Raw genomic sequence first — 72,089 nt, forward strand, 5'->3', positions numbered from 1 at the left:
TCTCAGAATCCTACATGGATCCCAAGTCCCTGTTTTGAGGACATCAGTATAGCTATCCCAAAGCAAAACCCTCTCCTCAAGCTCACATGAAGTCTGTTTATTTCTTATATCTGGATGGCTTTTACATTTTGCACTAGCTAATCTCTGGTCCTCTTTCAAATCAGAATCTGGATATTATTTACCATCTGCCTCTATGGGATGTACTTGCCAAGTCCCTTAATTTGCTATAATTGGCAAGTTTTCAGTGTACATAATTTATATTAAAAAAAGCTACCCTGAAAAAAAGATTAATTAAACCATTTCTTCTGGGTCCCTAAAAGTGCAGCATTTTCCAATAAAATGACTTTAGGGCCTTAAGGTCTTCTGTGTGTGTGTGCTGTCACAGCTGAGCACATTAAAAATGTATGCTGGGTTGGTCCCTGGTGCCTCTGAGCTGGTCAGAAAGATGTCACTGGCACCTGGGTAACATCACAAATACTCACTGAATTAAGCAGCTTGCATTTGCATCCAAGTCTTTTGTTCCAAGCTTCCCAGACATTAGAAACTACTAGACTGCAGTATAATTTATGGATACCTCTGTGTTGGCAATTCTGTCACTGATATGATAGGAAACACTAGGAAAAAAATACACCCAGATGTACAGAATTCTAAATAGAGTGAGAGACCGCAAACTGACTCAGACAAGCAGCACATGTGGCTAGGAAATAAGCTATCGACAGTCTCTTCCCTCTCCACTCTTTTAAGCCTTCCATTAAGCTCATGGTGCTAGAGACATATCCTGGGTCAATAGAGGCATCCTTGTCCTTCTCTAGTCCAAGCTAATGCCACTGTGGCAGTATATTTCTCAGTCCACGCCTATCAGAAGCTAGTATATCTTGTCCCCACTGCAAGAATAGATAGAAATAACAGGTTTTCTACCTTTTTCTAGAGTGCTTTTGTGATTTGCCAGCCTGAAGGTGGAATATAGGGAAAGCACAGGGATGCATCTAAAGTGGCCACATATTTTCTTTTTTCTCTGGAATGCTTATCTTTTCATCCTTTTCCCATTTCTCCCTCTTCCCTTCTGAGTCTCTGCTCAAATAATACCATGTCTCCTCTGCCCTATCTTGAGTCTTGGTCGATGTCTTACTCTGAGTGTCAGAAAATACAAATAATTGAAAACATATGGGTAGCTGCCTTTCGTTTTCCTTCAGAAACAAGACCTTTCAATGGTCAATCAGGTGCCTATTAGTAAAACACCTCACAGCTTACTACTAATTAAACATCTTGGACTCTGAGAAATTACATGTCTAAGGGTAGGGTCTTTCCCACATGGCATAGCCGAAAATAATATCAGCCAGATAAGACTGGGAACCCCGAAAGTTTATGGCTTTGTTGGATGTGAACCCATTTTCTGTTTACCCATAAATCTTAGTTTATGATTTTTTTTGTATCTGGAGATGGTCTCCAGATGCCAGAAGGTCATGGCATCTTACTCATCAATTAATGAGTAGAATAAAGCATGCTTGTGTTATACATGGGTAGGAGTCATGGATTTGAACCTGAGTTGGGTCAGCACCACTCTCAACAATATTGGTTGGCTTGTCTTCACCACTAAGCACAAGCTTCATGATGGGACATTATGACTTCGAGCACTCGGTGCTTAGTACTATGTCCAGTGCCTGAGTCACTTGGTAAGACTGTGCTGTAAGGCATGTGACTGTGTCGTTTAATTTTAACATAGTTTGTTCTTGCATCACTGGTCCAGGTCAGGACAAGGACAAAACAGCTTCTGTGTTCAGGGGACACAGACATGGAGTAAGTGATGTCTTTGAAGACTTTCTATGTCTGGAGGGACTCTATGTAGTGGCTTTGGTCTTTATCCATTATTATTGACTTTATTTCACTCTGCTGTGTTGTTGGATTGTGAGACATTATTTAATACTCAATAACCATCTAAGCCACTGTACTTGGCAAGACAAAGTTTTGAGTGTTAATTTTATTTAAAAGGTTTTGTGTTTTAGCATTCTATCTAGTTGCCATAGCTGGCTAAGAATGTGAGTAAAGTCTTTCTTCTTTCTTTCTCTAGAGAATACTTTGACCTTTTGAGGATGGTCTGATCATAACACTGAATAAATTTGTCTTTTCAAAAAAGAAAAAGAAATTAAATAAAGGACTTCTATGCCCAAACTGAGTTTATTAGCCTCTAAAAACAAATATTTAACTGAAACCATCAATAAATATATAACTTCAAATTATTTGTTCTCAATCATAGCTCTGGATGATTAAATTACCATCAGGAGTTTTATATATATTATATGAAATTCAAGTGCGTGTATGTTATATATATATATATATATATATATATATATATATATATATATATCTCCATCTTCAAAAATCTAATGACAATTTATATACATTACATTCATGTCATTTTCTTTCCCCTCAAGTGCTACCTCAAAAATGCTGTTGCTGTGAAAGTGCTGCCTTGGATGTCTATTTTCCATTTGGACTTTGGAGATTTACTGCAGAGATTTCTGAAGAGGGCCAAGGACCAGGAGAGTGTTGCCAGGAACTCATTTGTAAGCAGATCATGTAGCAGAGGAATTAAGGAAGTTTCCAGAAGGTACTCAGCAAAAATTAAGAGGTCTTCTCAAACTTTAAAGTGTGATGTTGCTAGATTAGTTAAGGTTAGATCGTATCCTCTCTCCATAGACTGTTGACATGTGAAAATCTGTAGAAGGCTTCAAATGTTGACCCTACAGCCTAGGCTGTGTTTAGACTGGAGAATTGGCACATCGTTTCTGTTGCTGGCTGTAGTATATGCTGTTGAGTTTGTAGATCAAAAATGCCTACATCCCAACTATTTAGCTTTACCATTTTGGTGTGAAATCTCCCTGAGGCAACACTAGAACAAATAGCTGTGACCACATTCAGTCAATCCTATTCTAGTTCCAAGCCCAGGTGGTTGGCTGGATTTGGCAGATGGGCTGTTTGATGATGTGCTACTCTTATAATAGATGTTTTCTTCAAATGATACACAAAATTAAAGACTTACTCTTCTTGTATTTCATAGAAATGTTATAGGGAAAAAAACTAACTCGATTTGAGCAGTAGAAGATATGACTCAGCTGTACTCACTCAAGAGCCTAAATAACGTTTTAAGAAAAATATATACAAAATGCTTCAAAAACATTATCAAAATAAGCCTTGCTTATATTAAAGCCTCTTAATATTGAAAGATGAATTATGATTCTAAGAAAAGGGGAATACAATATCTAATGCTGCAAAAACTTCATGAACTCACAAAAGCCTAGGGTTGGCTCGCCCAGGATTTTAGGTTGTATACTGTTCCAGTGCTGAACAATAATATCCTTTCCTGAAGAATAGTGGTATCTAAGGTAGAGAAACTGCTCTCCTGGCAGCTCCAGGGCTAGCTGATAACCTCCATCCCGTTACAGTGGCAGGGTATACCTACACTTGATTTAGGACACTGAAACTTAGCCCTGCTCTCACTATTGAAACTTGGTACTAAGCTCATTAATGATTAAGAGTATTGGGAATGTCCTTTGTGTCACAGATGTTTAATACATGAATTTGAGTGTACATTTCACAACTACTTCACAATGGACAATTAAGAAAACAAATGAAAAGTATAAAACACAAATAAACTGGCTCCAAAGTGACTGGTGCAGACCCAGAAACTGAGAGGATGGAAATCTACCAATGATATGCTCTAAAAATATGGTAGTTTGGATGGAAGAATGAAAATCTCCCCTATATTGAATTCCATTATTTGTAGTCATCAAATTAATTAATTAATTGGCATGTGGTTGCTAATTGAAAGATCATCTTAATAAAGAGAGTGCTCTTTCTAACCATATCCCAGCTCTATGCCCCGCAGCATAGAGAAGTATGAACTATAACTGTAACTAATTCACATAGCCTTGCCTTTATTTTTATCTCAACCTTTACTGTCTACTCTGAAGTTACAGCAAAGAACTTGGAAAAAAATCTTACCACCATGGTCTCTGTCTGCTATGTAGAAATTGCCCAAACTACCATTATTGTTCAGGAAATAAGATTGGATTTTACATAGAAGATTTATGGGCTATCTTTACTACCATTTATCAATCGCTGTAGACTTTTGTCTTGGGTGCTCTTTATATATGATTGCTAAGGAATTCTAGAATATACAAATCATACCATTAAGAAAAGTAAGACTGGAGCTGTGTTCCATGGGCAGCATGTGGTGAATGGATCTGGGTTTCAAGTTGAGGTCTTTATCAGAGACATGGTCATTCATGGACAATAGGGAGACTAAAGATGTATCTCAAATATTTCCTGGGGCCCATGGTGAAAAATATCACTTGCATGAGATTTTTATCAACAGAGTTTCTAGTCTAGGTTACCTCATTCCCTAGTCTTACAGAAGACAACTACCAGACTTTTTTAAAAGATAAATGTATATGAAGTATGGGGTCCTTCTAGCTCTCTCCCATTAGCATGTGATAGTTGCTCAGATTACAAGACTAAATGTGAACCTAAATGGAGAAAGAAAAAGAAAACACACACACACACACACACACACACACACACACACGAGTTTGGGTGGGAACCCAGCATCTATAACAACAGCAAAGCGGGAGAACTCACAACTGCCAATCAAATGCACAGGGGTGGCTTTAGGTCTTCCGAAGCAGTCACATGAGTGGTTTTGTAGAGCGCAATTCCTCCGGACCTGCAAGCATCTGTTTGAAGTAGGTTTTACCTGGGTCGTAAGATCTTCTTGTCACTGTTATAATTATCAACAAGAGAAATTTGGGAGTGGCGACAGACAGAGACAGTTTCAGGAAAGAAGAGCTCAGAGGAAGTTTCGAGAAAGCAGTGCTCCTTAGAGTAGGGACACCAATGGGTCTCTGCTGCTAGGGAAACAGTGGAGACAAGAAACCCCCCAGGTATTGCTTGTGCTGGCCTCTGCTGTGGAGCTAGCACAGCACATTCAAACAGGCCCAGAATTGCCCTTTATGTACTTTCTGCTTTCCTGTGCCTTGCATGTTTAATTAACATTCATGGACAACAGTAGTAATTCGATCACACCCGGGTCCATCTTTCATTACATAGCAATCACATGAAATCCCACATGTTGAGATGATAGAATTGTCTCTCTTCTATCAATCTGAATTAGGTAAAATCCTGTAGTTTAACCAGGTAACATTTCCATGGATGTAAACAAATATATTACAGATAATGAGTTGAAGGAATTGGTATGAAATTGAATTTAAAGCCTTAATTTAAACAAAATATGTTCCCTAGTTTATATCCAATCAATACACATGGCATATGAAATTTCATAAAATATGATACAGTACATTGCTTCTTCCATATACCAGTCACTATTTTTTATAAGTGTGGAGTATTACTGGATGATAAATATAATTAAATAGAGCAAAAGCATGTGAATTAAAGCCATGAAGATTGTTTTTTTCTTTATGGAATTACAGGCTTGCCAGTGAGCTTGTAGCCATTAATACCATGCTAGCAGAAAAACGTATTAGCCCCCAAGGGATAGGTTCTTATTATCAGTTATGGATTTTGTGGGCTTTAAATTATGAAGAAAAATGCTGTATTTGTCTTTGAAGGCAACGGGAGAAAATTGTAAGCAAACAATGTTAACTTCAAATATAAGGGTGTTTGGTTTTGTACACAGTTTGCTCTATAGTTAAAACTACGCTCTACATTGCATGCACAATTTCATGCAAATTGGACTTAATTTACTACATGCTTTGCCTCTTCAATTAAATAAAATGAGAGGATGATTTTTACGTTAGAAGAGTGAGAATTCAATGTGTTAAAATGTTTCACCTCTAAATTTTCTGTAAGTAGCTTATGTACCCAAACGTTTATTTGAAATAATTAATTTAACCAGGGTGTTTGGAGGAGCTTGGCTTGGCATGGGATGCGTGGGTGCTTCCCCTGAGGAGCTGATGCACTCAAAACAGGCAAGAGTGCATTAGCACGGTGCTCACTGCTTTTAAATTTATCTTCAGGGAACACCTTTTTGTGTGCGTTTCCTTCTTCCTTCTCTCCATCCCAACTTACAGTCTTCAAACACCGATTGCTTAAAACATGTTAGCTTGAGCCTGCAATGAGGTGGATCCATTGTGTTTTCTTTCTTTCTTTCTTTTTCTTTTTTCTTTCTTTCTTTCTTTTTCTTCTTTCTTTCTTTCTTTCTTTCTTTCTTTCTTTCTTTCTTTCTTTCTTTCTTTCTTTCTTTCTTTTTCTTCTTTCTTTCTTTCTTTCTTTCTTTCTTTCTTTCTTTCTTTCTTTCTTTCCTTCTTTCTTTCTTTTATTTTTGATGGTACTATATCTTTTAATACTGAAACAATGATGAATACAACATTTACAAACTGCAGATCCATGGTGAGAGGGGAGACACACCACACTTCGACTTAAAAACATTTTTTTTTTAATTTTAAAAAGGTAAGAAAACCTTTGGATGAGATACAAGAAGTTCCCCCAATAGACACCAAAAATAAATTAAATCACTTCTTTCCCCCAAGGATGGGTATATTTTCAACATAACTTTTCCTTGGCCTGTTGAGATTTTGAAATATCTGAGACAGTTATGATTAGCACATCTTCCAGCAAGATGTGCTCAGCCTTCCAGTGTCATTGACATGAGATGAAATCCAGTTATAAAGAGTTTTCAAATGCATATGGGGTTAATATTGAGGATCTCTAAATTGGGCTCTTCCAAAAAGGCAGTCTGCCTTCTTTCCTCCAGATACTCCTTAATACAATATTTGATTTCTGGGTGGATCCATTTCCTATGGCTGATGGAGAAAGCTATCACAAACTGAGTAGCTTAAAATAATAAAATAAAACTTCATTACCTCACTGTCTTTGAGGCTAGGTGTTCAAAATCAAGATATTGATACTAGCTTCTGAAACCGGAAGAAGTCAATTCTACTTTAACGCTTCCTGGCTTCCAGTGGTTTGTAATGACTTTGATGTTACTTGTCTTCAAGTTCAATATTTTTTCCCTGGTTCCCTTCTCTCCCTCCCTCCCTCCCTCCCTCCCTCCCTCCCTCCCTCCCTCCCTCCCTCCCTCCCTCCCTTTTTCCTTTCTTTCTTTTGAAGTGACATCTCTATCCTGTACCATAAACTGGCCTCAAACTCACTGACACCCCCCCAACCTTCTGAGATTCACTGAGGTGCTCTTGCCTCCTGAGTTCTGAGTCTGCAGTCAAGACCTACAATTTCCAGCTCAACAGCACCATTCCAACCTCAGTCTCCATGATGATGTGTCCTCTTGCACCTGTGTCCAAGTCTATGTCTTCAAACAAAGACATCAGACACATTAGATTGAGTGCTGTCCTTATTCTACAATTACAACAGCAACAACCTGGTTTTAGTACTTTTGTGTCACTGAAATCCAAAATCTATAACAGAAACAACTTACCACTTACAGGATTCATTCTGGCTCATGTTTCAGTCTATTATAGCAGGGAATGCAGTCTCTAAACCTCAGATTGAGAGCAGTGCCACTTGGGGAAGTAGGAGCATTCATTCATGTGGTAGGAAATAGGAGGCAGAGAAGCTGTGGAAAGAAACTTTGAGTAGAACCTGCAAGGTCTACCCTACTGACCTACTTCAGTCAGCTAAGCTCTACCTCCTAAAGGCTCCCCAGCTGTCAAAATATCATGACAAGCAGTACTGAGCATCCAGAACATGAGCCTGTGGGAGCTAGTTCAGATTTAAACTATGGAAACAAACAAAACAAAACAAAATTTCCTTCCAAATTAGGTCACATTGCAATGCACAGGAATTTTAATTTTCAGCATATTTTGAGGGGAGTGGGATATAACTTATCATATGACAAGAGATTTACATCCATATGCAATCCGTCCTATTTAGTGTGCCTTCATTCTTCATTCATTATTGGAGAATGGGTCTTCTGGTTATTGAGTTTCTTTTCTATGGCATGTACTTTCACATATGTTTCTTAAAGTAAGTCCAAAAGAACTGTAAAGAGAAAATATTATTATTCCAGTATTTCTAGGAATGAATCTGAAGTTTAGAGACTTAAGATATGTTTACTTGTCCTGGTCTGGGGATATATCACAGAGGTAGAATTGTGACCTGGCACATGCAAAGCCCTGGTTTGAGTCCTAGCACTGGCCTCCAAAGCAAAAAATTACTTTTTCTCTACATCTCAGTTCTAACCCTTCCTTCCACATCAAAGAAGCCATCCTGAAAAATCAGACAAAATTGCATTTCCATTATCTCCTTGTTCAATCATTTGATTAGTGTTTGGGTTTTGATCTACACCATAAGCTTCACGAGACTGGGTCCCGGTATTTCCATCCCCGGGCAAAGAGAGACTTGATAATATTGGTGAAATACAAGCTACAACAAGCAACTTTTATCATTCATTTGTGATAGCTGTGAACTTTCCCATTCAGAGCCCATTCCTACTACATTCACCATGACTGACAAACTCTCCTTAGTCCCCTGTAGTTTAATAAACGCTCTACTTTGTGTTCAAGATACGAAGATGAATAAGACCCTTGCTTGCCCTCAAGGAGTTTCCAGGTTAGTGGACAAAGAACAAAAGAAGTAGGGATAAAGTAGGACTCAAACTGGCTTAAGGATGGGGGTGGCAGGAGGTTGAGTTTGCGTCACACCAACAAGGCAGGAAGACAAGATGGAATCACTGGCTGGTAGACTTAAGAGCAGGCCCATTAGAGGCGCAGCCACAGACAGAGAAACTTGGAATAAGGGAACAAATCTTTGGCAGACGATGCGTTGTCCTTGGGATTGCTTTTTTCACATTATATGAGCCTCTTCTCACAGAACTCCGGTGGGAGCCGCATCCTCTCCGCATGTTCTCATCAGTATATCCCACGCATTTCTGACTCAGCTTTTATAAAGCAGGGTTTTCTAGTTGCTAGAGTTTTGCAAATATAGAAAAGGCTCTCTTTGGGGGTCATGAATTCCCAATCCCTTTGCAATATTTGCCATATGTGAATGTCTGTTTCAAGCCTATATAAAAGCAGTGGATCTTTCCTCTTTTGATGCCATAGCGCACATAGGAAATGATAATATTTTTATGACACACTGAAGTAACAGCCAGAAGAGAAGTCTTCTGACTCTAGGGCTAAATGGTCAAGAGCCCATGTCTTCACTAATCCCTTTTGTGTCATGCATTTGTGTGTACACATGTGTGTGTAGGGGTGCACTCACCTGTGTGGGAGTGTGTGTGGAAGCCAAAGATTGGCATAGAAATGTCTTCCTCAATCATAGTCCATTTATTTATTTATTTATCCTTGAGACACTGAACCTGGAGCTCAATGTTTTGCCAGGACTGGCTAGCCAGTGAGTTTCCAGGATCTTCATATCTCTATCCCTTTAGTACAAGGATTAAAGATATTCACTGTTGTGCTTGGCTTTGTACACCGGATTCTGGGGATCTGAACTCACATCCTCAAGCTTGCCTAGCATGTAATTTACCACTGATCCATCTCCCTAAGCTGACTTCCCTAATACTTTCATGATGTATGTGAAATTCCTCTAGAATGAGGAATTTGATCTTTCTGGGGGGTATTATCTATCCTCTAATTCTCCAATGTCAAGATTCAGAGGCAGATCTATTTTTAAGTATTATTTTTTCATACTTTTTTGTTTGTGTTGTGTGCACTTCAGCTCTTGTGGAGGTCAGAGGACAAATTGAGGTAGGCTGTTATGTCACTCTTCAAGATGGGTTCTGGGGATCAAACTCAGGTCATCAATTAGCATACACCTCTACCCACTTAACAACTCATGGACTGGAGGATGAGTCATTTTAATACTTTAATCTTTAGCTTAAATAGGATAAGTCATTGAGACTCCATGATTTCTCTTTGGAAATAGTTTCTACTTACAGTCTATTATTCTCCTTGTTTCTTTCTGTTAATGGTGTATTAAAAAGCACAATCATTTATTATCACCTCTTCCATTCATACATCTTTCCTTTTCCCTCTCAGTTTTGAGTTAACAAAGCACTTACTTTGCTCAGAACTCTGGTCCTGGTACAAGGCCTGATCCATTGTGTGAACTTATGGCTCATGACTTTATAACTCTTAAGACTCTGTAACAGATGACCTGGCTGGATGAATCAGAATATTTCAAAGGCAAATGGCTACATAGATCAATGTGACTACTATAAGCACAAAGAGAATAGATGATTAACTGTTGTATATAAGCATGGGAGATTTTGTGGCAGAAGCTCTAGATGTATTGAAATATCAACATGAAAAACTAAATGGTATGAATGGGGATGAGGGGAAAGTATTTTAGGAGCACCTGTTATCAAATATATATATATATATATATATATATATATATATATATATATGGAAAAGGCTTGGAAAGAGCAACTAATTCCCTTTGATTTCATTGCAATGGTGCTTCTTACCCCCCTCATGGGTTGTTTGTTCTCCCATAGAGATAAGTGTGTCATGTCTGGATACAGTTTTGATTACTGCAACTTTTGGGGGTGTTACTGACATCTATTGAGTAGAGGCCCAGTGGTCTGTTAAAGATTTTTTCAAGGTGCAGAGCAACCCACACCTACAAAGACTTAACCTCACCATGTGTTCTCAAGGACAAGATTTAAAAAACCTCAGACAACAGAAATACAAGGGAACATTACAGAAAATATGGCTACAAATTAATAAGGTTGAACCATGAAAGTATATAGAAATATTAACATCAGGCTTTTGATTAAGCAGAAGGAAGCTAATGATGATTTTATGAAGAGATGTGACAGAATCAGAATGGTGTTCTTGGAATCTCAACCTGGTACAAGAATAAAGGCCTCCTGAAGCAGGAGTAGAAAGGCCTGTTTGGAGATCCCATTAAAGGTTTAGATAAGATAATGAGGTCTTACACAGATTTATGTTTCTTCAGTATTACCAAGCTCAGGAACTGGCGATGACAGGAGGCATTCGTTTTGTCTTGAAAGTTTAAGCTTAAATTCTTTTGTCTCTTTGATTCAGTTCAGATGCATCTTGGAGGAAAGAAAATACCACAAGTCTTGACTTTTTGTCCATAAATGTTTGGAATGCCCCTGAGGTTTCCTCAGTGTTTCATATCACATGTTTTCATCAGCGAGTGGAGCATTTAAAAACACGACTCACAATGACTAACAGCTCCGGAGCCTTAGTGAAGGAATTTGTTATTGCACCATATTTGGGGGTGGGATGAGTAGAGGAAGGGAGAGGGGAGGGAGAGGGAGAGAGAGGAGGCAGGAGAAGGGCAGAGAGAAAAACATAGCAAACCACAACAGTTTCAAAATTTCTCTCATACAACTTTTGTTTCTGGAATACTTGCATGATGAGGCTATGTGAAAAAATGGAGCCATGGAATCTCTGAGTTAGAAGGTTATCTTGTCCAGCCACCTCCCCTTCTTTGATTCGTGTGCAAAATCCAAACATTCAATGGAGTGGTTGATGACTCTTGTCTCAAAGATCTTCAGTTCTTGGCCAGGTGCCAGCTTACTCAGTCTGGGCTCATATTTGCAGTGGGTCTCTCAGATTTGAAGAGATCCTGGCCCTTTGACAAAAGCCTACTTCAAAAGTAACTGTTCCCTTTATTAAGGTACAGCAAATGTACTATGAATAAAACCCGAATGGGCAAGGCAATAATGGTTTTTGTTCGGATGTTTACTGGGAATTTTCGATATCTCAGTAGGGGGAAACCACCCTCCCTGGCTGTGTTTCAGGCCTGGCTTCCTCTAGACTAGGAAGAGCCAATTACTGTGGTAAACAAAGTCATTTGTCCATCAGGCGTTTTCCTGTCATCACCCTGATGCCAGCCTTGGGAATACTGACCTTTGTGTAGCATAGCATGTTCTTGTCCTCAGTGATCAAGGCAGACCCAATCCTTCCACACCACAGATGTGGAGAGAAAAGCTGAGCTCTGTAGCAACTATAATCCAGGACTTTAAGGCACGTTTAGTTCACTGAAGCTGTAGTGTTTTCCTGGTAACATGTATTCTAAATCACCCATGCCCTTTCATCACGAAGTCAAGAGCGTATAACATCTTTGCCTTTTCAGGAAGGAACAGTAGACATGGAAACTTTAACATTCTAAAGAGAGCAGATGCCTGCTCATATCAACGTAATTCTCAATAAGCTGAGTCCAGGAGAAGAAATTGCTTATCAGTGCTGGTAGGGAGGGAGGGGTGGAAATATCTGGTAGTTAGGAGACAGTTAATTTCAAGGAAGGTGATTAGTGGGGCAAACTTAACTCCTTGGTTTCCAGATATTACCATCTGTAAGTGAGGCCTGCAGATATCAGGTAAGGTGTGAAGGACACCTTTGCATATACACCACACAGCTAATGAACTCAGATCAACAATACTTCCTCTGACATAATCCCAATATTTCTACAACTGTTGGGGACAGATGACTGCCTTGACATCATGTGACCTTTTTAGCAAACAGGATTTATGTCTCCCTTTCTCTTTAACAGAAAGCATCCATTCCCGAGGAAACCCTAGAAGGTAAAACTAGTAATTCCTACTGTCTTATAACACCAACAGAATATAAAACCAAGACAGCAACACGACCAAAGCTATTTTCCTAAAGAAACAAGTTAAAGAATTTTCTCATAAAAATCTCTAATCTATCAAAATTCAATGAGCAGGAAACACAGGCTGCTGACAGTCTTTAGTTCTGGATCACTTTTAAATGAGTCATTGGATGACATTACAGTGTTTATCAATGGTCACTGGTACGATGTTGAGGACAAACTGTGGGGAGGAAGTGAGGTAGTTGAGTGGTAGAGGCCTGCCTACCATGCCCAGTGCTGGATTTGATCACAAGATCTGAAAAGAAAAAAAAAATTAGGTTCATGGGTAAAATGAAACATTCAAACCCCTTATAAGCTCTATTTACTTTTTGGAGAAAATTCTTTGACCTCTCAGTGTGGGCTGCTTATGAGTGTAGGAAAAAAAATATACTGCATGATTTTCTAAATATAGAATCAGAATCAGCATGGTTTCATGATTTTTACATAAGTTGCATACTTTCGGCCTCCTATTTATTCAAACATATTTTAGGCTTTTGCTTTTCTAAGCTTTTCCTGAGTTATCTGAATAGAAAGCAATTCTAGGTTAAAAGTCATGGATTTAACAGAGATATATATTATGCACACATATTATATTACATTATACACACTTATTTTATCTTCTAAAATTGTAGTTCATGAACTGTCCTTTTAGAAACTGTGCTTTCATATAATTAATAAGATGAAACCTGCATTTACTTTCCTAAATGAAAGAGGACGTGTCGGGTAGTTGTTAGTTCCATGGTGCGCGCGCGTGTGTGTGTGTGTGTGTGTGTGTGTGTGTGTGTGTGTGTGTGAGAGAGAGAGAGAGAGAGAGAGAGAGAGAGAGAGAGAGAGAGAGAGATTGTGCAATACTGACTTACAGTTGTTGGAGCAAATAATAACAGCAGAAATTTTTGAGCTGATTACAATAAAGCTTCTTGCAATGAAGCACAAGAGGTTTTGGTCTAACCAGATAAACAACATCACTGCTATTTACTCTATCAGTGAGTGACTCTAGGAGAGCAAAGGGCAGGGGACAGCAGCAAGGGATGGAACAGGCAGCGTTCATCAGGCGGTGTTTGTTTTCAAAAGCAAAGAAAGAAAGCCACCCTCTAAATAATTCCCTTAGATCCCACAGCGAAGCTAAGTCAGCCTTCTAGCCAGTCTTGCGTGTGAAGTGTAATTCTGCGGTAACGAGCAGGTGACAATGTGAGAAAAAGGGGTTCCCCATTCTGAAATATAATTCCAAATGGGATTAAAGACAGGAAGGAAGGAAGGAAATGATAGCAACAGGGAATGAGGAAGATGGCAGAGGAGACGGGGGAGAGAGAAAGAGAGAGAGAGAGCACTCAGGATGAAATATTTTTATTTTTGAAATATTTATTTTATTTGCATTAAGTGTCTGTGTGTCATGCATCTGTGTGCTGTTTGTGGGCATGTGGTTTTGTATGTGCAGAGAAGCCTACAGAGTCCAGAAAAGACCATCAGATACCCTGGAGCTGGAGTTACAGGTGGCTGTGATCTACCCTATACGTGCTTTTAATAGCACAGTGGGAATGCAATATTACGTGCATTAGTTACTTTTCTATTGCTGTGATAAAATACCATGACCATAAAAATACAGAGGGAAAATTTATTTTGGCTTATGGTTATTCCAGAGAGGGAATTCATAACCGTGAGGAATGTGTGGCAGCTGACACCCAGAGCAGGAAGCTGTCCACAATTTGTGGCACAGAAAACCCCGAGAGAGAACAGGAACAGGCGAGGCTACAGACTCTCAAAGCCCTTCCCATTGAGGTACTTCATCCATCATGGCTCCAAATCTAAATGCTCCATAACCTCCTCAAACGGCATCACAACTGGGCACCAAGTGTTAAAAAACATGGGCCTACTGGGGACATTTTTGATTCAAACCACCACACCTATGGAAGTACTGTGGTCATAGAGTAAAATTTCCATTCATTTACATCTTTAAACTCAGGTACATTTGTGTATTTTCTTACCTTTCCCAGGGAGACACTCTATTCTTCCATAAATGAAAGAACCTTAAACCCTTCCACAAGATTTCAATGTATCTGAATCCTTTTTGTAAATTCCATACCTCCTAAATAGTTTTTTTTCTCCAATATATAGACAATGCCCAAGAATGTGCAATGATCACTTTTAAGATATCAAATTGTGCAATTGGGAAGCCACTGCAGGAAAATCATAGACACTCCGGGGGAGGATTGTGACACTGGGTTGGTTGCGAAGTATGTTTCTAACTAGGAAATAAACAGGTTTCTATTTAGCTCTGTTTGTTGTTTTGGTTGCCGAAATCAGGCCTCTAGTACTGGTTTTTCTGGGAGAGGAAGGGAGATACGTGATGAAGAGTTGGAATCATAGGAGGACAGAGGCACACGATGCTGATTAAGTCAGTCAGGAAGGGGCGAGGTTTACAGGGCAAGTGAAGAGAAAGCGGTCGTCTTCCACGGCAGGCTGCACTGTGATGCTGCTACTCTTTCGCCATACTCACATCCTTATCCTCTTTCATGTAAGGCTAGATGGATTTTTTCTTTTCCATCTTTCCTGAGACAAATCACACAAAATAATTCTCAACAAAGCCAAGTTGGATAAGAGATTTCAGGATCTTTGATCTTTGCATTAAAGATAATACATTCCTTGCTGTTGTGGGCTTCCCCTGTGAGTTCCAGTGGAGACCCTCTGCTTTGTCAGAGGGCCCATTCATGTTTAAAAATGAATATGGATGCTTGGCAGGTTCTAGGGAACAGATCCCGTTTTCTTCTTCATCCTCCTCACTACCGTTTTCCATTTCCTCCATCTCTTCTTTAATGTGATGGATGAAAGAAGAAACAAGGTTGCAGCTTGAAGCTTTTGCCGCTCATCTCAGAGGACGGTTGGCTTTTGATAAGCTTTTAAGATGGAAGAGCCGTTTTTCTCTTATTGATTCACTTCGAAACTGAGATGAGCACTCACAGGAGATGGCATCCTCCTGCTTCCCTGCTCACCTTGCTCTTTCCTATCTTCACTGTTTGAAAGCTCTGAACCCCCTACTCTCTGGAGCACACCTTTCATGACAGTTTTTTGTAAACAGAGATTATAATCAACATTTAAAAAGTCAGAAAGGTGCAACATTCAAGCTCTTCCTCCTATTGAAGGTTGATACTTAAGTCTTGGGCACTTACTAGGAAAACATGTTGTTGAGGCCCCTCAGCCACTGTTTGGAGTAACCTTTCTTCAGGACAAGCTCAGAATACTAGAAACTTGTTTTGGGAACCCATAGTACCAACCATTGACTGTCTATCATGCTCCTTGGAAACTATCAAAGCTTATTAAAAACTCTAAGTTCAAGGTTAGGTTTGCACCTGCTAGGATATTGGTTAATTTTCACATGGCCTTTTGCATTGTTCTCTTTTGTTGTGAACATGAGCACATTACTCAACCTAAACATGACTCAACATGGCTGCTAGCAGAATTCCCCTCTATCATTCTTACACAATCTTTCTTCAATGGCAACGTCAGTTTAGATGTTTAAAACATGAAGCTGATCGTACATCTCCATCTATACTCATTTATTTTTTTTTTGTTTGAACATGACACTTAGAAGATTTATGTTCCTGATAAATTGGGAACCTAAGACAAGACTACTTAGAAACTACAGAATTATACAATGATATATAGAAGATTTATGTTCTTGATACATTGGGAACCTAAGACAAGGCTACTTAAAAACTATAGAATTATATTATATATGAAATATCACTATCTGATCTAGTCTCCTATGTTCCAGCATCTATTGCTTGGAAATTGTTTTGAAAACCATTATTAAAAATGCGTTGGAAGTACAAATACCAATATATCTGTTTTTGCTCTAGGGGCCTTTTAGAAACTCTCAAATCACTTCACAGTTAGAGAAACCAAACAAGTGAAAAGGGATTTTATGAAATTCCACAGTAAGGCTAGAGTCTATCTTCAGTGAAGTAGAAAGGTGTCATCAATGGTATGTTTGACTATTGTCCCCAGAGGACAGAAATAGGCAACTAAGGCTCAAGTCCAACAGTTCTGGGGAATTAAGGTCACATCAAAGGAAGAATGTGAAGGAATTGTGAAGTTCAGGCTCTTGGACAATCAGTGAGGGGTTAGTTACTGCATTTAGTAAGCACATGGCACAATTCTTGTACCACACAAAGACACTCCTGAATAGTAACCAAATTAACTTCATAATAGTGCTATTTGATAGATGCAATTTTTTAATCTTCTCATGTAAATGGGAAGACTGAACTGAAGAGACTTTATGTATTTTTCCAAAAGTCTCATACGTGGAAAGTGATCTCAACCACATAATCAGAACCAATGTAACCGGCAACCAGCAGGACTTTTTACCTTTCTGAAGACTATGATGAGCCAGGGTGATGCTGCCTCTGATCAAAATACTTGAAAGGCTGAGGGATGAGGTCCATGAGTTCAAGGGCCAGCATGGGTAACTTAGTGAGATGCGCAATTTACTGGGATATAGTTCATTGTTAAACTGCTTGTCTAGTATATACAATTTCCTGTGCTCAATCCTTACCCAGTACTAAAAAATAATAATGTTTAAGGCCTTGAAGAACTGATTTTTATTAAGCATCGTGCAAATGTGTGTCTGTGCTTATGTTGATTCTAATGCCTGCAATCCTAAGGCCTGAGACTTTCTGTCTGTTGTGTAGACTGAAATAGTAGTGGGCCAGTCTGGTTTTAGGTACTGGTCATATAAAGACCATCTCATGTTAAAAGAATATATACATTCACTATTGGGGTTAGGGCTGGGTTTGTGTATTTGAAGATGTTTCCAATTTCTGAAACTTTAGGTCTGGATAAAACAAACAACCACAAACTTTGGGGCTCTTCACCCTTTCTCTGGGCTCAGGCAGGGCTGTGGCTAATCTATGAATAATGACCAGATCATCTGTTTCTTCCTCACTTTAGATTCTGGAGTAGTCGAGAAGATGAAGTAGGGACGCAGTGCTGTGCAGTCTGGCCCCTGGAAAAGCCAGGGAGCAGACCCCTGCAGACACCTTAGTCAGGGGCCTGGGGATGTCTTCCAGAGACTGCTACTGCAAGGTGAAGCTCTGAGTGTTTGATTCCACTTACACATTTCTTCTATTATAAAATGGAAGCGGTGTTCACAAGCAGCTCTGCTTTTGTGGAAAGGGGCTGAATTTGGTGTGTAATGAATTTAAGGACACTTTTTTCTAAATGGTGCTTACCAGACATTATTGTCTGCTAGAGAAGTTTAATTCACTTTCAAAGGTATTTAGGCTTTTTTTTTTCCGTCTGTTTCTCCACTTGGATTTTATTCTTTGGAATTTTGCCACATTGAAGCATTCCTTACAGCTACATACATCACATGGAATGTTTTTTCCCCCTTCTCCTCCCTTTATGGACATATTTCAAAGATTTGTAGTTTCTTCCAAAACCAAATAGATTCTTCTGTATTTAACAACCATTGAGTGAAACAGTAATCTGTTCTAGGAGCTACCACATTGCATAGCCATAAGCAGAAATGCTCTAATTTCAGCACACTAAATATAAAGAATTTCCATCCCAAGCATTCGGTATTTGAATAATAGAAGTAGATAGTAAAATTTATTAAGGGATAAGGACACATCCAGAATCAACTCTCAAAAGCTATTATAAATCAACATATTTTTTTCTGATTATTTCCTTTCATGAAATAATAATTAGGCAATAATGGTATCCAAGCATGAAGATCTAGGTTTGAACCTCCATCACCCATTTAAAAGCCAGCCCTAGCAGCATGCGCCTATAACCCCAGCCCTGGTGAGGCAGAAACAGGAGGACCCCTAGCACTCTCTAAGATGAAGGGTGAGCTCTAGGTTCAATAAGTATCCCTGTGTCTGAAAACAATAGAAGTGGGCATCCAAACCTATACCTCCTTCCCTACCACGGGAAGAATAGACCCATGCGCGCACACACACACACACACACACACACACACACACACACACACATACACACACACACACACACACACACAGAATACACATTCACACACCACACCACACTCAAACAGACACACACACTAAAAATTAAAATAATTGTATATGTTTTTGCATAAATGCTGAACATTTGAACATAGATTGAACCACGTTGAACATTTAACAACACAATTAAAACAGTAGAATGTGACGACTTGTCAGTGAAAATTTAACCTCTTTCCCTTTGTCTTTATTGTTGCTCCTTAGCTTCACGGCCATTTTTGACATTCTGTTTTCTGTTATATGACCGTTTTTCTGTTTTATCCCCTGCTTTGTGGTTTTCACTCTCAACCTAAAAATACTGTGAGGGAAAAAAAGGTCAAAATGTTTTTGTTTTTTTTTTATGTGCCGAATCCTAAAATGAGACAATTTTTCCTTATTTGTCCCTCTCCTTGGAAAGAACTGTTGAAAACGGGGTGAGAATCTGGCTCTTAGTTTTCTCGCCCTATCACCGCACATACCCCCTCATTGAATGGACTCAGTTCACTGATAGCCCCCTTAAATAAGCACAGCGCATTCTCCAGGACAGTTTCCAGTGCGGGTGCAGCAGAGGGATGGGGAGGTGACTCAGCAGGTGAGCTTGATAGCTGCCAGGGAGACAGCAGCTTGACCCGCACTCTCAGACTCTCCATCCATCTCCCAGATGGGTGACCTCCCAGAAAACCTCTAGAACCCGGCAGTCAGCCGCACAATCCCGACACGGGGGGCTGCTTCTATCTACCCCTGCTCCAGCCTTTCTTTTCTCTTTGTGTAAACAGACCCAAAAAAGGATAGCTTTAAAACACAATATTAAAGCAACAAAGTGCTATAGTTACTTATACCTTGCTTAGCCGAAGGCCATTTTTCACCACCTAATAAGCAAGGAAGTCATCTTAGCTATATACATATACTGTATTCTTCTATCCAAAGCGTGCATGTGTAACCTAGGATGCTAACCATTGCTCTTTAAGCAGCCCATATATATATATATATATATATATATATATATATATATATATATATATATATCTTTATATACAACCATACTCTTCTGTCTTCTAAGTTTATGAGAGAATCCTCTTTTTTGTTTGAATTTCAGTGGCTCAGTTATATACTCCGCCGCTCTTCAAACACTTCTTTAAACCCTTGATCTTCAAAGGGTTTCTATCCTAACCTAGCTGGCAAGGCAACTAACTGCAGACCTTCCAATGATCCATCACATAGCTCCAGTGTCCATTGCTTCTGCTTCTTCTTTCGATATCAACTTCTCCTTAAGTTACTTCCCATTCTGCTACTGAAGGGCAAGCCGTATATCTTTGGTGTTAACAAAATAGCTCTGATCACACAAAAATTCTTGTCGGGGGGAAAAGACAATATAAGCTTTGATAATTTGATAGGTCTTGGGCTTGTGAGATGGCTCACTGGGCAAAGGTGCTTGCTTTCAAGTCTGATCTATGAATTTGAACTCTGGAGAAAATCAGCTCATACAAGTGGCCTTCACATTTGTACTGTGGCACTTAGGAGGCCACGCCCATTCTGACAAACAGAAACAAATTAATGCCAAGAAAAATATTTGTAAGAAAGTGATTTTCTATCATGGCCACTGTAATGCCCAGAGATTCCTTCTGGACGCCATGGAACCTGCTGAACCCTACTCACTGTCCTGGTAAAGTTCTTGGCGATTTTCTTCTCAGTTCAAATGGCTTCTGAGATAGAACCAAATTTGGCATTAGAATTGTAGATGCTCACAAGAACTTGCGTGAGTAGAACAAACAATTTCATGCTGCCTATTGCTCATGGGACGTTTGCCAAGAAAAAACAATTTGCTTTGCTGCAAGAGCCCAGTCAGCTATTACTGGAGAATGTTTTTCCAAGATTACTTATCAGTGATTTTAATAGGGCTCGGAGGTTTGTGTGGTTTGTGCAGAATGTTACTTACTTTTAAACTCCAAATTTCTCCCCATGTTCCTTTAAGCATCTGAAGTCTCTCCTAATTGTAATCCAATCATTAAGATCAACACCTCCCCAAATGAGTAGATAGGAATGCATAATTAAATACTTAATGATGAAGTGGATTCAACTATTATATTGCTGTTCTAGACAGACGCCCCTCCCATCTAAAGAGGCTTCTTGGTATATTACACAGGAGTTCAAGTTGTTAGATACTAATTTGGTTTTTTAATTGCACACTCTTGTCATGACAGGATTTCTGCCAGGAATATACGTCTTCAATGCCTCTTCATTGATTGATAGAATCATTCATTTAACAAGCATTTGCTGGCAGTAGTAATCCATTTAACAGGCGTTATTGGGCTACACTGAGCAAGACACACACACACACACACACACACACACACACACACACACAGAAATGCATAAGGTAGTTTGAGTTCTCAGTAAAGTCAAAGACAAGATGTAATTGTGGACATGCAAAGAAAGAGCTACAAGGTAGCTTAATAAATTAAATAATAGAAGTACGCATGTGGCTTAATGCTTCTGCCCTACTCAAATGCCCCATATAAATATTTAGGTATGGATACAAAACTTGACACAATGTAAATATTTGTACTCATAGAGGGAGACCAAGCAGAATGCAGAGATCTTGGAAGTTAAATTCAGTTGTTAAACCATAATGTTAGAAGACCAAAATCATAGCTTGAAAGCTAAACCCAGAAAATATTCTAGACGAGTAAACAATTTCACTGGGTTTTCAGGCCGGTCCTATAGTTCTACACAATGGTTAAGTGTGGCATGGGTTGAAATTGTGGGAGTGTTCATCAGGGTGAATATCAACCCCAAAGCTGGAAATAAATTTCTCATCAGTGGGATGTGACTAGCATTGACTCCCTTTCCTAATAGTAATTCGGGGCATATGGAAACTTCCTGGGAATTAATAAAATCTGATATTTGTCCTTAAAACATCACTACTCATGCAATGGTGATGAATGAAGTAAGGGGAAGAGATTTAAATCCTTAGTTCTAGCAAAACCATAAACACATCCCTGAATATTTCTATTTTTCTTAGTCAATTATGTTGCAAATATTCCTCTTTGAGGTGCAGACTACTAGAGCTATTTTCAACAGTGGCGGTATCCAGCCTGTGATGTTGGAGTCACAGTGCTGACTTCCCCCTCCATCCTCCAGGGAGGAGGAAGAGCAGCAGGATGTGCACATAATTTCCTGTCCTTTATTATCCTGTGCTTCCTCCGTGAGACCCCACCTGGCTAGAGGGACAGGCTCTGTTCTTGCTTCCACCTTTAAATGTGGAAAATTAGCCATTAGTCAGACTAAAATGCAAGCGCTACTTGTAAAGTCGTCTGTGTTTTCTGGTCTCATTAGCGCTCTTCTGGACTACATGATAATGAGCATAACATAATTAGAGAGTAAACACCAGGCAACTATAACCAGAGTCCTTGCTTTCCAATATCCGATGGTAACAATCAGAGAATGAGTAATTTCTGCTCCACGAGGGTGGTCTTTGTACAGCCTGAACTCAACTTGTTCTTTTTTTCCCCTTGTGACCAGAGGCTTATGCAAAACTCCCTGCTAACTGTAGAGTTTGGGTTTGATTAGAGAGAGTGTAGGTCTTGAGGGAAGAGGTACAGAGATGCAGATGAAAAACCTGAAATATGAGGCAGATAGAGAAATTCTGGCAGACACTGGCAGCTGCCATTTTCAATGATGGAAAACTGACTCTGAAATGCAGAAGGTGATGATCTGGATGTAAAAACCTCAGTTTGATCAGCTAGAGCTTGAGAGCATAAGGAACTGAAAATTATCGTGAGGGAAGATTTGACACCGTGGAAAAAGTGATACCAATTGCGTGGGAAATAGGTGGGTGAAGATTGTATGGGACTTGGATTTTTCATTAGTTTTAAATCACACAGTGCAGGAAAGTCTGCAGATTTGCTTTTCTGGGCCCCCATTGTGTCTGAATATTGATGCTATGGAAGGTGATAGGCAACTTCAAGCTCTTTGACATTCCATCTTCAAGGTGACTGATGTTAAAAGGAAGACATGCAGAATTCATATTTCAAATGATCTGCTACCTAAGTGGATTTTAAGACCCTGTTGTAGGCCTATTGTGATTTGCCATCTCAGGAAAAGGGTAATTTATTTTGACCTGCAAAGAAACAGTGGGTACGCTATATTAGGATGATTAATTTTTTAAGGATACCATTTCAAGGTTAAGCCTCCTTGGGTCACAGCCTCATATTTTTGGAACTCTTTCTCAGTTCTCCAGTTCTGCTTTTCTGCCTTGCTGGCTTTATAATGAGTTTTAACAGTTTTACATTTCAGTCATTTTAACTAATAATATTTGATACTGCTCCCCATTGTCATATTTCTACTAATTATTCTCTAGCTGCTGCCTGTATTTGCCCCCTGGCAGACTGAGACACAAATGTTTGTCATTTCAAGTCTCTAGAACATTTGAATTTGATCACTTGCAAAAATATGTTTCTCGTTCATAAACATTATATGTCTTAGGCTAATCAGTGGTAGAAACGACTTAGATTGCCACCTGTTTTTTTTTTTCAGAGCTGTTTGTTTTTGTTTTTTCTAATTCCTCAGATATTATTTATTTGCGTATTTTGAGATATTTTAAAGAAGAGAATGGCACATTTACTTGTCAGTAGTGTTAAAAAATATACACAGCAGAATGCTATTGACTTCATTAAAATATGAAATTAAGTTTTAAAAAAAGCACCAAGACACCCTAAAGTGAAGTTGTAAAATAAGATAGAAACATCCTGTTGTGTTTTTCTTGAATCATGGTAGACATTAGGACCTGTTTTCTTTGGTGTTTTTAGATAAAGTAAAGATGACATTTATTCTAGAAGAACAGTTAGACATATATAATCAAAGCATGTATAGCAGTAAGAAAAAGTGTTTGAAATATTCTATAAATCACTAGACTCAAATCTCCCTTCCAGTGGTTTTATTTACAGCTGCTAATGCTGAGACAATGAAAATGGGGGAAAACAACTTGCTAGTCTTTCTGATTTTCTGTTTCAGCTACTGTTTCTGAATTTTGCATGTTGGTGGATTTTTCAAATAAAAAGCAGTGTATAATCACACAAAATCTTTTAGATCCATAAAACAAGGAGCATCCTTTTTTTTTCTCCCTCATAAGTCTAATGGAGATCCCCTTTCCTTTATAACATTGAGATGCAACAAAATCACTTGTAAAGGGTTTTTCTTAATAGAATACATGCGCCTTCATTGAGGGCTGACCTTTACAAAGGTATGCACTTAGTAACTGTCTGTATTGTAGGGCTTTGCATATTTTATGATCTACCCTTACTGCTTTGAACTTAATATAGCATCTCTAAAAAGTATAAGAACTCATCTGAAACCTATATAAAGATTTCCACATCTAGTCTTAGTATTTCATCATGAAGATTTGAATGTAGGAAAATATGCATTAGCTTTGTCATTATTGATTTTTTCTCCTACTATTTAAAAACTTCACTAAGCTGTTAAATAGTAAAAAAAATATTTGCAGAACTTATTTATGAGGAATTACATATAAATGAGAAGTTAATCTTTTGGAAAAATTTCTCATGATTTTAACATGAAGAGCCAATTTATGAGAATAATGTGGTACGTATCTGTTTATAAAGCAGCTTTGGATCCTGTTCTGACTGATGTGCAGAAATCTTATTATTGCTACTGTCATCATCCTTGTTTAAAAATGAGGTAAGAGAGACTGGGATACACACTATTTATGTTTCTTTTTCCATAGCATTTCAAGATTTCCACACTATACAATCTTGCCACCTTTTAATTAGTTCCTTATTTTCAAGATAACCATGCGTTTGTACATTGTCAAGGTTGTATGCCTTTACCAGTTTCTTGCTTTTAAATGGTTTGATTTATTGTGTCCAAGCTTTTATTTTAAGGTAATTGATTGTGATAGCTTAAAGCCCTTTCATACAGTTTTTATACCCATGCACAGTATGAAGTTAAATATTTGCCGAGTTAATAGAGGCAGTATGTAGTGTATAAGCAGAGACTTTTAAAAGGAGGAGGCTATATTTGATTGTCCATAGAGGAAGAAGTCATTTGCAGGACAGGAAGGTATAATGAAGGCTGCAGTGGTGCTTTGTTTTGCAAACCTGAAGACCGACCGGATCATCCACAGCAGCATGTGGAGAATGGTTAAGAATGTAGGAATCGAGGGCGCCATCACAGAACTAGTGTTGTAGGGTGCTGCTATGCAAGATTCTGTGATATGAATATCAGCATATGAGACAATGATTCCTGCATCTGATTGCACATTAGAATGATTTTGGAGGGGCAGAGATAAAAACAAAACAGTAAAATAAAATGACCAGAGTTCACTGTAGATTAATTAAGCATGGTCTCTGGCTATGGCCACTAAGTACAAACATTTCTTAATACCACACTGATAATTTTGAGGTGCACCTAGGGTTGGAATTACAACAGTTTACAGTAGAGATCTGAATACACAGACAAGGTACTGGATTTAGTGTAAAGTGTTTCATTCCAGTAGAACCCACCTATCCTATTAGAAGATGGTGTTCATTTGATGTTCTCAAAAGCCTATTAGGTTCCTAACTTCAGATAATTCAAACAATATGGACCTCTACCTGAAGTCCTGCCTGGCTGGCTTCTTGGTTCACCTACACTGGAAATGTTTGTAGCGATTCAAAGAAAGCTTCCAGATCGTGAAAAATTGCCTTGGCCCATGTTTCATCAGCACAAGTCCATGCCACTTCCATTTACTAACCATTTTCTAAGTTAAAATTTTGCCTAGGGCAGAAAGAGCCTAATGCATGCTTGCCTTGGAAAAATCTTGAATTGCACTAATTTTGATATTGCTGCTAGAGACAGAAACTTACCTAGAGACACATCTGTTTTCTTTCATGGGTTTTCTTGGCTCATTCCTCCTGATATTTAACATAACACAATAGTGGAGGGTGGGGGTGGTATACTGGAGGGTATACTGGAGCTCCATTAAGGGCATGTAAAAATAATTGTCTTATTTAAGGGGCTGTGGAGGTCTATTGAAATACTGGCAATGATTTCATTATCTGAAACTTTGAAAGAGTTGTTGATTGACAAATGAATGCATAGTAAGCAATTGAGAGAGAGTCGGGGGTGGGAGGGTTGGGAGAGAATTGGATTGGTTGGCTAAAGGAGGATAAGATGGCGATTTACTTGTACACAAAGAGTGAGCAGTGAATTAAATATGGCAGGAGAAGAAAGGCATAAAAAGGAAGGAGTGATTGGAGATGAAATCGATGAAATGATACCTAATTGAATGTAGCGTATGTGGATTACACAAATGATATTTCTTAAACTGAGACATGTACACGAATCATCCATTGAATGATAAAACCCACCCTGACTCATTGGCTTCATTTCTGGGGACCCTAGGTTAATTATCTGAGGCTGAACTCCAAGATTTGCTAGATGAAATTGCTATCCAGAAGATCACATTTATAGTCATAGGGCATTTGGACTCAGGAACATTGAGCTGGGATATTTTTTTCAATTGGTTGGATTTTGTTTTGTTTTTGGCTCTTCTAGTTACAGGCTTCCATATCTTAAACAAATCTATCACCTTTTTTAGGGGCAATGCTTAATGAGTTCTCATGTACTATTCACTGAGGCATCTTGTTAAAATGCACATCCTGATTCTGTTAGTCTGGGTCTGTGGGCAAACTTTTGTATCTAACAAGTTCCCTGGTGAAGCTCATGCTGCTGGCTGATGAAGCAGTCTACGATTGGGAAATCTCTCAGCCATCATTTCTCCACATATCACATATATAGAACTAAGTAAACAAAACCCTTTGCATACTGTGGAGCAAACCATGAATGTGAAGTGTTGGTAGTAGATTGACAAGACAGGAAATGAAAAGGACAACTGGAGTTTTGAGTATAATTTAAGCACATTTATAGAACCAGCATAGTCAGGATGAAAGTGAGACATTTGGCAACTGGGTGCTCCCAAAAAGATGTTGATGCTTTGCTTTGTCAATCAGTTCAGACTCTGGGACATTTATGAAGGTCGGATGTGGTTCAGTAGCTTACCAGAAGGAGTATTTTCACAGATGATTGATCCATTGGTTAGAATAATAAGTGGATTTTCCTGGCAGCTCATAATTACATAATTCTCAAAGAAAAGCATGATTGCTTTCAAATGTTGGAATATTTTATTATGATTTGATGATGTTCAGGTAATAGTTGTGATAGTTAATATAAATTGGCAAATTGGCAGGATCTAGAATTATTTAGAAGACATATCTCTGGGTATGCCTGTGAGGGACACTCTTGATTAGGTTAATTGAAGTGGGAAGACCCTTTGTACATGTTTTTGCACAGACTGATGTCTCAGGTTGAATAAAAAGGAAAAAAAAGCTGATCCCAGCTCCCCTCCTTGCTTCTATCTGCTTTCTGATTATGGTTGTAACATGTCCAGCAGATTCACAATGTGCTGTGATGCCCTTCTTCCCACAAAGGACTGTTTTCCCTTATCTCTAAGCCAAAACAACCCCTGTCTTTCTTACATAGTTTCTGTTGTTCTCCCCTCAGTAATGAGAGAAGTAATACATTTCCTTACTATTCTTAAAACAACAACAAAACTTTCCTTTTTAGATAGGCTCTTAATGTGCATAGTTGAGGATGGTCTTGAACCTGAGATCCTGCCAGCATGTGCTATACCTGTTTCCTAGTTTTATTCTTGCCTTGAAATAAGGCTTTGGATACTAAAAAAAAAAGATGTTAAAAACACTTCCTTTTTTCTTCACCATATGTCAGTTCACTGTGCTGCTTTTCAGGTTCTTTTATTTTCCATCTGAAAGTTTGAAGTACTCGATGTTAAAATCTAGACTTTTTCAAGTTTGATTTGCAATCATCTAAGCTCCAATTCAACAGAGAAATCTTTCTAACATTGATTTTCTCTCACAGGGTCATTCATAAACATATTCATTACACACACACTCCATGAATATTCGATAATACATCAATCACTGGGCTGTTTACGTTAAGAGACACAATTGAAATTGAACAGTATAACTCAATGAAATTACCAGTCTTTTTATTCATTCATCTCACCCCCAGTTGTTCAGTCTCTGTAAACAGATTCATTGAAAACAATTCACTTTTCTGTTGTTTCTGGATTGATCTTCTCGAACACATGATTGCTCTTAATTCAGATGAAATATTTCATTTCTTTAAGTACATGGAGAGGAATTAGAGCCAGCTGAATGCAATAAGGGATGAGGAAGGAAGACGCTCAATAAAAGGAAATCAAACGTGTTTACAAGTCTGGGATCTAAACACTTGTGAGGTTTGTGGTTTTGGAAACTATATTCATATGTTAGAGGAGCAGATGATGAATGCTAGATAAACACGAGTTTAAAACGGCCCGGGTTCTTACTTCCCATTGCACCCCAAGTATCTCTTTTAAACAAAGAATTCCCTAGAATTTCAAAGAGTTGCAACTCAGGCAAAAAAAAAAAATCATTAAACAGTGGAGGGGGAGAGATGCAAATTTTCTCATGCATTGAGATGTATCAGATGTATCTCCTTTACTTAGAAGACAGAGAGGTAAAGTGTGGAACACTCATAGCATTCATAAAAACAATCGGTGTATACAGTCATCATGAGGCACATCAAATCATCATCCCATAGAATGGTAACTCTTACGTTCCTAAATCGTTTTTGTTCCCAGTTCTCTTTTCAATGTGTAACAGTGGGAATATGGCAAACAGAATCCTTGGGCAAATTAGAAACAGAAGCTGGTGAAAACATTAGGAACCCCTTTTGGTTCTTAGTGCATTTTACATTGTGGTGTCTATTCAGAAGGTAAAGAACATTAATATAAGTGTGTTTTAGAAGCAGTAGGAGACCTGTCAGCCAAGAGAGCACCACCCTGGAGTTCTGTCTCTATGGCTTATGTACTTATTTGTTTACATTTGAAACCTGATAATTTTTTTTTTTTATTTTGTAGTTTTCTTTAAAGGAATGAGAACAGCCAGGTTGGGACTCCTGAAGGTGGCATTCATTCTGAATCACTAAAATCCAGTGATGGTTACCAAAAAAGACAGTGGGCTGCAGGAGCTTTTGAATTTGTTGGCTTTGAAAGTTTCATGACTGGAAAAAAAAGGAAGGCTGAAGGGAACTGGCATTTTAATTCCATGTGGCTGAGCTTTTTAGTTACATTCAGACACGTCTATTTTTATTTCTTGAAGCTGGGCCCATGTCCAAGTCGGAAGCTGCAGAGTTATTGCTCTCGCCCTCACATTTAGTACAATCTCCTATAATACTAAGGTTAGGTCAGCTCTTTCCCTGTCCTTGCGTTAAACCTACAAACAGATCAGATTGCATGATAAGCACCTGTAAGAAAAGGACAGAAGATGGAAACTGAACCGTGGACCCTGCTCAAGTTGAATTGGAATCAAATCTCCTGCATCATCTCATATTTGCCTAGTGCATTGGCCGGAGATCCTGGTTGGCTTCACCTCAGTATTGAAGTTATTCTTTCTTCTCTTCTTTTACTTTCTCCTGTTGGGCTCTGATACATTTAAAATGATAGCTCCTCTTGTTTTGTGCAATGGAAAAACTGTTGTGGAAAACTTAACCTTGAAAGGCACTGACTGTATCTAAAAGCAGAAAAAAAAAAAAAAGGTCTCCCTTATTGGGCCTCCCATTGGTTGTTTGGAAACAGCTGTTTGATGCCAAGTTTGTACTTCACTCTTATCAGCCCATTTGGTGAGATCAGAATGTGCCTGAATAACGCTGAAGGTTAAAATATGTTGATGGAGATTTCTGCTACTGCCATTCCAGAAAGCCACCTAATGCCTTCCCTGACAGTCAGCAGGGACCAGGCTCTGTCTGTCTCATGATTGTGACACATAGTGGAAATTTACTGGCTTCTATATATCACCATCGCTGCATGGTGTATGTCACACTCAGGATAAGCCCAGCAGGACAGCCTGCCAATGGCCTGGCAGATCTGGTCGACCAACATATGGAACAGTCCCTCTGAAAACAAAAACACACTGAACACACTCATGATCTGGGAACCATGTTTTACAGTTTGAGTTTTTTCCTCATCCATAGATGTTATATTTGTGGCATTTATAAACTTTTATTTTTAAGAAACTGGAGAATTATAATTTTCATAATTTCATAATCATTTTTAACATTCCAAAATTCATGCTTCATTGGTATTAAATACTACTTGACTTGTATGGATTTTTTTTCAGTTCTTACTATAATGCAACCTCCAAATCCTTATAACAATACTTTCATTTTTATACATATCGACACATTCAGGCTTCTTACAGTATTGAAATATACTACATTATTATGGCTACTTAGCAATGAGAAAATGTACATTGTCCAATAAAACATTTGAATGTTTCAAAGTCCTGCTCTGTAATCTGAATGTCATAATACGGTCTTAGTCTGCAAATGTCTTTTAGAAAAAAGATGCCAAGGATTAATCTTGCCATTTGTGGTGTGCTTTCATTTATTTCCAAACAATGTGCAGTGTTTTGTCAGTTATTTATCTAGCTATTTGTATGTTTATCTGGTGCCTGTCACTGGGATACTCCAAGGCTTTGACAAGTGTGCTGTTAGCAGAAAATACTGCCCAAGAGAGAAGGGATACTCTTTTTCACTGGACTACTTCAATGCTGCAGCCATAGTAGTTACTATGTGATTTATTGAACAACCATTAAAAGGAAAGAGGTAAAAATAGATCAGCCAGTCACTCAAGTCACGGACACTGGATGTCAACTCTTGGTGAATTTCTGTCCCAGGCAGCATGGGAGTTGAAAAAGCAAATATTATCATTTCCAAAAAGGCAAAATAGCAAACTTAGCATGAACAGTTTTTAAAAATGCCTTGTAGATGATTTTTATTCTTTAGTATCTCATGTCCTCTTTCAAATGCAGTACTTCCCCTGATCTTAGATGAATGTCCTTTGGTCAAAACACCAATGAGTTATGTAGAAAGTGATAATTGAACAACTATACATTATCAGATAAAGATAGTTTGACACATAGTAATTCTGAATACTAATTATCACACCTGACGGTTGTGTAATCAATCACTTATGTGAATGGTCCGTCTCAGATTCTCCTAGCTGTCATGTTTTTATATCTTATTTTCATTGCACTAATGATAAGAAAAAGTTGTTAAATTAGTAATCTATGATCAAGATACCCAATAATGATGTGTCAGCCAAAGATGTCTCAATTTCTCATAATGATATGGTGCCTGCCTTTCACTGTATTTTAATTTTATAATGTTTTTGACTGAAAAATAACATTTTAACATTTTTTTCAATGTACAAGGAATGCCAATATTTCTTTTTCCTTATAGCAGTTATTTGAAAAAGCTAATAGTAACCTGTCAGCTCTCCATGAAGGTCACCAGGACAATATACAGGAATGTTGAAGTAGTTACTTGAATCCCTATGGGAAGACTGTCTCCTCCCAGGAGAAGCTGGGAGAAACTTGGTCAGGTATAGTTGAATTGCCCTGTCTCTCTCATTCTTCCTGAGTTTAGATTCCTCATTACAGATTCTTTTTTTTCCCTACTACTTTCCATAACTTCTACTAGATTTAAGTGTGAAGGGATTTTCACATCTATAAACCTTCAAGGCTCATCAGGATATTTAGATATCTATTTTAGTAGACCCTCTTTTATAGTGCTTATGAATTCTTCCTGAAACTTAACAAATTATGAGGCAAGTGTGTTATAGGATCACAAGGTAGGGTAGCTATTTTAAAAAACAACAACAACAGAGAGTTCAACTCTGTTTGTATATGTGTGTTCGTTTGGTCCTATGCAGAAAAGTACAATGTAGTTGAGAATTGATTGTGAAGATAAAACCAAGTCTTCCTGTGCAAACTCCCACACATCTAGAAATAATCATCTTTGACTTTGTAGGGAATATCTGAAAATAGGTTCTTTTATATTCCAGTTTTTCCCTTGAGCATAACATGGAAGTGAAATTTTAAGAGTATAATTATTTTGCAGTGCTAAGAATTACTGTATCTATATAACATTTCCACTCTGTGCTCTTCAGTAAGTCAATTCAAATTTCAGATTATAATGCCCTTTTCTGCAAAAACTAGTGGTGAGACCTGGTTTCTCTTAGGATTCTACAGGTCCCAGCATTTCATGTTCTACGATCTCAACCTGTGAACTTAGCTACATATTTGCATATAAACATTTCTTAAAATGGTTTCATATCATTGGCTTCATTAGTACCTGTGTGGCTAGAGAAGAATTAAGATAGAGGAGGGTACAAGAGGCAGAGAAAAGAGTCCTTGTAGTCCAAGCATACTTTTGAGAGAAATTTAAGGAAAAGGGGAAGATATATGTTTTGAGCAGAATAAGACAAAAAGGAAAGTCACTGCAAATTTTAGTGGCTATTTTATGAATGGTTATTAGTGATTCAAGTTACTTAATCTACAATAATTCTTAAATGGCTAGTACAAGCCAACAGAAGCCAGTCGTTAGATTAAGGCTGAGAAAATTCCCAGATAGAGAGTTAGGAAGTGCCACAGGTATCATTTTCATGTTGGAGTGATGTTACAGGTGCTTTGAGCCAATCACAGGACAAAGGAGACATGCACCACAAAGGGTTAAATAGCAGTAAGGGACTAATATGCGCTGATCTGTACTGTTCAGTCATCTAATGAAGGCAGTCACAACCATAGAATACTGACCCAATACTGATCCAAGACTAGAGAAAAAACAACTGTTTTTTTTCCCAAAAGGACAAAATATATTCACATGGATGCTATGTATGCTATGTATAAAAACTACCCTCTACTAGAGATTGCCTACAGAAGTATTGATACAGTCTAGAAGGTTTCTATTGCACTTCAGATTCTTTAATGGGTGTTGAGTGCTTTGTGTTTAATCTACCAAATGGAAGATAATTTATGCTTATTTGTATAATAACTAAGAAACTATCAAATATTTATTATTGGGTGTAAGCAACGAAAATGGCAAGAAGAAACAACAGTGAATCTATTTTTTTTTAAAGAAAATGCAATTAAGTCTTTAGGGGGATAAGAATTTTCAGAACTATTATAAATAGAAGGGCCCATCTCAGCTTGATTACTTCAAAACAGCTTCCTGCAGCCTCCCACCAAGTAGATGAGCAATTAGAATAATCACAGCAATAAGTCAAAGGCACTTGCTGTTCAAACTTGTGTTGCGACTTTTCCTTTTGGCAGCGCTCCTGGGCGGTTCCAGTTGCACACATACAGACAAGCATGCACATATTTAATGCTGTGTTAGTTGGTAACAGGCAAAATGCCTAAGACTGACTTCGTGTTTTGTCTCAAGGTTAACTAGAGGGCACCGAACAAGTAAAGCTGTGCTGAAAAGAACAGTGGCCAAGAGAGGGATATTCTTATACCACACACAGTCATGCAGATGGAAGTCTGGCCAACAAAACCATAAAGCATCACGTCTCACTGTGAGTCAATCTGTCAGCTCAAGTACAAGGTGACTCAGGAAAAGACTCGTTCTGTTTTCTGGTAAATACTCACAATTTCTAGTATACGATGCTTGCTGGATATTGTTGAGAGTAAAGGTTAAAAACTATTTTGTGCATGGTATAAATGAAAAGAGGGATCCTTTAACAACTAATTTCTAGTTTTAAAGAAGTGAGATAAACCAAAAAAAAATCTTTAAAAAAATTATTTTCCCAATTGGTAGAGATTAAAAATATCTGGTTGATTCTGTATTTTTGTTTAAAATATATTTATGGTATTTCTACTGCAGATGCTAATGAGTTGGTTCAGTATGCTAGGAATCGATTTTAAGAAGTAATAGGACAATAACATATTCTTTGTAGGACCAATCATATGATTTTACTTTCTGCCTGATTTTTGAGCATTCTAAGGTTTGTCTTTGTTCTCCGGAATATTTTTAGATCCTCTAAGTTAGCAGAATTTTAAAAGCATGAGTAATAAAGAGGAGAACTTCAAATAATTTTGTTCAAACTTCCTTATAATGGTATGCATTTTTAATACCCAGCATTCTGTCTATCCTGTTCCTGTTTCCACAGCCTTGAGTTTGCACGTTCTGTGGATGTTCCCAAGTGCTTCCTTCCGTTTGTCTCAAGTTAAGGAAACTTAACCACTTTCTGGGCAGAACTTCAAATTCAATTTTTCATAAAGTTCTCGGAGAGGTCAGCAGACACACACAGCAAAACCACATAAAATAATTTCTAATTACCAAAGGGAAAATAATAGACTAAACTTACTTCTTTTATTTTTTTGTGATAGGAAGATATCTGGTTTTTCTATTTGAATGAAATATAGGAATATCTCAACACACACTGAAGCTGTGTCCTCAGGGTAAATCCTGAACACATCTGCTTAGTGAACAAGTGCTTGAAGAAGGAAGATCAGCTGTAACATGAATTCACATCAACATATAATATCAAAATGGAAATAAGAGTGAGGATGTAAGAATATTGTAATTGTAAATTGTGCTGAAAATGGATGATATTGAGAGAATCAAGAAATGTGAAGAATCATTAAAGCTAGAAATTTCAGAGTTGAAACTCATTGTTACATTAGAATATAAATCAACTAGTAAAGATAATTACAAATGTTGACTTCATTCATTGGTGCTGTGAAGGGGAGAAATACTATAAATACTAAAATATACAATTTGTCATTGATGCCATACCATAATGTTGCAGATGACTGGAAGGGTTCAGTTGAACATATAATCCATATAAATATATAAGTCTATTATTGCTTGACATATAAAGGTAAATACTTGAGAATCATTTGAAATTTGGTTGCTGTTTTCGGAATAATTCAATATTAAGTAATGCAGATGTGGTTAGCTGAGCTGCATAACCCTATGCAATTCACATATGATGTCCTCACCTTTAGTGCCTCAGAATTTGAAGATAGGTCCTTAAGAAGTAATAAACTCAGAGGATGGTTGTTGGTATGACCCCAATCCAATATGGTGGCTGTCCTGATAAGAAAAGGAAATTTAGATACAGACACACAAAAAGGGAAGGTCATGTGAAAAAAATAGGAAGAGCATGTCCAAGTAAAAAGCTAAAGAGAGAGAGGCCTCTGAAGAAGCCAACCATACTGATGTGGGACATCTGGTCCTCAGAACTGTGAGGAGATAAGTTTTCCTTGGTTAAACCACCTGCTCTGTAATAATTTGTTATGAAAATATCTGAAGACCTCATACTAGGACTTTTTATATAAACTCACTAGTAAGAAACAAAATGTATAGAACATGAAGAATGAGGATTCATTTGAAGACATGAAGAACTTCTTAGATTTCACCTGATGCATGTACCCATGTAATAAAAAAGCTTAAAGAGGGCTCACTTCCCTTCCAAACCCATTTCAAGGGTAAGCTAGTGATGAGCATGAATGGGCTATTGAGGAAATAAATACAAAACCATCACAGACCTTTGGATGAGAACATGGGTGGAAAGAGGCAGAGTATTTTGCAGTTGTACATATTATGTGATTGATTAGAGTTGTCTATGTTGGGTTAGATGTTGGCCTATTGTTAAAGGATATATATATTTTCTTCATATTCACAATGCCTTTTGGGTATGACCATTGTGCACATTTGCCATTAATACATCTTGGAACTAGAGTTAATCTCCACAGTCTTTATTTGATCAAATAAATAATAAATAATAAGCTGATATATAAATGAAAACAATGAGCAAATAAAATACATGTTGAATAGTATGTATCTTGGTACTATTTTGTGAGTAAAGAAGAGGGAGACTTCTTATAGTTACTAATAACTAGTAGATCAGTTCTTTCAACACAATGATAAATACAGATAAGATTATTATTTGACATCATGTCTACTTAAAGAGTTGATATTTGTATTTTTCAGGATTTAGGTCTCACAAAGTCTATTGATATTTACTGAGGAACAAAATATGATAGGTTTTTATTTACACAATACTCATCATTTTCTGGAGTCCCCTGGTAAGAGGACAGTAAGATATACATCTATTAATTCATTCATTTTATTACATTTTCAACAAGTATGGGCTTGATCTGTGTTGACCTTTTGAAATATAGCTCAAAGACATGCCATAAAGGCTTCAGCTCGGTCGCTGAAGAATAACTCTGAATTTACAAACAATCTCTTGTTCTGGAACCATGCAAGAGGACCATCATCAGATGGACAGAGACTGCTAAGCATCAGACACGGCTCTTGTCCTGGGGCCACTCTGTCAGCTTTGATGCTGACCAGTGCGGCTCCGTGGTTATTATACAGGCAGTGTTTGGGGTGGAGGAAGGAAACTTTGTAACTTGATTAAGTGTCAAGACATCAGTTCTGGTGGAATGCTCTGTTCAGTTCATAACTGTTCCTTTATAGGAGCATGACAATTATTGACTAATCAATATTCTAAGTACAAACCTCCAAATCTCCATAATGTTCAGTGCTATTTTTAACCCTGGCATTACAACAGGAGACCTATTATTCTTTTGAGTATTTTGAAATTAGAGAAGTTGAGATGACACATAAAGAAACTTAGAGAAGAAAGAGGATGTATAAAACAGCAGGGAGACAATTTCCATATATTCTATAGTGCATACTATTTTTTATTTTTTGATATGTCGGTCCTATTTTGAATACTGAACTAAATATGGTTGATACTTTATTAACATACATTTTTCTGTCCTAAGGTGAATAATCACAAATTAATCTGTTGCATTAATTTATCAGTATGTCCATTTTAACACAAATTTCGGATTACATTGTGTTTTTTTTTTTTTAATTATTCTTGTCTTCATTTTACAAATAGTTGGTACAAAGGCAGAAATTGGTAAGGTAATTTACTTTCAGTTTCTCAGAAATCAATGCTCTGTCAGCTTCAAGTTACAAATCATAGTGCATTCTGGAGCATATGTTGGACTTCCTTTTGATTAATAGAGAGGAGCCTGGGCTTCATGACCTCTCCATGAGGCTCCCAGCACTACAGTCCTGGGATCTTAATTCTGATGAATAACCTTCACACTAACTAGAACTAATTTATGCCCTCATTCTTCGGCGTAACATGAAAGACAAACGACATTCTCAGGCAAACATACTTTTCACACACATAGCTTTGTAAGGATGGAGATCCATTTCTGGTAAGCATTACTGTAGTCTTACTTATTTCCTAGTATGGGTTCATTTATAAAGTTGTTGGAAACCCTACAGAGATTTTCAATTTGGGGGAACAACAAAGTATAAAAATTCCTTGCAGCTTAATGAATTACAAGTTTGTACCCAAGAAGGTGGCATAGTTTCTTCTAAATATCCATTCCAGGTATCAGCTGACTGCACTCCCCAAATGAGTTGACGATATTCAGATTTTTTACCAAGACTAATTAATTCAGTTGAATATTTCCCAGTAGATCTCTGTGACTAAGGTGTGACTTAAAAAATTAATTAACAAAGTGATTTTGTATATTCTTCATTGTTAAATTAGTTATTTTAGTTCCAATCCTTTAATTCTTGGGACATAAGAAGAACAACAATGTTATGAGAGTATAATTGCTAAGGTGAGCAAACACTTTGCTTTTTTGTTACTGTTGCTGCTAATCTGTGAAGGAAGAGAAAGAGGATTTTCTCTTCCTGGAACCAATTGCATGGTCGCAATTACATGTACAATCTTCCTCCAAGTACTGAGGTTGTGTTTCTTTTTAAAATGTGTTTCTCATCTTAAAACCTTGTTAAAGGCTGTTATGAATGTGGAGAAGCTGGTTATGGTCTGGGATTTGGAAATAGTTTCTATCATTTTTACACATACCTTGTTTTCTCTTGCTCTTCAGACCAGAGTTTGAAATCAAGAGATCATCTTTACTTTATTAAAATTTAATGTATCAAGAAACTTTATCAATGTATACGTAATTAAACATTCTGAAATTTGTCAAGGCAACAAAAGGAAGTTATTTTAATAGAGTGGAAACAAACAAAAATGAAAACCAGGTCATATTTGTACGTCATAAAGAACTATAGTAGCAAAATGAATCTGTTACAGAGGGTAAACAATGCAAATCTGCGTGTAAGGGAATATCGTGGGATTCATTATTAGGCAATGCATTCTTTTTTTTTTTTTTTTTTTGGTTTTTCGAGACAGGGTTTCTCTGTGTAGCTTTGTGCCTTTCCTGGAACTCACTTTGGAGACCAGGCTGGCCTCGAACTCACAGAGATCCACCTGCCTCTGCCTCCCGAGTGCTGGGATTAAAGGCGTGCGCCACCACTGCCCGGAGCAATGCATTTTCTACTCCTAATATTCTGTCCTCTGGATACACTGTCCATAGGTACAGAACTATGTGTCATATTTATTTCAGCTGAGCTAATGTCTACTTTCTTTAAGGAGAATTGAAAAAGAAACACACAATGGATTGGTCTAGGAGACCATTTAATCATGGGGAACTGCCTAAAGATACACTCTTTAGATTAAATCCTGCAGAAGTCAGGGCTAGTGCGTTGAATTATAATTCCACAGGCCCGAATTAAAAGACAATCAAAAAGAGAACTTGTTGATAAAATATGGATCTTATATGTGGTTTCATATATGTTCTATGTATTCTTAAAACATTTTCAAATGTATGTCTTCAAAGGTTGTGCTCGGATGTCTCCAGCATTTGATGACCCCTGGAAATACATGGGACCTTTACTTTGGATCTGTGATGCTCTGCATCTTTATGGGCAACAGACTGATACTAAAATTATTCTGTAACCAAGGGCAAATAATAGGGAATCCTATTTGCAATCAAAAGTTTGGGACAAAAATGCTTGACCCAAATAAGTAAGTCATGAATACTATCCTGATGATTTTAGAAATTAAAATGTATTTAAAGTTTCTGGGATCTAATATAGAATAGATACTGACAAATACGTAAAATGAAAAGTGTTGTAATGATATCTTATTCTCCACAAATATGTTCTCCAGCAATGAATGGAGACAAAACCCTGAGAGCTCATACATTGTTGCACCGGGGTCTTGATTCATGTCTACTGAGAATGGAGACATTATTTTCTCAAATTGGGTTATCAGTAACTTTCTTTATGTCTATCCTATGAATTTCAATATTTAAATGTCTTTGCTATCCAACAATAATAGGCATGTATGTACTTCGACATTAGAAAGGTTGACATTGAGAACTATGGGCTTGAAGCCAGCTTAGTCTACATAGTGAGCTCCAGGCAAGTTCAAACTACATGGAAAGACCCTGTCTCAAAAGATAAAGACAAAAAAGTTCTCTTCTTTAAAATTAAAAGAACCTGGTCTATATGAAATCATAGAGATATTGTATTTAATATATTTTTCTAATGTTTAAAGGCATTTATATTAATTACTTTCCTGTTGCTGTGCTAGATCACTCTGATGAAAAAAAAAACTTAAGGGTTAAATAGTTTATTTTGGCTTACAGTTCTGGAGAGGTAGAGTCCATCACAACTGGGAATGCATAGTAACAGGCCACAAAAAAATGGTGACAGGAAGCTGGTTGATCACATTTTCATCCCTCTCCTGGAAGGAGAGAAGGAGAACAAGCATTAGAGCCAGGGTACAAGACTTGGGATCTCTTCTCCCAGTGACATACTTCCTCTTGCAAGGCTTTACCTCCTGAGGCTCTACAACCTTCCCAAAGTGCCAGGAGCTGAAGAACAAGTGTACAATTTTAAATTCAAACAATAACAGTTTGATTACAACTTGGCTACATACGTCCATATGAGTATTTTGAAGCAGTATTTTGAAACAATCTGGCAGAAGTTCAACAGATAATATACATGTGGATATAAGTATTCTTTACACTACCATTGACCGAACTTTTAAACATTAGCCTGAAAGATATTAAAAAAAAAAAACCCTCTGGGAGACCATGAAGCTGGTACTTGAAAAGCATAGACTATGCTTATTTTTTTTTTATTAAACAAATAGCTTTTTCCCCCTTAAAATGGCCAGTACTGGAAATTAAGCAGTATATTAGTCACATTATGCTTAATGGGTAAGAGATAGGGCATGTATAATCTAAAGTTCCTAAAATAATCCAGGATTTACTTGAAACTTGTTATTTGTTAATGCTTGTTCTAGTTACATTTCTGTGGCCATGACAAAAATACCCAGACAAAAAAAAAGCAACTTAGGGGATAAAGGGTTTAATCTGCTTCCAATTCCAGGCAGCAATCCATCGTTGAGAAATCAAAGCAAGAACTTGAAGTATCATCCACATCAAGGACAAAGAAACAATAAACCAATGGATCTTTGCTTGCCTGCTTTGTTCTTGTGTTTCTCTCCTTTTATAACAGTCAAGGGCCCAGCCCAGAAAACAGTGCCACCAACATTTAGAAAAGGTCCTCTTACCTCAAATTACAATCAAGACAACCCCCTTCAGATACATCCACATCTCAACCTGATCCAGATAATCCTCCATCAAGACCCTCTTTGTAAATGATTCTATGTTGTGTCACATTGACAGTTAAAACCAACCAGTGTAGCATTTAATGTATTTTGAGTGATGCACTATCTCTATTTGTATTCTGAAAACACTTATTTTTATGTCACCTCCAGGGAATAAGTAAATCCCTCAGAGAAATGTCTAGATCTCTAGGATTAGAAATTGAAGAAATATTTTAAAAAGCCTCCAAAACCATTATGACTAATGCCCTTGAGTAGGAAGCCCTAAAATACTAGTTTTGAACTTTTAAAAATTGTTAAGGTTCAAGCACAGGTAAATCATATATAAACCTGTTAAATTGTGTGTATGTTATGCTTAATGCCTCCTAGGTCCTTGTCCTTCAAGTTCATAAAGTCTGTCTGGAAACCTTTTAAAAAAGTTTTAGCTTCTTCCTTATTCACAGTTTCACTATGCTGGGATTTTTGGTTCATTGATATTAGACAAAGATTTATAGGGGATAATTTTATATATCAAAGATGAGACCAGGAGATTTCTATAAACCGAAATAGTTATAAAAGTGGAGGGATAATGAAACTGAAAACCAAGGATATCTATTTCAGCGGAATTTGAACAATGGAAATGGGTGTTAGGTATTAAAATTATACTAAGTACAACCAGATGAATAAAGGCCTCTTAAACAGAGGCATTTGCTTTTGAAAACGCATGGACACATTGCTTCCCTGATAGAATCCTGGAGCTTGCCCAACTTCTGTACTGTAGGTGACATTTATAGATGTGAGTAATAGGGGAGATGCATTGCTGTGAGTTTGAGGTAGATTTGCATATTGATGTGCTAGTCTTTTGTCTGCTTTTCTACATTTCTGTGTGTGTGACTTTTCTTTATATATGTTAGCTCAAGGAGAATTAGAAATTATTGAGAAAATAAGAAAACAAATACTTTTTTTTTAATTGGGTCAGCATGATTTTGTTTTGTTTTCGAATTCCAGATAGACTCACGATGGACTCATCAGAAATATTTAGAGGTGGAGGAGAGCAATGTCATCATTGTCAGGCTGTGGAGCAACAATTTCTGCTGGCAACAGAGGAAAATGGGACAGTAGAGCCCATGCCTCCAACCATCGATTGCCCTTTAGGTGATTGCCATGTCACAGCAGGGCTGTGTGACTGCAATAGCTCTTCCTGGCTTTGAAGGAACTACTGAGCAGGAACTCTCTGGCTATTGTTTCTTGACCATCCTACAATATCGATTGCTTGCTGTGCCCCAAGCTCTTGTCAACTCTGAAAATCACTTGCTTTCCCCTTCTCATTGTGTGGCAATTTTGGTACCTATGTGAGTTTTAACATCCGAGACAAACACTTACCCGCAAGGGTTTGGAAAACTCTATGGCTCAACTGCATCACACAGGTTATACTAGGATGTACTCAGTGCTCTGTGGAGGACAAACAGGCAGCATATTGTGATTTTCAAAGCTCTTTTTTTTTTTTTTTGTTTTGTTTTTTTGAGATAGGGTTTCTCTGTGTAGCTTTGCGCCTTTCCTGGAGCTCACTTGGTAGCCCAGGCTGGCCTCGAACTCACAGAGATCCACCTGGCTCTGCCTCCCGAGTGCTGGGATTAAAGGCGTGCGCCACCAACGCCCGGCTTCAAAGCTCTATTTAAGATTCAGTTTTAAACTCATTTGAATTATATTAATGTACCACCAAAACAATAGCCTAACTTTTTGAATCCTAAGTCACACGATTTAAGTTTCTTGCAGAAAAATAATAGAGTTGGAAATTCAAAATTAGGCAAAACATTAGCTGTTCTTCTACACTGAGAAATTTTAATGACTTATGCATTAAAAAAATAGGAAATTACTAAAATGCAGAAAAACCAGAAAAGTTTATTTACATTTTTCATTAATTAATTTGATCACTTCTTTATATTAAATTAATCTATAACATTTCCTATAAGGAATTCAAATTTATGACAGCTTAGAATGTTTATTTCATATTCACAGTCATCATTGATAAGTTTACAAAGTTTAAAAAATTATGGTTGCATTTAGAAACTGCGTTCATATAAAGAAAATGTCTATGTAGTGCATTATAAATATGAACCTTGTAAAAATTTGTATTTTTGATATTTCTAATACAAATCTGTGTATGCTTCTTGAGAATGAATTTCTGATACAATGCATTGCATACAGTTTTATGATTGTGTGTATGGTGTATTTTTAATTAAAGTAGTAGTATATCACTTTCTCCTTTCCTTATCCTTTTTCCAGCCCTTCTTAGGTCTTTTTCCTCTAATCTCTCCCACATCCCCTCACCCTCAAGTTGATAGACTGTTTTTCTTTGATTATTATCATCTAATATATATACATATATATGCACAAATATATAAATAGAACCTGAGATGTCTACATTTTTTGTTTGTGTTTGTATGGTGTTAGGGCTGACTTTGTAGTGGATAACCAGTAAAGGGTCTTATCCCTGGGAGATTCTAATTCACCCTTTCCCAGTAGTTATTAGTTACTTGTAGTTCTTTTCTAGGAGTGGGACCCCCATGAAACTTCTCCCTTTTGCATTAACATATCTGTTGATATTACCACTGTGCTTGGCTTCTTTATGCAGCCATTTCTAAGAGAGACTCTTTAACAGCAGACTTCCTGGTATTCTGGCTCTTATAATCTTTAAGTTCCCTCTTCAAAGATGTTCTCTGAGTCATAGATGCAGGAAGTATGATATAGATGTATCCACTGGGTCTGGCCTCCCCATGATCCATTCATCTCTGTATTGTGTCCAGTTGTATTTTTCAATAAAAGTCTCCATTTGCTATTAAGAGAAGTTTTGGGGTTCTAGAGGATTTAGCTCAGTGGTAGAGGGCTTGCCTAGCTAGTGCAAGGCCCTGGGTTTGGTCCTCAGCTCCAAGAAAAAAAGAAGAGAGAGAGAGAAAAGTTTCTTTGATAGGGGGTGATAGTTACACTAATCTGTGTGTACAATGATAAAACTTAAAATATAGTAAGGGATTGTGCTGGTTTAACAAAGTGTTGGTAGTAGATTTGTTTCCAAGGTCCATGATCTCAATAGACCTGAAAACTTAGTTAGGTTTCCAGTACCCAGGGTGATTTCCCTTCCGTTAAGTGGGCATTAACTCCATTAAATAGCTGTTGGTTGCCACGAACATGGGAGTGCCACTTGTTACACCTTTAGTGATACCTTGCTCTGCTGGTCATTGTTGTGGTTCATAGGTGTTGGTGCTGGGTAGAACTATTCATTGCTTTCCTCCCTTGGTAGCTTGCATAGTATTTTCTGATACCATGGAAGCTCTATTGCAGGAAAAAAGGCTTTCAGAAGAAAAAAATGTGTGGTGAGTTTGTAGCTTATATACCATATTTTCAAAACCCTTTGCTGATCATATATATATATATATATATATGTATATATATATATGTATATATATATATATATACACAACAACTTAATACTTTGCTTTGAGTTTTGTACAACTAATTTTGGAAGAATTTTCTTTAGACTTACTCTTGTACTGTACATTTTGGCATTCTCTTTTCTTCTAATCCTCTCTTCTTTTGGGTGCCAGATATCACAGGACCTGTTTCTCTTACCATGGGATCTCTGGCTTTACAACACTGGTGTCATAGTGCCAAGAATGTCGGTGTAATGCGAAGCTGAAGTATTCCTGGATCCCTAGACTGCAGAGAGGAGAAAGCAACAGCATCATCTGTTAAAGGGACTGCCAACCACATCAATATATTCTGCTGAAATCAAGCTCATATCACTTTCCTACTGTGTAAAATTTTCTACACTGTAGCGGCTTCCAACAGCAAACTTTTTATTGCTTTCAGTTGTTTGGTTAGATATTTAAAGGTTTATGTTGATGGCAATGGCCTACTTCTATTTTGTGTGTTCATTTGGTATGGTTTGACTGGGCTCAAAGGGCAGAGATGGTCTCCTTGTTATTATCTGGGGTATTGTTGTCATACTGAGACACTTTATATATCTTCAATATGCCTCTTTTCTCTATAAGGTAGCCCATTCACTGTAACCTTTCTTATTCTGACCTCTTTATATGGGAGCTGGATTACAAGAACCAGTACAGATAGATGGCTGGAAATTTACATTTGCAATAGTCTTCTGATGAAAGCAAGTCATAAAACCAGTCCAGTTCAAAAGATGGATAATAGCCTCAACTTCCTGATGGGAGGAGCTGTAGATAGATTTCAAAGAAACATGGCCAAAGGGAGGAATGACTTATGGTCCGTGTTTAACAGTCTAGAACAATATCCTGCTCAGCTTCCTCTTAGCTTGATCCAGCCGTGTCTACAATTACTGCGATGCCAGCTGACATCAGAGGTGTTATAACCAGAGTAAAGCAGCCTTAACAGTGACACATAACACACATCTGTATTTGAAATGATATGCTTAAAATGATCATGCAGCTTTATTTTAGACTTGGTTAAGAACTTAGGAAAGATCTTATGTAAGAGTACTTGAGGCTTAAGTCTCATGAGCATATATGTTCACGTGTATCTAGGTACTAATATCCCAACATCTTAGTCACTCCAGGATTCAATGGTCCTCTTTGTCTCTTACCTAACCCATACCAACTTGGTATTTAGGACTGTTGATTCAACCTCTAAGAATATATTGGAAGTTCATCAATTTGTCGAGCACTAACATGTTAATCTAAGATACCAGCCTCTCTTGTTTGGGCTGTTACAACATAATCCTTTCTGATTGCCCTAATATGCTTTTTCCCTCTTAACATTTACAGAGTAGTCATATGTGTGCCAGCCCTGCTGTGTCCAGAAGGCATTGATTACTTGAGGTCTTCCAGTTCCTCTGGCTCTTACACTCTTTCTGCTCCCTCTCCTATAGAACCATAGAGTTCCTTAAGCCCTGAAGGGAGGGATTTGATGGAAATGTTCTATTTAGGGCTGAGTGTTACAAAGACTCTACTGCCTGCATATTGTCTGGCTATGGGTCTCGGTATTTGTTTGACTATGGGAACTTTTGAACTTGTACTGAATATATTTTCATTTATAATATGGCCTTGAGAATGTGAGAGAAAGAGGGAGAAAGTTATGCCTTAAAAGTGATGTATTGAGTGTCAAGTTGACACCCAATATATATATATATATATTAAAATGGAGGGGTTTTTTTTTTTGTGTGTGTGTGTGTGGGGGGGGAGGTGAATGCTGGAAGATCAGAGAAGCAGAACAAGCCACAGCCACCTCACCTCGCCATTTCCTCAGCTGATCCTGTTTCCTCAGACTGGAAACCTCTCAGTCCTCATCCAGAATGAATCTCAGCTGAACTGTGCTGCTCAAAGCCTGAAAGCTTAACCAGACTAAAAGCTTCTAGTTTCTGGTCTTCACGCCTTATATATCTTTCTGCTTTCTGCCATCACTCTCTGGGATTAAAGGCTCACTTCCTGGGATTAAAAGCGTTGAGTTACCATGCCTGGCTGTTTCCAGTGTGGCCTTAAACTCACAGAGATCCAGAAGGATTTCTGCCTCTGGAATGCTAGGATTAAAGGTGTAATTGCCACCATTTTCTAGCCTTTATATCTAGTGGCTGTTCTGTTCTCTGACCCCAGATAAATTTATTAGGGTGCACAATATTTTGGGGAAAACAATACCACCACATTTTCCCCCTGTTTTGTCTAAAATTAAAAAAGCTTATAACTAATAAAAAAAACTATCCAATAAGTATATACAATATATACAGTCAAGAATTACATTAACAATGTCTAGTCTTAAAATGGAATTTTTATCTTGATTCTAGAGAGCTACTTAGGCTACACATATTTATATTTCAGAGTAAAAGTCCTAATAATGGAGCCCTAAGTATCCACTGTATGAAGCTATGATGATAATATCTGAGTTGAATTAGAGTGTCCAGGATGATGGAGATCCCAGGACCATGAAACATCTGCAGGAAGGCTTCAGATATGTAATGAAGGCCATTATAGTCAAAGAAAAGGCCAAATCGAAGTCATTGGAATAACCTCTACCTGGGAAAGCCATAAATCCAAAACAGTATCACATTCTTGGAAGAACTGCAGAAATGAGTGCCAACATCAAGGATTAGAATGGTCCAGAGGTGGTGGGTCACTCCCTCTAGACCTTGTTTTTACTCTTCTATTTTGTCTGTGCAGAGGACAGATGGATCATGGAAAATGATGGTTGCCTATAGTAAACTTAATCAAGTAGTGACTCCAATTGCAGCTGCTCTGTCAGATGTTGTTTCCTTACTTGCACAGATTAACACATTTCCTGGTATACAGTATGCAGATACTGATCTAGCAAATAACCTTTTCCTTGATACCAGCCCATAAGAACCACCAGAAATAATTTGCTTTCAGCTGAGAACATCATCAGTATACTTTACTGTTTAAGGATATATTAATCCTCCATTCTTGTGATATAATTTAGTTTGAAGTGCTCTTGATCACCTGTCTATTAAATAAAATATCACACTGGACCTCTATATTGATGACATTATGCTGATTGAGTCAAGTCATCAGGAGGTAGTAAAAACTATGTGTTTGTAAAGTTAAATGGCTCATTTGTCAGAAAATACTATGATAATATGTATTGTTAACTTAACAGGATACGGAATCATATGAGACAAATGTCAAGGTCCACCTCTGATGGACTATTTAGATTACACTAGCCTCTGAATGTACTTGTGAGGGATTATCTTGATTAGTTAATTAAGATGGGAATATCTATCCTAAAGGAGGGCAGTGCCTGGGTCCTGGAAGGCACAGAAAGGAGGAAGCTATGTGAGAATGAGTAGTCATTGTTTTCTGCTTCCTGAATGGAGATACATTGTGACCAGCTGCTTCCAGCTTCTGCCACCAGGTCTTGCTTGCCATGATAGACCATACCCTAGAACAATGAACCCAAATGAAACCTTAAGATGCTTTTGATCTTTTGATCTATCTATCTATCTACCTGTCTATCTGTCTGTCTATCTATCATCTGTCTATCTATCTATCTATCTATCTATCTATCTATCTATCTATCTATCTATCATCATCATTATATATTTTTCACGAAAGTATGAACTTAATGCATATTGTTTTATTATAGAAACACTGCATGGCCACAAGGAAATTATCTTTATTTCTGAATGTGCTTTGTTTTTTACTAACAAATTATTTATAATGAAATAGTCATAGGCACTTGAGGTTGGCATACTAGTTTTGCAGTCTTTGTTGGTAGATAATTTGCATGAATTTTACACCAAGTCCATCATCTTTCTAGAAGGGAAACTTATGAGACCATTTGAAACTAATGTAGGAGTCTGCTCTGTTTTCTCAGAATGCTTCTTCTCAGAAAGGTCAATGGGTAAGTTTGATGCATTCATAGAAAATGAATTACAATCTTTTAAAAGTCAGCATTTCTTTGTTATCACTTGCATAATGCACAGCACTTGTCTGTGTGTGCTCAGTGTCAATGTCAATAGACCTGAGGTGGGAACTGCTTCGGCTTGAGTTTACCTCAAGTTTCACATGGAAACTTCATCTCAGTGTAGCAGTGTTGGGAGGTGGGGTCACACTAGGAGTGTTTAGGTAATAAGAGATCTGATTTCTCAAATGGGTTAGTATTGTTGTAAGAAAGAGGGTGTTATCACAGGAGTGGGTTTGTGGGTAGAAATGAGTTTCAGCACTTGCTCTATCTCATGCCATTCTGCCTTACAACAGACAATGAAGCAAAATGCAGACCTTTACCATAGTCTAGTGTCATGATAGTGATATTGCCATTTCTAGCTGTAAGGTCCACCATCAAGGAAACTGTTATTGTTCACAAATCACTCAGTTTGTGGTATTTTGCTATAGCAACACAAAGCCGACTAAAATAGGCAAGGTGTGGTTTGAGTGTGATACTGTTTCAAGTTGTTTTTGCAGAAATAAAAGTCTATTTAGAAACAGAGTTGATAAGAATATGTTAGGAGACAGGAGATAAGTGGGAATAAAGAAAACTATCAAGTCATAAGCACTTTTTTTCCTGGTGCTATTGACTGTACTCAGTGTCAGTTTCCTCCCTCTAGGATGGGGCAGTGACGTTCCTCAGCTATTCTTAGGAGTTAAGAGGAGATGGAAAAAAGCAAGCCGAGTCAGGAGAAAGACACATGAGTGGCTGAGCTTTGAAAAAGTTATAATGATCAAATAAGGAGTAGGTTTAATACAGTGAGGAGCTACTGGCAGCTTACAAAAATTTTATGAAAATTTCTGACCACACATCACTCCTACCCTCTAGACCTACTCATGTTATGAGATCTCCAGAGATCTGACAGCTATGACAATTCACTTCCTAGTCATCATTGGAGAGTAGATTATTCCTGAATGAGCCTTAGAAAGTGAGTAGTCAAAGTATTTACCAGGTAAACAGTGCACACTAGGCAAGGGCACACCCACACCCACCCACCCACACACCCATGGACACAAACACCATGCATACACACCACACGGGCATACACACACCACACACACACACACACACACACACACACTATGCACACAATGTACATGCATGCACACACCCCCCCACACACACACATACACACACACACACACACACACACACACACACACACGCATGCATGCCTGTGCACACGCACATACACTAGCACATACACTAACACACGCCCTGATCTTTTATGAATATTGTCTGATGATTGTAGAGGAAATACATAATTTTTTTCTTCTTTGTATTTCTTAAGCCAAAGGCAGGGCTCCTACTTTCATTAAAGATTTATTAAATTCAAAACTAAGGAAATTGAATGTAAGGAAAATAACAGCTAGCATTCTCTTTAGGCCTTCCACATTAAAATAGCATTAGAAAGGATGAAAACAAAGCAAATTTAATTTGTTTCCCTGATTTCTCACTCCTTTATTCCACTTTTCTGTCTTCTTTTTATTCCCACTAGAACAAGATCGGGTTTTCTCTTACCTCTCAAATTCCCTCACTTTTGTTGGTTTAAGTGATACCCACAGGGGACATTTTTTCAAAGTGGTATGCCAGGATTTAGCTGTGGGAGGCCCATTAATACACCACATAGAATTTTACTCCCCATAATGACATTTAAAGAGAGCTATTTGTTTTGACTGTGTTCTTTGTGTATGCCTGAAGGTTACCATAGTAAAATCCCCTTGGCAAATTGTAGTCAGAAGTTTTTGGGTTAAAATGGCAGTGAGTAAGGGAGAGGTCAATTCCAAAATAAGTGAAATCCTGGTAAAAGAGAGGGTCTCTGGGGTCCGTTTTGCTCTGATTTTGGTTTCCTTCTCTGGGAACTGGGAACAAATAACTCCTGTTCTCAACTCCTCTCAAAAGCATCAAGATTCTCACCTTTCTGATTCCTGCTACAATATCTACATTAACATATTATTTGGTCATTTTTCTGTCCATGAATTATTTGGTTTCTTGGTTGTGCTTACAAATGACCATGAGATTTTAAGGCTTAACCAGTAGCTACCTACCATGCATGGAATTTGAAGTTGGATGGTTCTGTGTTCAGATTCTTAAGTTGCTACTTCTGATTGACTGTGTGAACTTGGGCAAGTTGCTGGGCCCTTCTTTCTCTCATCTTTTAAAATAGAACAGTCTACATTCTAGGAGGGGGGATGGTCATAAAAATTACTTGAGATAAAGAGAAGCTTTCTAAAATAATTCCTGGCCCACGGTAAGCACAGAAAAATGTTAGCTTCCCATATGTTTTTAAATTTGTACTCAGTTTGGATAAAATAACCAAAGAAGATGCATGTTCTCTTTTATTACAAGACATATTTCACAAAGTTCTTCAAAGACAAGAAAATAATAATGGTGATGGTTTGCTGTAGATACGCAGTTAAGCGGGTTTCATTTGGCCCTGCCGGAGCTGCTGTGTCTGAAGTCGATCAAGTACATCGGAATAATGTAACATCCTCTTCTATTGTGGCTGAATGTTCGCATTATGTCTCCATGATTCATGCATTGGAGGGGGAAATTGAATTAACTGAGGAGGGAAATAAAAAATTTAAGAATAAGTTTAACAAGATCAATTCTTTTATAATTGGAGCGTTTGCTCTCAGCCTTGAAAAATAGCATTTAAAAAGGTGTTCATGGTCTGTGACTATCATTTGTAAAGTGAAAACTAAGTTTGGTGCCCGAAGGCTCAGCTGAAAATGGTGTCTTTGAAGGGACTTTTTCATTTCACAGACATAGCAGCTTTATAGCATGCTGTCCCCTGGGCTGCTATTCTTGTGGCTGTCCTGCTTTAAATTAAATATGGAAGTGCATCACATGATCATGTTCTTACTCTTACAGTATCCCTATAAAATTGCAATCATTTTATTTCTAAAATAACATGGTGCAGCTTATAAATTAACTCTCTAAAGTTTAGCAAGACCATGTCACTACTTGCTACAAGTGTAACTTTAGCCAAACTATTTAACATTTCTCAGCTTCCATTTTTTCATCTCTCAAATGGGACAGTAATTCATTTCTCGAGCATTTCTTAGGAAGTACTAATATTTACTGAAATTTTCTTACAAGGGGATTCAATACATATAAATTCCAAAGCTGGGCATCCATGGGTAATACCTGCTAAACTGACCTCCAGAGTAGCCCCAGTCCATGAGAATGGTTTTTCTGATGAGTTTCAATGCAACTAATGTTTAACAAGGGGTGATAGGAATTAAGATAACCTTTTAGGAAGGGTAAAGGCCATCAGCAAAACCCACAAGGTAGTTTTGTACATGTTTTTGGTAAGCAAACAGACCAAGTAACAGGAAAGTAAGTTGGAAAAATGAAAGAAGTAAGATTGTTGTGTTCACGAAGGGGAAGTGACATTATGCCAGGTTCCAGTTGAAACCTTAAAGTCTGGAAGCATTGGCTTCTGCCCTTTAGGGAACACCAGGCCAAATGAACTGATACAAAATTTTTTTCCCTACTTGTGAGATCATCTGTAGAGATGGCAAGGAGAAGTCACAAGACAAAGAAGGGACTTCCTGAAGAATGTGGAGAAAAGGAGAAAGGCTCCGCCATTCTGGTAGATACATCAATACCCTAGCATGGGTAATTCTCTAGCCATCTCTTCAAGATTCCATATAGATGAGCTTCACCAGCAACATGACCATAGCTTCACTGTAGATAATAATAATAATAAGACCACCAGAAGAATTGTAGAAGAAACACCAAGTATCCCGAAAAGCTTCTGTACCCTGATAAGCCTCTCTGATGATGCAGCAATCCAAATCAGACCAAATCAAACTAAATTAGAAAGAGCCCAGATTTAATGGGTAAAAGCTCCCAGATGATTTTCCAGCCATCCACAGAGGTAATGGGGAAGAGAAACTGAAAAACCACCTGTCTGTTTTTGATCTCTCTCTCTCTCTCTCTCTCTCTCTCTCTCTCTCTCTCTCTCTCTCTCTCTCTCTCTCTCTCTTAGTTTAAATAACCTGTGGGGATGGTCTTGAGCATCTCTGAGGGAGGAGCTATGTTCAGTGGGCTTTCTGAGATGAGGCAGGGTTTGAGGGAGAGAGATGGGTGAGGAGGATTGAGGTGGAGCTGCCACCAGAACATTACCTAAAATGTTGTGTGAAATCATTGGATGGCTGTTGCTATATATAGTATTGTCAGAACTTGTACCTCAAAGATAAACAAAACAGCTGTTCCTTCACATGAATTTCTTTCTTCTTTTTATTTTCTTTCTCTCTTACCATCACCATCCCTAGAGGCTGTGAAACTCTCTATACTCTGTCTAGATGCTTTCTAGGAGAGATTGCTTACTCTTACCGCCTCAAGAACTGTGCTCAAGGCTCCATCATTTGTCTATTCATACCTTTCATCTCTTTACAGAGCTTCAGATCCATCAGCTAAGTGAATGTTTTGTTTCATAAGCATTTCATTGAATTTGTGACATTATTCTCTTTAAGGGTTTTAGTAACTACCTATGAAGTAAAACATTCTTCTGTTTCATCGTGGCATTTCCTGGCCAGGTATTATTTCTGTTACTTGTCAGAATACTTTTTGCTTTACTGTCAGGTGATCTCTCCCAAAACAACAACTATTTTCTTGTGTGTGTGTGTGTGTGTGTGTGTGTGTGTGTGTGTGTGTGTGTGTGTGTGTGTTTGTGTGTTTGGAACAGCAACTTCCATTCTGAATGCTTCCTATTTTCCAAATACTTCATATTATCCCAGCTTTCATGTTAGTTCCAAAACATCTGTGGATCTTTCCCTAAAGTTTCCATAGTTTTTCTTCATTTTTATATTTCTATAGGACTAATACATAATCTATGCATTTTTATGTCTAATTTTGACTGTTCATTAGCTTGAGAAGAGCCTAGAGGATTAGCAAAGCAGATCTCTTCAGGTACTATTATGTTTCTTTTCCCACAGTTAGTTAGACCCTGAGGGCTGATATATCATATTTCATTGAAGAATCCAAATTCTGAATAGATAACTGAGAGGGCATGGAACTGTGGAAGGGGGTACCCGGTTAAGGGGAATGATTCAGCAGGACGTGTCCTCAGGGAATATATCTTGCCTATGTCCCTTCCTGTTTCTGTTCTTCTGTTTCTAGTCCACCAGGTGTGAACTGCTCTGTTCTGGCATGATGTTCCTGCCATGATGGACTGAAGTCTCTGCTACTTGTCCACCATAAATGATGTTCTGCCTAAGCCCATTGGGACAAACAACCATGAACTGAACTATTTTCAAATGTGAATAAAAACGTTCTATTGTAAATTTGAGATCTCAAGAGTCAGAAAGTTAAAATATCGTCACATATTATCTTATATTTTGGTTCATGAGTATATATTATTGATTAGAAACCATTACAGATAGAAAGTAGTTTAATATTAAAAATATTCTTCATCTTACCATGTGGTCCAATTCATGTGAACAATATTAAGGTTTAGGATAACATTTGAAAACTGGAAATAATAGCTTCATCTATTCATACATACAGAGTAAGGTTGCAGGGGACAGAAGACCCCTATCTTAGTGGGGAGGGCAAAATTGTGAATGTCTTATACTTTAAAAGAAGTTGAGCCTATAGACACTAGAGGCCATAAAAATAGTTCATCAGACAAAAATAAACCTAGTTTCCCCTGACTTTTATATTTGTTGAATTTAATTATTCCTATCAAAAAATAAATTAACATGGCACATGCAGTAGGTGTTGTCAGGGGCTACAAAGGTAGAAACAATAAAGACTTAGCAAGCTAGAACATTTGGTGACTTGAGAGGAGAAAAGCCTGAATGAGAGCAGGTTGGGAGACTAAAGAAAGGTCTCCAGGGAAAAGCATTTTCATAAGGAGTGGCCAGTTGGTAAAGGAGGAGAACCAGTGAGACTCCTTGCTTTGTAACTTTGGAAACCTTGGTGCCTGTACCAAGTTAGGGAACACAGACTATGAAGCAAGTGTGATGGAGGATGATCAATTATCTTGTGGAATCATGAATCATCTGATGAGTACGGAAGTGGGAATCGATGAAGGACTATGGAATATAGGTGTGAAGCTCAAGAGAAATTTTGAAGTTGTGAATCCTTACCACATATATGTATATGCAAATGAAATCCTTAGAATTACTGAATTCTTTTCTAGAGAGTTTTCGCTAAAGAAAGATCAATGAAGACTATTAGAATTTGAAGATAAGTGATGAAGAGAAGTATCTGAAGGTTATCGATTAACCGTAGGCAGGATAGAGTGGTGGTGATGATGTATAACACAGAAGAGATATCCTCTGAATTGGTTTGTATCAACTATGAAATTCTCACAAATAGCACAGAACCCCAAGATTTACAGTGGATTTTGACACATTGAATATTTTATTATAATGTTTCCTCTGGGATGAAGATGTGAATTACAGAAAATTTAGAGTAAGCAGGGGAGAAACTAGTGAAGTATGGCCATAAAAATATTAGTTATAGAGACAATTGTCAATGAGCTACAATGTTGTATCTCTACTGTGTTAATTCTGGAGTAGTCTGAGTAGGCACTGTAGTTTGCGGGAATGGAGAAAGGGTAGAGAAATTTCTAATCTCTAAAAGTGGCTATGAATTCTTTCTTTGAAAAACATGTATTTAAAAAAATCATTATATTTAAATTATAATAAGAATTGATAATTACATATTAAAATTTGTGTTAGGAAAAAATGTCTTTTAGACAAGTATATGGTTTTCAATATACTTATTTTTTTTTCTTCCTCACTGATTCAAGCAACAGAAGATCCTATACCATCAAAAATGTTGAAGAAACAGAGAATAACTTTACTTCACTAATCTTGATTTGTTTTTACAATTACCTGAAACTGTAAGTATATCAGCATATTTTACTGGCCAGAGTCCATTCTCTTGGACTCTGAGTTATGAACTATGACTATGAGTTATATTATCATAATGTTTATTTGTCCCAATGTAGACATTAAATAATTGATTTTATTTTTCATATTGAAAAGAAAATAATTTGAAGGAGAATACAGAAATAAATTAAATAATAAACCTGATGATAAAACATTTAATACTTCAATTTATTCAGGAAAAAATAATTTTTTTTTACTGCCAGAAAGACTTTCAAGAAGAAACAACAAAAAAGTCTATAATAATAAATGTTTTCCTTTTATATTATACTTTATTATTAAAAATATAATAAAATAGGTACTCTGGTTTAGACAGAGGTTCCCTAAAGGGCATGGTAAGAGAGGCTTGGTGGCCAAATAATGGAAGTCTTGCAGGTGGTAGAGATGTTAAGAGGCAGAGCCTATATGGTGGGAGTTGTGAATGCTATTGAGTTGTAAGGAAATGTGCTTGAAGGGGACTTTGAGATCAGGACTATCTTATTTCTGCTTTTTTTTCACTTCCTGGCTGCAGGAAAGTGAGCAGCTTGCTCTACGACATGCTCCTTGCTAGGATGCACTCTTTGTCTACAGGTCCAAGAGAAATAGCCTCACCCAACCATGGACTGAAACTTCTAAAACCAAGGGCCAAAATAAACTGTTCACTTTTTATAAACTGATATATTAGTTATAAAGCAAAGCCATGGGATTTCATTAGAAAATGATTACAGCCATGATCATGACATCCTCATGCTCTTGCCTCTCATCAGACTACTCCAATCAGGAGTTGACCATAATCCTAAAATTTTCTTTATGTCCCCCTAAGACTACCAGGGTCCCCAGTCAGCAAGAAGTAGCCTAAAAACCTATGCCCTCACCCCAAAAAATAGATTATGGATGTTTGTCTCTGTTTAGGGATTGGTTACAAATTGTTATTGGTCATACTCAATCTTTTTCTAAAGGAAAAAAAGGGGGATATGATATAGATATGATAGGATGAAAGGGTAGATTATTGAATCTACTTTTTAAAGAGTAATAACTTGTTTGAAGTGTTTTACATTACTATGGATTTTGGTTTATTGATACAAATTTAACACTAAATTTGTTATACTATATTTCTATTCTTGTTTAAGGTATTATGTTTATGCAACTTATTTAAAATTGTAATATATAATTAAAAATACAAAATAATTAGTAATTTATGATAATCAAACTTATAGTCATGTTAGTTAAGTTTTTAGATATACAAAGATGTATTTCAGTTAGGTAGGTAATCTTCAAACACTTCAAAGACCTACAAAATACTGCATTTAAAATGTTTTAAAAACTTAAACTTTTCTGGATAGTGAGATATGTCTGCTCCTGGCAGCACCAATTTACTTCAAAGAGAAAGATGGGCATCAACGACACTCCATATGGAGTTTATCTTCTTCTTGGCAAAACTGGCCGTTTGGACAAGGAACTTCTCATACATAGACTGCTTGATAATATGTTGTATAAACTGGACATACAGGACCCACAGGAAAATTACCACTGATTTTGCAAAAACAAGGTGAAATGGTCCTTCAGGTTCCTGCATCACAGAGGAGGCTGCCAGACATTCTGCAGAACACAGGTAAAAGTGATTGAGAGACTCTAAGCATATAGGCTAAAGACGGATGCCCCAACATTACAGAGGAACTTTGGATGACCGTCTTGGCAGCCAGCGGTCTCTGTCATTTCTAGAAATAGAAATTGTTTGTAATGTACTTCCTGTTTACTCAGGTAATATTATACCCTTCTGGGATCTTTGATGGACTTGAAGACTAGATCATTATAATTATTGCTTTCCTTAATCATGATAAAAGATAAATTAGATGTAAAACTTTAGACTTACAAAAATAGGATAGACGATAGAATATTTTCTAGTTTTGCCAAATATAAATAGACTAGATATTCAAACTATAATTCTTGCTTGACAACTGTTTTGTTATATGTAATTTTACTACGTTAAAGTTAAAAACCTTCCTTTTTGATTGGACAGAAAAGGGGAAATGCTGTGGGATATTGTTCTGTATGCTGTGAATATGTGTTGCTCTGATTGGTTGATAAACAAAGCTACATTGGCCTATGGCAGGGCAGGATGGAACCAGGCAGGAAAATCCAAAAGAGATAATGAGAGGAGAAAGGAGAGTAAGGAGAGACATGAGCCAGCTGCCCAAGGAGCAATAAGATGCCAGCAGACCCATAATACCATAGCTACGTGGCAACATTCGATTAATAGAAATGGGTTAATTTAAGGTGAAAGAACTATCTAACAAGAAGCCTGCCATAGGCCATATAGTTGGTAATTAATATAAGCCTCTGAGTAATTATTTTATAAGTGGCCATGGGACCTCAAGGGTGGGAGGGACACAGGAAAACTTCCAGCTACAGCTATGATTTACTTAACATTTTGACATTCTTTCCTCACCAATAGGCATTCTATAGTTCTAGTTTTTTGTTCTCACAGCTAAACCAGGAAGCAAGATGACTGGACTGCTGCCCTATGTGATAGTGGTTGGAAAGAAAAATATTGAACTTACTTTCTGCACAGAGCAAAATCCAAAATCTCTGCAGCTTAAGGCTCCATTTCACCCAGCTGAGGTAGCTCTTATTGTTAGGGAAGTGTCTTTAGTTCTTCATTGCTCTTAGTTAATCTTAGGGGATGAAATTTGACATATGTGACATGTGAGCAATTTGCCACTCTTTATCAAGTTACTAGGCTTATGAATTATAAAGCAAATAGGAAATTATCTTATTACAATTTGGGATAAAGTATTTTTATTCTGAAAGTTAGGTTTGTCCTGGGAATACATGCACCCCTTTTTTTGTGTGTATATGTATGTGTTCTCTAAGAACTATGGACACACAACTACAAAACAAAAATTATGTCTGCAAACCACACTGAATAGACGGCACCAGAAACAGCACTGTTTACGGAGCCCCACTCAGTCTGAATGACGTTGTGGATCATACAGCTTTGTGAGTGACTTTGGGTCGAAGTTTGTGTCTCCGATGAACATCTGGGACTCAGAGCAGCATTCTGTTTGACAATTCAGTGGCATAATAGGAAAGGGTGGTATTTCCTGGTTGTTAAGCAGAGAGTTATGAGGTGGAAGCTTGGAGGTGAAGCTGAGTTGGATTGGAACATTCTTGAAATTCCAGCACGCTGGAAACTGAGAAGTTTGAAATCATCCTGGGATTCATAATATGACCCTGCTACACACACACACACACACACACACACACACACACACACACACACGCACAGACACACACACACACACACACACACACACACACACACAGCCAAAACACATAAATAAATAAATATGTACACGTAAGTGAAAGAAGAGGAGGCAAACAAACAATTGCTGGAGAATTAGGAATTTTGATCACAACAATTGGGGCACAGATAGGAACTGAAGCAAGTACATAGTGAGAGTGGGCTCTTGGAAGAGTTTTGTCTTGGAGCAATGTGCAACTGCTTCTTTTTAATTCATGTATTATATTTCCCCCAAGAGTATTCAAACTTTTGGGCACCAGATACAGAGCTCTGTATGAAAGATCTTTGAATAAAGTTAGGTGTCACTATAGTGGAGTGTTTTAGACTGAATTAAATGAAACGTCAGAGAAAAGAATAGTGAGAAGATTTTAACCCAAATTCATCTAATGATGTGATCATTTTCTTCTAATTATACAAGAAGTAATAAAGAAATCATCCAGCTAGGAGGTGGTGGCACACACCTTTAATCCCAGCACTTGGGAGGCAGAGCCAGGCTGATCTCTGTGAGTTTGAGGCCAGCCTGGTCTACTGAGTGAGATCCAGGTCAGGCACCAAAACTACACAGGGAAACCCTGTCTCAAAAAACCAACACACACACACACACACACACACACACACACACACACACACACACACACACACACAGTAAATAAAGCAGAAAAAAGAAATCACCTAGTCTGGAATAGAGGAAAAAATATTTTTCCTACTTTTGTCAGAGGGGAGGATTCATGTTCTGAGTTTCATAGAACCTATAAAGGGTTTTGAGAGAAAAGTTTACTGTTCCCAGATTCAGATAAAGGTCACTAAGGAAATAACAATTATAATTCAGTGTCCCCTTTGGACCTCTCAATTCCCATGTCTATATTTATAATCTGTGCAATCAGACTCTGGGAGGAGTTATTACTTTGCCTTTTAAAAAATGTCATGTAGCTTTCCTCCACTTATGAGAAAACCACAGAAAAATACACACAAAGATAATGTTAAAATAAACTGTATTTATTCATACATACATAAGGAAAAATTTACATCTTGTTTTTAAACCTCCATATATTTTTCATTTAATGTTTAACTGACAAAGTGGTATTTCCCTTCCAAATATTGTTCTGAAGCATCTGTTTCCAAATACAGAGTCTTATAGAGTACCATGAAGCAATAGAGACTGAGGGTTGATAAGCACTGTGGGCAGACGTGCTTCTTACAACATCTTATTTTGTTATTTCAAAATGATTGACATGTAGCTTAATGGACATATATGATTATAAATTATATTTGGATATCAATTAGTATAAATTATGACTTAAAAACTACTTTAAAAATACTTATCAGGATTTTACATGTTTTGAAATGTTTTGTTAGACTGTACATTTCATTTTAGGGATAGTGTTGATGTGATGATCATAAGGTTTTCATTTTAAGCTCTAACCTTGTCATTACTTATAGAAAAGAGATGGAATTTTCTAAGGTTTTTTTTGTGTGTGTGTGCGTGTGTGTGTGTGTGTGTGTGTGTGTGTGTGTGTGTGTGTACATGCTAATGTACACATTGGTTCATGTGTATGCAGGGGCACATGCATTGTTCATAGAGGCCAGAGGTTAGTCTTGGGTGTTGTAATTTAGATGCTGGCTAACTTATTTATTGATATAGGGTTTCTCATCGATCTGGCACTCACCAATCAAGTTAAGCTGGTTGGACAGTGAATCTGAAGAATCCATGGGATCCATGCATCTCTGCCTTCTCAGTTTGTGGATTACAACCATGTGTTACCATCCTGGCAGTTTTATGTAGGTACTAGGATTCAAAGTCAGGTCTGACTTTCTGCATATTAGGCCAATACTTTACTTTATGAGATATCCCTTCTGCAAAGAGATTGACTTATCAATAACATTATTTTTAATATAATTCTACAACATTTCACATTTGCTCCATAAGCATTTTGTTACTTCTGTTTTATTTCCTATGTAGATGATAATGCTATCAGAGAACAAAATTTTATTTCTCCCTTCTTAATCTGCATGAGTTTTAATTTTACTTTACTTTTAGTGTTACTTTAATGCAAGATCTAGAACAATATAAAATCAAAAAACAGAGAAAAGAGGAGACATTTTTGCCTTGACCCAATCTTAGTGGGAAAACATTGTGATTTTTATCATTATATATGAGGCTAACTGTGGAATTTTTGTAAAAGTGATGAACTTGAGGAACTTCCATTTCTAGCTTACTGAGATTTTCAATCTTGAAGACTGTTGCATATGGCTTCTCTTTGTTTTTTGATATGATCATGCATTGTTTTTTCTTTTAGCATATAGATATGGTATGCACAGCTGGGATAAGTTCTTGTTTGTGTTGTATAGTTCTTTAAAAGCATTCTTGAGTTTGCTTTGCTATTATTTTGTTGGCAAATGTTGCATTTATGATCATCAGAGCTATTGACATACAGTTTTCTCCTAAGGCCTTTGTTTGGGTTTGTTATTACAGAAATGAAAAAAAAAAATAACACAAGGATGTATCTACTCTGTGTTTATCCTTGAGTGATAGTGCTGGAGATCGGCATCATTTCTGCCTTAAATATTTGGTAGGATTTATCAGTCAACCTACATGGATTCGGTGATTCCTGTTTTAAAAGATTACTAATAATTGATTCTATTTTAGAAATAAATAGGTGGCAATTCAAGCTGTCCTTTTCCTTGTATGGTTTTTGTACCCATATATTTGAAGGGATTGTCCCCATATCATCTAGTTTCTTAATATCAAAGGCATGGCATTGGTTATGGTCTTTCTGTATTACGGCTTTAATGAACATGGGGTCTGTAGAGATGCCCCCTTTTCAGTGCTGATGTTAGAGATTTATCTCCTCACTTAAAAAAAAAAATTCAGTTAGCCTGGCCAGAACCTAGAGATTTACTGCTTTTATTGATCTTTTCAAAGACACAACTTCGATCTAGTTGATATTCTCTGCCAATTTCCCATTTTTTATTTTATTTGTATTTTTTTTATGATTCTTATTATTTGTATTATCTTTAATTCAGATTGAAATTGCTCTCCTTTCTCTTGTTTTCTGAGGTGGTGACTTAAGCTACTGAGTTAGATCTTTTAGCTTTTCTAATACATGTACTCAATGCTTCAAATTTCCACTTAAGGGTTGCTTTTAGCTGCATTCTGTAAATTTAAATAAATTGTGTTTGGGGAAATTCTCAGTCATTCATGTTTCAGACATTACATCTGCTCCTTTATAATGTAATTTTTGTATATTCCTGATTGTAGTTATTTCCAAATCCTTATAAATTTTGTTCATTTCCTGTCTTTGTTTGCTTTACTTTTCAGTGATTCAGGTGCCTGTTGAGATGTGTGTACAAACTCAGACAGTCTTCCCTGAGCTGCGTCCAGACTACTAAACAGCCCATGAAACAATTCTTTATTCTGCTACACTGTTTTATTTTTTATTTTCAGCGTTCATTTCATTCTTTTTTAAGACTCCCATCTCTTTGCTTACATTGCCCACCTGTTCTTACATCCTGTTGACTTAATCCATTAGAGCCCTTAGCATTTTAATCATAGTTTCAAATTATTGAACCGAGTCTGCTACTTTGAACATTCCAGCCATGTACAGTTCAGGTGCTGGCAGTTTTTCTGTCTCTTGAAAGGGTCCTTTTTCCTTCTGGAACAAACTGATTGTTTTTTCTTAATAGCCAAACATATTGTGAGTAGGCCTTCAATGGTGTAGTGTGCTGTGGGCAAGGGAAAATATTCTACAGTTCTATGATTAAAGCTCTTTGAGCTAGTTGTACTTCTGGAGTGTGTACTAGGAATTTCACAAGTATTTCTCTCTTTTTTTCTGCTTTCTTAGGGGGAAGAAAAGAATAGAACTAACTGAAGTTGGGCTTTTCTTTTCCCCACATTTTTTTGAGCTGGATATTTTTCTTCCTCCTAGTTACTTGGCCTTGATAATAGCCCAGCCAGTTTAACCTGAAAAAATATTCCCCTTGAGGGCAGGATTTTTCAAAGAAGAACACAGTGCTCTGATATTTAAAAGTGGTTCATATTGTACATTACTCCCCATACTTGTTAAAAGTAAAGGGTTTATATTGCTTCCTACAGATCTTTGAATTGAATTTATTCTTTTTTTGTGATAAAATCTTGCTAGTTGGTTCAGGTTGGCCTCAGACTCTATACAGCCTAGGCTGGCCTCAAACTTGATTCTCTGAATCAGTGGAGGATCACAGGTATGTCCACCATACCCAGCTTTGCTCTGGGTTTACTAGGAGTGTCTGGCCATGCACATGCAAGTTTGGGTCTTTCCTCTCCAGTCCCAAGGATAACGCTATGCTCTGTGTTCTTGGTCTTTTTATGGTTCCAAGGATAGTGGCTGGCATTTTATACCATCCAACTGTTTAGTTGTTCTTAGGGTGGGACTCTTTTTTTAATTAAATGTTTTTTATGCCTGCTTTGATCGTAGTCTTTCTCCTTCCCCAACTCTTCCCATTCCCTCCTCACCCCCTTACCCATCCAACTCCTTCTCCCTCCTCCTCCCTCTTCTCAAAAAAAGCAAAAATAAATTGAAAAATAAAATAAATATAAAAAATGAAAAAAGTAAAACAAAATAAAAGGTGCAAACCAACCAACCAACCAATCAACCAACCAACCAACCAACCAACCAAACAAACAAACAAACAAACAAAACCTCACATGGAGCCTGTTTTGTGTTGACCAACTACTCCTGGGCAGGGAGCCTGCCCTGGAGACTGGTTAATATTCCTAGTAAGACTCCACTGGAGAAAATTGATTTTTCTTTTCCTAGAAGGTACCAGTTGTGAAGAGCTTCTTGGTTAGAGGTGGGATTTTGTGTCTACTTCCTCTCCTCAGTGCTGGGATTTTCGTCTTGCTCATACTGGCACAATCCATGTGGATTCATCTGTGTATCAGTCCTCTGTGTCTGTAAGATGCTGTTTCCTTGAAGTCACCCATCATCTCAGGCTCTCATAATCTTTCTGCTTCCTCTTGGGCATAGATCTCCGAACCTTGAGGAAAGAGGTGTGATAAACACATCCTGTTTAGGACTGAGTGCTACAAAGTCTCTTACTATCTGCACATAGTCCAGTGTTGACCTCTGTGTCCATTACCATCTACTTCAAGAAGCTTCTCTGGTGAGGGTTCAGGGATGTGCTATTCTTTTGGTATAGCAATATGTCATTAGGAGTCATTTTTGCTATATTCCTTCAGCAGAATAATAGTAGTAGGTTTTTCTCCAAGCCAATGACCTATCTAGTCTCTGATTCTTGGTCACTTTAGCAGGGTCAGGTATGGATTCTATCTCGTGAAGTGGGCCTTAAGGCCAATTAAAAACCTTGTTGGTTACTAACATAACGTTTGTGCCACCAATGTACCAGAATATCTTGCAGGCAGGACTCTGTTGTAGGCTGTAGCGTCTGTACCTGGGTGATGTGGATGAAGAGATGAATACTTTTCTCTTCTGGTTGCATGCAAACTACCTTTGAGTATCATGATTGCTAGATAGTAGAGATGAAGCTTCTAGTAGGGCCCAGTTTGATTATTCCAGCTTAATGACATAGGTAAGTAGTGTCTTCCTCAATAGAACTTTATTTTTAAGTTATGGAGAGTAAGCAGTAGCTTTGGCCATAGCCTGTGATGTTTGGGAAGTTCTGTGAGATGCTTTTGGCCAAGGAATCAAAAAGATATAACAAATTCCTGGCAATGGAGGTTTTACTTGGTGGCACAAGATGTTGTGTCAGGGTCAAGATTCATCCGTCTTGTCCCTGCTGCAGCCATTTAAGATCTTACTCAAGAGATGACCCTCCCCCACTCTCCCACTTCTATGGGAAGGTCCCTTAGAAAAGTATCCATCCCAGGGACATGAGGTCAAGATGCCCCAGCTAACTGCTGTTTTTTGTTTCTGTTAAACTCCTTGTTTGCTTGCTCTATTTCCCCCTGAAAATGACAACCAGGATATGGTTTTTGCCTTTAAAAGCTCCCTACAGGAAACAGTTGGGACTGCTCTGTGAGAACTATTTCTGTCCAGGAAGTCGGCAGCCAGCTTAATAAAGATTTCAAATTTGGACTCAGGTTTGGTCAACTGGGCCTTGGAGTCTTTGTCTCACAACAACATCTAGTTGGGAAATTGCCTCCTTATTATATGGTGACTCCATATAATGTCCCTTCATATATGTGGATATTTTAGGCAATGTCTACAGTAGTCAGATTCCAAATGGCTTTTGAAAGGTCCTTCAGTGTCAGTTAGCCCCCTCATATTCTTTTCTTACCCTGACACTCCCTTCCATACTCCATTATAGCCTCCTACTTTAGTTTCCCATTTATCTCTTTATAAAACTATACCCATTTCTTTTTCCTTAGAAAAATCCTTCCCCCACCCCCATCCTTTGCTAACTACTTAACCTCTATGCAAAGCAGCAGCTTACGGAGTGGGACAATATCTTTATCAATTACGCATCTGATAGAGGGGTAGTATCTATAGTATATAAAGAACAACAACAACAACAACAATAACAAGAATAACAAAAAAACCCTGAACATCAAGAAAGCTAATAAACCAATTAAAAATGGGATATAAGGCTAATTAGAGAGTAATCAAAAGATGAAACATAACTGACTGAGAAATACTTAAAAATACTCAACATCTTATGCCTACAGGGAATTATAAATTAAAGCTAATTTGAGATTTCTTCTTACCCTAGTCAAACTGGCCAAAATCAACAAAACTAATGGCAGGCAGGACTTGCTGGCAAGAATGTGGGGACAAGAGAACGTTTATTTATTGTTGGTGGGAGTTTAAATTGGTATGTTCTCTATGCAAATCTGTGTGGACATTCCTCAAGAAGCTGAGAATCAATCTACCTCAAAACCTCTAGAGCACTCTTGGGCATACATTCAAAGTCCTCTATCTCCTACTACAGAGACACTTGCTCATCTATATTCATAATAGCCAGAAATTGGAAACAGCCTAGATATCCATCAACTGATGAATGGATAATGAAAGAGTAGCAATTTACACTGTGAAATAGTATTCAACTGTTAAGACTAATGAAATTATGAAATTTGCATTAAAATGGATGTCGCTAGAAATAATCATCTTGATTGAGGTAACCCAGACCCCTAAAGACAAATATTGCATGTTTTGTATGTGGAGTTGGGTGGGTTTTTTGTTTTTGTTTTTGTTTTGTTGTTGTTGTTTTCGAGACATGGTTTCTCCATGTAGTTTTGGTGTCTGTCCTGGATCTCGCTCTGTAGACCGGGCTGGCCTCGAACTCACAGAGATCCGCGTGGCTCTGCCTCCCAAGTGCTGGGATTAAAGGCGTGTGCCACCACCGCCTGGCATATGTGGAAGTTTAAGCTTTAAATATGTGTGATTGAATCCAAATAGGATGGGGCTCTTAAGCTCATTGCAAGCATACTGGAAGTAGAAAGTCCATCTGGCTCACTGGTTCCCAACCTTCCTAATGATACGACCCTTTAATGCATGTCCTCATGCTGTGCTGACCCTCCCATCATAAAATTATTTTGTTGTTACTTCACAACTGTAATTTTGCTACTATTATGAACCATAATATTAATATCTTTGCTTTCTGATGGTCTTAGGCTACCCCTGTGAAAGGGTCATTCCCCCAAGGGAGTTGTGACCCACAGGTTGAGAACTACTGACCTAGGCATTTTTAGGGCATTATTTGATATTTAATACATTTTCCGATTTCTTTGTGTGATTGTGTGTCCATCCTTATATTATATTCCTTGAGACTCAATTAATTATTTTATGTATCTTGTAGTTATCTATTGTATTAGAATTTCCACCTTATTAAAGTCTTATATTGGACATTTTTTATAAAAATATTGTAGCTTGTTACTTGTGAACATTGCTGTCTTCTTGTCCTGACAATGTCTTTGTAGATGTTTCTATATCTGTCATCATTATTAGATATATCTAACTTTCTAGGTTGCCCATTTGCTTCTTTTTTTAAGGTATTTGTCCCGTCAATGTTCTTTATTTAAAAGGAATAATTGATGTATCATTAATATCTTAATTCCTGTCTTCTTTTGTTTCTTTGTCTTGATTTCAATGATTTAGGTAATTAATTTTATTTTACATGTCTGTTTAATACTGAGAGTATTTTAAATCATGAGAATTATGGTTTTATAATACTTTTTGTTATTATAAATTAGTTTTAATTATCTCACTCTCTAAGGATTTTATATGAAAGTTAAAAATAAATCTTCCGTGTTGCTGTTTGGTTTTGTTGTTGCCCCCATTTCTATTTTTATGTTATGTTGCATTTTAGACAAAAATTACTTTTGGCCCAGTGCCTGTTTTCTTCCTGTTTGAATGGTCTAGTTTGTGTCTTATTACGAAAAGAGGTTTAGAAATTATTGCAAAAGGTCACTTTAGGAAAAGTTAATATCTTAGAACATAGGACTTAGAGAGAAAACTGTTGAAATCAAACATTAACTACTCAGATCATATTTCCTCTCTATTTTGGCTTTTTTATGTCTTTTGCCCTTATGAACTCTGATTGCTGTTACAGACATCTCATTTTTAATCTTAGCTCATATTCTTATCATTTCATTATTCATATCTTGTTTCGTGGGTTCTGTATTTTATTGAATTTTAGCAGACTAAAATTAATCAATGCCTTATAAAATTATTTGCTGTGCTGTATCTCCTCTGCTTGTAAAGCACTGCACCCCCCTTGGCTCATAGCATTTTTTTTTCAATTCTCATATTTAAATGCTCACATTTCCACTCTGAACTTGAAGAGCTGTACAATGTACTTACGACTCAGATTCTCCTTGAGTTTTCCCACTCTGCTCATCTGAGTTGTTAGAATTAGTACTTTCTCAGATCCCAAGTCAAAGGATGACTAAGAGCACCAAATTCAGATTCTGCATCCTGAAAAAAAGAAAAACACATGCTTGAGACTTCACGGTGTTTGTGTCACGAGACACTTCTTTCCATTTCAGCACACATAACTTGCTAGCCTAGACTTCTTAGTTCCCAGAGGCTGGAATTATGTATCTTTAAGCCTAGCTCCACATCGAGCCTCTAGAGAGCAAATACTTCCTGTGGTGCATATTCAATCTTGTGGTTACATGGTTTCAGTGACTGATTAATCTAACATTCTAAACTCCCCCTAAATCTATGACATGTGTTTGTATATATTTGAATTTCAATTGTGGTCATAGTTCGTAGTTTTCTATTGAGGACCTATCTGTTAGCAGGCTATCTCCTGTACTTTGCACACTTGTTGTAAATGCTAGCAAGCAAGCTGCTGTAGGCAACAAATTAAAAACCTTTTTTTTTATATGACTCTGGTGACTGATTTTCCAATGAGGATTCCGTACAAGATTGGGTCATTAAACCCTCTTCTAGGAATATTGAAATTTGAGGTACTAGATTTACAAGAGTATGAACTAAATTCCTGCAGCTTAAATCCTTTGCATATATTGAAATCTTTCTAAATAGGCTGAGTTGGACTCAGGGTGCTACTTTCCAGCTAGCTGCTACTTGGCTAGTAGGCCATGTGGACATGTTTATCATTTAACCTCCATGCAGATCAAAATCCAGTTAAATTTTCACTCCTCCACTTGCCAATAACTACATTTATAATTATGAAATTTAATGAAACAGTAGGCATATTTAATAATTTAGTGTCACAAAGTATAAAATTGTCATTCATGACAATAATCATGCAAAGTAGGTCACCTTATAGCTTGCCTACCTTGGTTGAGATTATCTCTACCTGATTTTGCCTGAACAGAATTAACTCTGTGGCAAACCATAGCCTTTTCAAAGGTTCTTGATGTTAGTAAACTAGAATTTTAAAAAGCTTATCTATTTATTTAGTAGGTGTGTGTGTGTGTGTGTGTGTGTGTGTGTGTGTTTGTGTGTGTGTGTGAGTGTGTGAGTGTAGGTCAGAGGACAACTTGCAGGAGTCAATTAACTCCTTCTAGCATATTGGTCCCCAGGAATGAACCCAGGTTATTATGTTTGGCAGGAAGTGCCATAACCAACTGAGACATTTTACTGGCCAGGCATTAGCAAAATGTCAAAAGTATAAGTTACATGTCACATAGAACTATGTGACAAACCTGCATACTTAAGAAATCTCATGGTTGGTAAGCATTGAAGCATTAGTGTTATTCTCAACATAAGATATTCAATGAATGAATTACTTACTTTCCTCAGTCATTTGTACAAAACAGTCCCCTTCATTGACTTGCTTTCCTGAATATTCTAAATTCTCCAGGTGTCTCCATTTCATCTGTAACACACGTAGCTTGAATATACCAGTCTTACGCCAAGTAATCCGGTCTTTGCTGTCTGTCCTCTTGTACGATTTAATTTTATTTTTCCTATACACATGAGGTGATAATATCCATATATGTACAATTATTTAATTGAAATTCTTCAAATTGCAGGAACATAAATGTGGAAATGTTTGTTTTGATGAAAACTAAAGTAGCTGTTTCATAAACATGTAAATATGGGCAATTTTGGAGTTGAGGCCACTGTAAACAATGAGAATGGTTGCCGGATTCTGGGAGATTTCGTATTTAGATAAATGTAAGACTTTTTCAAAGATTTATTTTCATTTTATTTTATGTATGTGGCTAGGCAACACATGCATGCACTGCCCACGGGGGACAGAAGAGGGGTCAGCCCCTCTGGAACTGCAGTTATAGAGTTGTGAGTAACTGTAGGTGCTGGGATTCAAACCCTGTTTCTTGGTAAGAGCAGCAAGTGCTCTTAACCACAAAGCCATGTCTCCAGCCTCTCAAAATGAGATGTTTTCCTGACTCGGTTTGGCAATGCAAATGAAGCTCAGTCATCAGATCTATGCTTAAATAAAGAAGAGGAAAAGTCGTGTCCCGTTGTCAAAATATTGATAAAAGAATAGAGGTTTTAAATGTTCTAAGTTAAGGAACAGACGTAGCATTTTCTATGTTTCTTAAGTTTGAATATTTCTAAAATTGTTTAATTCTTGCCCACCTCTGTTTTCTCTACATTTTCTAAAGACATCATTAACCTTAATAAAGTTCACTCAGTTTTTTGTTTCCCCCCCACACACATATTTTCTACATCCTTTATTCCATTTCCTATCTCTCTTGGCATTTAAGTTTCAAAGATTTGACATAGACAAAGTACTTGAATCACTTCAGAAATAAATATTACTGAATACCACTGATTCCAATAGTCTTTGCGGGGCTAAGTGAATATGATTGACTAGGAAGAATCTTACTCTTTAGGAAATGCAGCGTCTGGGAAACTTTTTAGGATAGGTAAGGGAGAGGAAAAAGAGAAGATGATGAGAATCAATTTATGTAACTTTAAATATTGACCATGCTGTGTCCTTAAGGACTCTGGTGATTTTTAAGACTGTTCTCTGTATCTTCCATTCTTTCTTTCTAAAAGAAGAAAATAAACCTCTTCTGTGTCCTCTGTAGGGCTACTGTGGATCTTAAATAAATTAATGTAGAGAAAGCCTGTTATGACACTGCCATCTTATTTTGTTAGCTAGCAGCTATTGATAAGTGCCCTGGGACACTTGTCTCTTGAATTTTCAAATTTTGAGAACTAAGTCAAATTCTTACCTCAATTTTTTTTCTCCCACCTACATAATTAATAATCTCTATGTTTTGATGTTTAGTTAATTTCTTTGAATGTCACACACGTGAGCATGTGTTAAATACAGGAGAAAATTAATTAGAAATGAGCACTTTTATATGAGGAAATCTGTCTGAGATGCAGAAAACAACATCTTCAGGGGAAAAAAATAAGTTAGTGGCTGGATTTTCAAATGTAGCTGTTCAGTCGTTCAGTTCATGCCTGACAGGCTTCAAAGATTCTGTATGCAAATTGATCTCTCGGATGCAAGGGTAATTAGCATGAGTTGATGCTTGGCTCTGTTCTATCCATTCTTCTTCATGTTTATTTTAGTAGCTTAACAATTGTCTGCAACTATTCAATCCACTCTTGGAGTGGTTATAAAATTACCCTACCATTGCTTGTGAAAGAAGACTTCTCCCTGCTCCATAATGCACTTTGTTTATGCCGAGTTTGGCACCCAGGGAATGAGATGCAGGCGAATCATCGTCTTCCACTGAAACGCGTACTTGTGTTGCTCACTTTTGACCTTCTTGGTGTTTCATACTTGTTCATAGATTTGCTATTGATGCTTCTTCTTGACTCAATAGCGATGAGGAAGTGTGTGTGTGTGTGTGTGTGTGTGTGTGTGTGTGTATGTGTGTATTCCATGTACATGTGGACATGTGTACTCCAGTAGAAATTGAGACAGGAGCATTGGATTTAACATGAAAGCCATCATGCTTAATGGCCATGAGGCATAGGTAGACTTTTCTAGCCAGAAAAGGCCACATCTGCACTCAGTGATGTTATTACTCCTAAATAACTAAGGATCACATTCAGTGTTAGGGATTTAGGGAAGTTTCTAAGGTTACAGGGTCTGACGAGTGTTCACACAATGCTTCTCACTCAGTGCTTGAAAGGAGCATTTCTGTGAAAAAGATTTATTTTCTATGTCTTATTAGTCTTTCCTTTTATTGAAAACAGAGTTCTTTCCCTCACATAATGTATCCTGATTACAGTTTCTTCTCCCTCTACTCTTCCCAGTCGCCCTCTTCTCCTGTCCAGATCCACCCCCTTTCTAAAACTCATTAGAAGGTAAACTGGTTTCTAAGAGATAAAAATAAAATAAGATAAAACAAAAACAAGTTCATTGGAATAGGATAAAAACAAACAAAAGAGCCCAAGAAAAGGCACAAGAAACAGATTTGGATGCAGAGCCCTACTTGCTTGCATACTAAGGAGTCCTATAAAAATACCAACAGGAAGTCATACTGTGTAAACAAAGAACCTGTAGAGTAAAAAAGAAAGAATATCATATATATATGGAAAAGCCCTGGCATGACATTTTGTATGAGACAAGGAACCTCCAAAGATACTTTTGAGTTTATCTTCTGTAGGCTGTCTACTGCTGGTTAGGCAGTCTATCCTCAAGAGTGCCTTGTTTCCCCTGGATAAAAGTAAATTTTCATTTGTACGTGGTTATCAGTTGGAGATTGTTTCTGTGTTAGGGATGGGACATATGTACATACACTTGTTTCAACTCTAGGATTGTATCTGGTTCAGACCTGTGCAGGCCCTGTGTGTGCTACTTCAGTCTCTGTGAGTTCTATATGTATTAACCCTGTTGTATATGAGTGGATGTGTATCAAACCTGTTGATTTAGAAAGTGTAATTTTCTTGGTGTCCTATATCATCTCTGACTCTTACACTTGAGTAAAGGTTTTGTAGCAGTTAATAACTTCAACAAAAACAAAAGATTACTCTGCTGTGTTACACACCACATTGAATAAACAGTCTAATAAGATGGGAAAGAAATTGGATAGGTTTGAGTTAGTGTTGTACCTATTCAGAAATGGATACCATTGATAAAAGATTAGAACTATGAAACACACTAGGCTTCCTTTTCACTGTTAGATTTAAGTTATTTGTCCTATTTTTCATTATTTAAGGTAATGTTTTGGTTCCTTGTGCATATATTTAAATCTTTTTTTTCTGTGATTAAAATGTTAGATTGAGAGATGTGTTTCCTCATGATAAGTTCAGTGGCCTCATAAGAGAAGAAGAAACTCCAGAATTCTCTTTCTGTCCCATGTCAGGATGCAGTGACAAGGTGGGCCAGGAAGGAACCTTTTACTGGGAACCAAGGTAGCTGGCAACTTCATCTTGGACTTTTCTGCCCTCCAGAAACAAATTAGAGAACTAAATGACAGTTGTCAAAATATTTTGAAGTATTTTGTCATGGTATCTGAAGGTGACTAATATATAGAGTAATGTCACCTGCTGTATGAATTCTTTTATGTATTCATCAGCACTTCATGTTGTAAAATGTTTAAAACACTATATAGCTGTACTTGAAATAGCCTTTTGGGATTATTTTTTAAATCTTTGGCCACAGAGTATGTGGAAGCAGGGTCAGATATGCCTCTGTCTCGAGGAGTAATGGGTTTGGGGCTAACTCTGGTCATCCTGGAAAAGTGATATACAAAGCCTTGGATTGATTCCCAAGTGTGGGCATTCCAGCAATGGGAGTGGTGGCCTCAGAAATGTGGCACACCTCCACTTGTTTGGCTGAGAGGAGGCATGGGACGTGAGTGTGCTGGCAGTGGCAAGGGAGGTGATGGAGTTATGAAATGTAGACTATATGGCTCAGGTCCACTGGGGCAGCTGGGGCTGACTTTGGCGCAGCAGCTTGGCTCTGCCTCTGATACATCCTCTTTCACTAGCAGCCTGGACTTAGCTGGTGGGGAGGGATGTGATGAATATATGAATATTCCTTTTTTTTTTCAAAACTATGATGTGGACTTAGGGTAGCACCTCTAACTA

At 37.5% G+C, this 72,089-nt stretch overlaps 1 long non-coding RNA gene across 1 annotated transcript; it reads left to right on the plus strand.

Moving 5' to 3' along the window:
• The first annotated feature begins 32,928 nt into the window (after positions 1–32,928).
• On the plus strand, positions 32,929–45,132 carry LOC102918494 (uncharacterized). The gene is made up of 3 exons (XR_442991.4): positions 32,929–33,136; positions 41,014–41,160; positions 43,608–45,132. It is a non-coding gene; the product is annotated as an uncharacterized LOC102918494 (long non-coding RNA).
• Positions 45,133–72,089: the final 26,957 nt, after the last annotated feature.

This window comes from Peromyscus maniculatus, chromosome 16, assembly GCF_049852395.1.
Source record: "Peromyscus maniculatus bairdii isolate BWxNUB_F1_BW_parent chromosome 16, HU_Pman_BW_mat_3.1, whole genome shotgun sequence".
Taxonomy (NCBI): domain Eukaryota; kingdom Metazoa; phylum Chordata; class Mammalia; order Rodentia; family Cricetidae; genus Peromyscus; species Peromyscus maniculatus.